The sequence below is a fragment of the Mauremys reevesii genome, linkage group 2, assembly GCF_016161935.1.
Source record: "Mauremys reevesii isolate NIE-2019 linkage group 2, ASM1616193v1, whole genome shotgun sequence".
NCBI classification, from domain to species: Eukaryota; Metazoa; Chordata; order Testudines; family Geoemydidae; genus Mauremys; species Mauremys reevesii.
The window spans coordinates 8,093,497-8,154,444 of record NC_052624.1 but is presented as its reverse complement, the minus strand read 5'-3'; the positions used below and the strand labels follow the sequence as shown (position 1 = coordinate 8,154,444).

The window sequence follows — 60,948 nt, the reverse complement described above, 5'->3', positions numbered from 1 at the left end:
CATCTACACCCTGCTCTTTTCACTCAGTTTTCCTCTTTAAACGACCAGCTTTGTACGTTACTCATTATTTCTGCAGTTCTCTTTTGGCTGGAACATACCACAACCCTTGACCATGTCTCAAGGGACCTGTTCGGGGAAGCAGTGGAATTTCTGTTTATCAATGAGGGGGATTTGTATAGTGGGATTGGTGCATGGTTTAGAGTTACCTGAACTGCTTACGGTCATGAGGGCTTCCTGCTGTGCTGATAAAGGTCAGGCAGAGATTAAACTCCCATCAGGCAATCTTTGCAATAGGGGAAAAGTTTGTGGGATCCTAGCACGGACAGCGGGGCCTGAAACACGGGATGGCCTCATGGGAAATAACATTGGTGGAACTGTTGGTCCCTATATCATGGCTGTTATATCTCCCCTAGGACCTTGTAGCATTGGTTCCCAGAATCTCCTTATGCTCACATCTCCCAGGGCACTCTCACGGGAGAAGGAACTCTAAGGACAGAATACTACACACAGCCAATGAGCAAGTCAGGCTGCACAAGCAAAAAAATAAAAGTAAAAAAACAAAACCTTTAATTCACCATTCATAGGAGCATTAGGGTAGTCAGGGCTCATGTGTTTTTACCACCACCCCACTATCCCGAACCCTCCATGCTGCATTATTTCATAAGTGAGAAATTCCCCTCCTCAGACACACACAGTTCTTCTGGAATACAGAGATCACTCAGTTAAGACGCAGAGCTCTTCTGACTGCAGGTTCAGGGCAATGACAGGAAAGCAGGATTTCAGTCCTCATTGTTCCTCTTAACAGTTTGAGTTGTTAGGGCCCAGCACAGATGATATTGCTAATTATTTTGGTGCCACGTGCCATTTAAAATTCCACCCCAATCCATGTTGGGATGAGCCTGAGAGGGAAAACTTTGGAATTAATGAACAACCTCCCGGAAACGAGGCTGAGCCAAGCTTCAGCTTTGAAGATTGCTGTCAGATCACATGCAATTTTTGTGAGGAAATGGACATTAAAAGAACGTAACTGTTCTACCATTCACCGTATGGGTGTAGGCGGTAGCGGAGAAGGGGGATAATCTGGGGAATGGTAGGTGCAACCACGACTCTTCCTTTTGCAAAACCATCAAGGAGAAAAGGTGTAAAATGGTTTGGCTCTTTCAGAATTAAGCTGGTTCTAGGATGTTCAATTTGAAGGGAAACCCTGAAGTTTCAAAGGCAGAGAGGTCTCAGAAACCATTCTGACATTAAAAGGGGGCACTTTACTTTTCTTCCAGGAATAAAAGTGCTGCACAACCTGGAAAGAAATTCCCCAAAGAGTTGAATTTGGGAACACCCAAACCCTTCCACTGCTGCATTTATTCTGAACAACATATATGACCATACCCCACAGTCTTTCAGGGCAGGCAAGCGCTGAACAACTGCTCCCCTAGGAACTCTTTTGAGCCAGAAGAAGTCAGGACATGATTTTATTTCTTGGTAGATTAAGCGGGTCTCCAATTTTTTCAAGCAAACCCAGCAGTTCACCTGACTCGGTCCTGGGCACGAGGACTGAGGTTTGGAGCAACCCAAGCCCTGCTGAAAGGAGTCCTAGCCAGCAGCAGCATCGAGATCAAGCAGAGAGACTCGCTGAGAATGTCAGTCAACCACCTAAAGGAGCAGTGGCTCCAGCCACTGGCCTAATGGGAGGACAAAAGGGACAGAGCGGGAGCTTTCAATGCTTAGTGGAACATTGCGGGGTGGGCGGGGGGAGGAGATGGGTGTTTACCAGCATTAGCACCGTCCTCTCTCTGAGTTTGTTTTCAGCCTGTCTCTTTCCTTTTCAATTGCATCTCTTCTCTCAGTTGGTCACTTCGGGCCAGCTGATGCCACTGCACACTTTAACCCATTTGTCTGCAGGGGGAAGGTCAAGTCAGGTCATACTAAGCAGTTTCCCTCTGCAGGTGGCATCTGGTGCAGGCAACCCAGGGGTGGGAAGGGAGTATCCACCAAAAATGCTATGGAGGAGACTACTGCTTACAGTTTCACATGCCAGCATGGGCTGTATGTATGATCAGGCTATACAAATGAATTCAGAATAATTCTGCTCAGGAAATACAGTACAGGGACTTTCAGATTATCTGCCTGAAATCTCCATGCAATCCTAGAAGAGCACTGGATGCTTTTGTGTGCGCACACAAAGTGGCAGAAGCCCCAGCTAATATCAATATAAAGTTGTTTTTGCTTTTTGGTTTTTTTTTTTTACTATAAATGTCATAGTAACTCGGAAAGGGATCAGGCTAAAGGGAATGTCTCTCTTGGAACAGAATGCTGTGAAGCACGTTAGGAATGGCGGCCAAGCAGATTGAACTCAGGACTTCTTGGATTCTTGGACCTTCTGGATTTCCTGCAAGCAGATGAAGAAAACGATTGATCGTATATTGCTCTCTGTAAGTAATTCATAGTTTCATAGATTGTAAGGCCAAAAAGGATCATTATGATCATCTAGTCTGACCTCTAGAACAGAATAGGCCATAGAATTTCATCAAGTGACCCTTGCATCAAGCCCATATTTTATGGCTGAAATGGACTATACCATTTAGAAATGCATCCAGTCTGGATTTAAAGAGACTTCACATGATCCAACACATCTCTTGGTAAATTGTTCTAATGGTTGTCTCACTATCAGGGTTAAAAACGCATACTTTGCTCCCTATCTGCATTTCATAGAATCATAGAATATCAGGGTTGGAAGGGACCTCTGGAGGTCATCTAGTCCAACCCCCTGCTCAAAGCAGGACTAATCCCCAGACAGATTTTTACCCCAGTTCCCTGAAAGGCCCCCTTAAGGATTGAATTTGTCTAACTTTAGCTTCCAGCCATCAGATCTTGTTCCGCCTTTGTCTGCTAGGTTAAAACATCTTCTCCCAGGTACTTATAGACCACGATCAAATCACCTCTTCACATCCTCTTTGTTAAAATAAATAGATTAACAGTCTTAAATCTCTCACTGTAAGGCAGATTTTCCTGACCTTGCATCATTCTTGTACCGTATATTCCGGCGTATAAGACGACTTTCTATATTAAAAAACAACCCCCCAAAATCGGAAGTCGTCTTATACGCCGGGTATAACAGCGGGCGGCTGGGATTTAAAAGGCTCTGGGCTCCCCGCCGCAGCGGGCAGCCCAGAGCCCTCTGACTCCCTGCCGCGGCTGGGATTTAAAAGGCTCTGGGCTCCCCGCCGCAGCGGGCAGCCCAGAGGCCTCTGACTCCCCGCCGCGGCTGGGATTTAAAAGGCTCTGGGCTCCCTGCCGAAGCGGCCAGCCCAGAGCCCTCTGACTCCCCGCCGCGGCTGGGATTTAAAAGGCTCTGGGCTCCCCGCCGAAGCGGCCAGCCCAGAGCCCTCTGACTCCCCGCCGCGGCTGGGATTTAAAAGGCTCTGGGCTCCCCGCCGAAGCGGCCAGCCCAGAGCCCTCTGATTCCCAGCCGCGGCTGGGATTTAAAAGACGACCTCGGAAGGGGGGGTCTTTATAGGGCGAGTATAGCCCAAAAACCTATATTTTAACTCTAAAATTAGGGGGTCGTCTTATACGCCCCGTCGCCCTATACGCCGGAAAATACGGTAGCTCTATTCTGAACCTTTTCAAATTCTTCAACATCCTCTTTGAAATGGTGACCACAGAACTGGATACAGAACTCCACAAGCAGAGGTAACCCCACTGCCCTGCTCCTACTTGAAACTTCTGCTTATACATTCAAGGATCCCATTAGCCCTCTTAGCCACCGCATCACACTGGGAGCTTGTGTTAAGTGGGTTATCTACCAGGACCCCTATGTCCTTTTCAGAGGCCCTGCTTTCCAAGATACAGTTCTCCCAGCCTAACTGCCAAGCTTAAAGTTCTGCTCTTTGTTACATCACCCATGTTCAATCTTCAGAAGTAACGGCTTGGACAGCAGTGAGCTTTAGGGCTCATGAAGCCAACAACTGGGCCCTGGCTTTGGGTGCATGAAGGTCACTGCATTTACTGATTACGTTCTGACCAACGTCACTGTGCTTGGCCTAGTCCAACACTACAGAAGACACGGCCCCTGCCCTGGCTAAACTTTTGCAAATAATGGTCCTGGACCAGGAAAAAACCTCTGCATACCAGAGTTCCCTCTTTAAGGCCCTGAGTCAGCAAGGCACTTCAGCAAATGCCTAATGTCAAGCATGGGAGTAGCATCCCATGGAAGCTGATGGGACTACTCATACTTAAAAAGTTCGGTATGTGCTTGGACATTTTACTGAGTCAGGGCTATATCCCTAGCTACCACTTCGCCTTCTCTCAGAAATGGAACATTTGTCAAGCATTTCCTTCTGATGCTCTCTAACAGCTGACTCTCCATTTACAATGGCTTCGACCGTGCCCCCGGCAGAAGAGCCCTAAATGACTTACCTCTGCAAGAATCTCCTTCAGTTCAGAATAGGCTTTTTGTAGATCATTATTGATGATGATCAGGTCAAAAAGTCCAGGTTCATTACCTAGTGAATCAAACCAGGAGTTAGAACACAGAAGAGGAACGTTGGCTCTTTTCAGCCACTGCTAATAATCTCCTCTGTCAAGCCATCCTTGTGAAGTAGTTTTATAGGAGAGCATGCTGTGTTCTACTTAGATCAAGTCTAGTCTTAAGATTGCATCAGGCTAAGAGCTGAAAACTACACAGGATTCTCCCAGGTAAGAGGAGTGGATGTGGAAGACGGGATAGAACAAGGAAAGCATCAGCAATTTAAAGGCAGACGTATAGTTTGATGAGACAACTCTAGGATTTTCCCTTTACATAACTCTATGCACCTAAAGGGGATGAGGTCAAGTGGGTAGAACACTAGCCTATGACTTGGGAGACCAGGGTTTAAGTCCCAGTTCCACCTCAGACTACCTGTGTGAATGTATTTACCTAGGAGCCCTAGTCATGGACTGGGACCCCCATTGTGCTAGGTGCTGTACAAACAGAACAAAAACAAACAAAAAACCAGACTGTCAACTTAGGCAAGTCATTCACCTCTCTATGCCTCAGTTCTCCCATCTGCCACATGGGGATAGCATCTCTTCCCTACCTCACAGGGGTGTTGAGAGGATAAATACATTAAAGATTGTGAGGCACTCGGACACTACCCTGATGGGGGCCACGTAAGGACCTAAGATAGAAATAAGGGAAGCTGTTAAAAAGTGAAATTCACTTTACTTCATAATAAATTAAAATCTTGAAACTTAACCTAGTGCTCCCAGCCACCCTGGAGTGCGTTAACAGCTATCAAAGTATTTTTATAGAGTGGTCGGTACTGTTAAAAACAAAACAAAAAACAAAAAAACCCAACAAGCCCCACTCATTCTACACAATCCCTGAAGCACTAAGAACAGCGTAATGCTGAACAGTACATCAGTGGCCCTAGTACCTTCTAGCAGCTTTGAGACTGAACTGCTCCATTCCCCTCATGCCTGGGACTGGGGGCAGGGAGGATGTAACAGGAGTGGAGGCCAGGGATGGGAAGAACTGGTCTGGAGGAGTGAGGGGAGGTGGGAAGGGGCTAGGAGGTCCTTCCTGCTTGTCAGGGGGAGGGGATCTTTCCCCTGGTGCTGTGCCAAGGGGTGAGGGAAGGGAATCAGGGCTCCTGATCTTTCAGAAGGAGGGGGAAGGGACTGGAGAGGAGGATTTTCGCTGTTAGTGCCTAAAGTTTTACGCAGACAATGGAAGGCTGAGGTGTTCCCGGTGCCTGTGAGGTCTTTACGGCTGCGATTTCCATGCTAGTTTAAGTGGTGACATGGCCCTGCCCCTCCTTGGCAATCCAGGACAGTGAATCCCCTCTTCCCCCTGCAATTAGCTCCCAGCTGCCAAATAGTCATGGTCAGTTCATCTGGCCGGACCTTCCATAAACCCCTGAGACAGGGAGCTAGACATCTGTGTATGACAAGGCGCCAAAAACTCTGATGTGCTCTCCTCCCGCCTGCCCCCTGCCCCCAGTCCCCGCTGGGGTTGTGCCTCTGCGAGCTTCCTGTACTTACTAAGTTCCATGTCTACGCGAGCTGCGTTCAGCCGCTTCTGTAGACTCTCTTCGGACTCCGTCCGTCTGTCACGCAGTCTCTTTTCCTACAGCCCAAAGACGACAAGTGTAAATGCACGTTCCAAGCACCGTTTGGAGGAGAACAGTCGGCCCTGGCCCCCAAGCCCCATTACTGCCATCACAACCACCCTCAAAAGGCTCCAAGTCGCAGTCATCATGTTTATGGCCAGAAACGACCATCAAATTGTCTAGCCCGACCTCCTGTGGCCAGAAGGAATAGATCAAGAGGCCGGCCGTGGGTACTGGCCTGGATCAATACAGCCGCACGCCTACCATGGGATGTAAGGAAGTATATCCTCACTTCAGCAAACAGTTAAGTGACTTGCCCCGGGCCACAATGCAAGTCTCGTCCAAATTGGGATTTGACCTCAGGAGCTCCCGGCTTCCAGCCCCGTGCTCAGCCGCTGGACTATGCTGCTTCTTGCAATGCTGCTGCCAACTGAACAGCCATGGAGGTATAAATGGCAGCTGTTAGATGACACTTTGGAGCTGGTTTTGTGGCAGCAGCTCACGGCCTGGCCTTTCTTCTTCTTAAGGAGGAACACCACTCACATCATGGACTTCGGGTAACAAAATAGAAGAAACAAAGTGGGGGAAGGATGGTCCTGTCGGAGTCACTGGACTGGGACTCAGGAGATCTGGGTTCAATCTCTGACTCTGCCATAGACTCCCTGGGTGAGCTTGGGCGAGTCACTTTTATCCCTCTGTCTCAGTTTCCCATCTATAAAATTGGGGTGACAACACTTCTCAACCCCAGGGGGAAGCTGTGGGGATACATTCATTAATATATGGGGCCACATGAGACCACAGATAAGAGTTCCATGGTCTTACCCCAGGATACCAGCCTCACTAGGATTTACTGTAATAGATGGATATTGACGTACCCAGAATACTAGTAATAAAGGTAATAATTGGAGATATACCAATCGCCTAGAACTGGAAGGGACCTTGAAAGGTCATTGAGTCCAGCCCCCTGCCTTCACTAGCAGGACCAATTTTTGCCCCAGATCCCTAAGTGGCCCCCTCAAGGATTGAACTCACAACCCTGGGTTTAGCAGGCCAATGCTCAAACCACTGATCTATCCCTCCCCTAGAGAGCATCATAAACACACAAAAAGCTTTCCTAAACATGGACCGAGGCAGGCCATGCCCTAAGGACAGGGGTGGGCAAACTTTTTGGCCTGAGGGCCATATCGGGGTTTCAAAACTGTATGGAGGGCTGGGTAGGAAAGGCTGTGCCTCCCCAAACAGCCTGGCCCCCGCCCCCTATCCTCCCCCCACAGAACCCTCAACCCATCCAAACCCCCCTGCTCCTTGTCCCCTGACCACCCCCTCCTGGGACTCCCCACCCCTAACCGTCCCCCTGGGTCCCAACCCCCATCCAACCCTGACTCCCCTGCCTCCTATCCACACCCCCTCCCACTGGGACTCCCACACCTATCCAACCCCCCTCCCCCGTTCCCCGTCCCCTGACTGCCCCCTCCTAGAACCTCCACCCCCATCCAACCACCCTCTGCTCCCTGGGACCTCCCACTCCCAGCTTCCTTATCATGCTGGAGCCAGTCACGCCACCACGCTGCATGGCAGGAGCGGTGGGCCACAGCGCTGGCAGCGTGGCGAGGTAAGGCTGCGGAGGAAGGGGGACAGCAGGGGAGGGACCAGGGGCTAGCCTCCCCAGCCGGGAGCTCAGGGGCCAGGCAGGATGGTCCCGTGGGCCAGATGTGGCCCGCGGGCCGTAGTTTTCCCACTTGTGCCTAAGGAGCTTGCAAACTAACATCAACACAGCTTCAAGCACAAGCAGGCGCTGAGACACATGGCAGATGGGAAGATCAGACAATGAAGAGGATCTGAGAGAAGCAAAGGAAGGAGCATGGGAGATGGAGCCTTTTAAAGAAAAGGCTGAACGTGCACAAAGCTAACACAAGGAGCCGGGAGGAGAGAGGATAGGCAGAGGTTTGATCAAAATCCATTACCTGTTTTGTGGGTTATATAAGTAAATTGATCAATGGAGGGGAGGCAGGAAATTTTCATCACTTCACTGAATTCATCCATTAATTGGATCACTCACCAAGACTTCTATGGACGGAGCCTGGACAGAGATGTAGATCGGCTTCAGGTCAGTTTTCTTAATGTTCTTGACGCCCTGCAAGTCGATATCCAGGACGCAGATCTGGTTCCGTGCCTGCACGGCCTGCACTGCAGCTTTACTGGGGGGAAGGGAGAGAAGAAGTTGGTTACTGGACACTGGGGTGGGGATGCTGTGCAGGGAACCTTAGCTATCTACTCCTCGTGCATTAAGAACCGTTCACAATCTATGCGGCACCACTGACGTTCTCTTTTGCACTGATATTTCCCAGCCCCTGTCCCTAGAGGTGTCTCCCACGTAGTCACAAGATGGAGGTGAGTGAACTAGAAGTGGAGATTTCAGAAACGGAGGCAGTGTAGCCTCGTGGATAGGGCATAATACAGGGGACTCAGGAGACCCGGGTCCAATTCCTAGCTTACCCTGCTGGGAGACCTTGGGCAAGTCACTTCTCCTCTCTTTGCCTCAGCTTCCCCAGCTGTAAATTGGGATAATGATACTGCTCACCTTTGGGAAGCGTTTCGAGAGCTACAGATAGAAGTGCTATAACACAGCCAGGCATCAGTATTGGTACAGATCTCGTTAATCGTTGTCTCCTGGGAAACTGCAGCAGTTCTAGTCTGCAAAGGGACTAGATCACAGCTCCTTGGATTCAATAGGAGGGGATGGCTAGCAGGACTGTCTCAGTAACTGGTCCCCAACTCTAGATTTCCTCCACCCCCTTTTCCCAGATGGACCACCTATGTTGGCCTACCGGACAAGCTGGAAGGCCTAGCTACCGGTATTCTCCCAGGCTTGCCCTGAAGGGGGGCCGCGGTGAGGGAATAAATTGTTCACAAGGGGCTGGCAAAGCGGGCGGCGTTTTATGGTGGGCACTGGAGAATTAGATTTTGTAGGCTGAGACCACAGAATCTGACATATTCTTACAAAACCATATAGGTGCCTAGAGCTTCACACAAGGGCATATGGCTACATCAAGATAAATGAAGTGTGTGGAAATGGCTAACGAGATGGCATTGCATTCCACTGAGGTAAACACAGAGCATCTTAGTTACAGGCTAACAATGACATCGTTCCTTTGAAGAGGCTCAAACTCCAAAGCCCCTACAAATCCCTAAGGACTACAAGGGTGGCAACATCAGAACTAAGGTATAACACAATCCAATGGCTGGAAGTTGAAACTATACAAACTCAGACAGTAAATAAGGCACAGATTTTTAACAGTGAAAGTAATTAACCAGCGGAACCATTTACCAAGCGTTGTTATGGATTGTTCATCACTGACAATTTTTGAATCATGACAATGTTTTTTCTAATAGATTTGCTATAGGAATTATTTTGGGGGGAAGTTCTGGCCTGTGTTACACAGGCCGTCAGACTAGATGATCACAGTGGCCTTCTTCTGGCCCGGGAATCTATGACTTTGGACTAAGGAGGAAAAGCCACTGAACAAGGTTACTTCTCTACAAGAGGTCACAAGTTTCCATACTAATAAATTCTCTTGAAGAGTGCAGTATGCTTCATAGCATTTGCCAGTCTTGGAAGATACCAAGTTAAGAAGATGAGTATAAAAATATTTTTCCTTTGGACTGGCAAAGATAATCATATGCTTTCCCCACTGTGGGCTGCATCTGATATGCCTTGCCCTTCCCTCCAAATGCTCTCTATGATCCTCTTAGAACAAACTAACATCTAAAGAGCAGTGACTCCAATTATCTGAATACTATAATAAATGGGTGTTAGGTCCCTGGGGCAGGGACCATCTTCTTCTTCTGGGTTTGTACAACTCCTAGCACAACGGGGTTCTGGTCTGTGGCTGGGGCCGGGGCTCCTGGGCACTCATGTACGACAAAGGATAAATAAGAGAAGAAAAACTGAGAAAATGTTTTGAGGTGGCTACGGAGGGTTAAATTAGTTAAACTGAGTGGCCACATGGTGGCAACAGAGGATAAGAGAAAGAGCAGTTCTTTAGAGAAGGCTTTCATACCCTCAGGCAGAGGTTAAGCTGTGACTCCTCTTGTGAACCTTCTAGGGTGACCAGGCTGCAAGTGTGAAAAATCGGGACAGGGTGGGGGGGTAATAGGACCCAATATAAAAAAAAGCCCCAAATATCGGGACTGTCCCTATAAAATCGGGACATCTGGTCACCCTAGAACCTTCGCCCCCACCCAAATCTGATCCCAGGCCCTCCCCACAGGTGCTCATAGAATCCTAGAAATGTAGCGCTGGAAGGGACCTCAAGAGGTCTGCTAGTCCAGCGCGCTATCTGATTACAAGCTGAGTGTGGACAGACATACTCTGCTAGTATGACAGCAGTTGCTATAGTGTGTGTGTGACCAAGCATTCCTTTTGTCAGTATCTGTCTGTACAGCAGACCCTTTTTATGTAAAAGTGACCCATGGTGCTAAAATGCAGATGGGTGCTAAATGCAGCCTATATTCTCCTGAATTGTTATAGTAAGAATAATTCTCCCAGTTCTAATCAGTAAAACACTTACTGCCTATGAACTTCATGACTTTAATGAAACCTGACCAAAAAAACCAAACAAACAGCTGACCTTTCAGTAGACGGGCTAATGTTCTGTCCATATTTTGATTCTCAGTTACATGGCAAAACTGTCAGGACAGCACTACAGAGACAAGATGAGACTAAACAACCTCTAAGAGACGGGTGCGGCTGTTCGCTTTTGTCTCCGCATTGTCTATGTGCTGTTCACCTCCTCTCCCTGGGTGTACGGTTTGGATGCGAATGATTATACTCTCCCTCACCTGGGCTACTGCTACCATGGATTGCCTGCCCATCTGTCCACTTCTCCTACCACTGTGTCTTTGCCTCCTTCCCTGCTGCCTCTTACACATGGGACATCTCCCTGAATGGATCTGCTCAGTCCCTACCCCCTCCTTCTCTCCCAAGACCCTCTTCTGCATCCAATTAGGACAGTGAAGCCGCGGCTGCCCACAGCAGGATTGAGGAGATGAGCTCACTCCAGACAGGTGTGGGGCATGATTCCTAGGGAATCCTGTTTCCTGAGCTGTGGTGTCCCCCTAGGCCAAGGATATTGTGGTGGAAGCAAGGCCTCCCTAACAGAGCTCTGATTCCACCGGGAGCAGTGAAACCCATTAGCGCTGTGGTTCCCAACTTGCTTTGAGTGGAAGACCTCACCTCTAACCCATCTGCACCTGGGATTCTCCACCACGGTGTTCCCTAATTGTCAGCGTGCTTGCTATGGCAAGAGCACTGGAGGGGGACTCCGAAGTCCTGGGTTCTACACGGAGCTCTGACACGGGCCTGCTGGGTGACCTTCAGGAAGACATTTCTTCTCTCTACGCCTCAGCTTCCCCATCATTAAAATAAGGATAATGATTCCAATCTTCTTGGGAATGCTTTTGGAGACCTATGGATGGAAGAGTGCTATACAAGAGCACTTCTTTAAAATCATCATCATGTTTCCTGTCTGTTTTCCCCTTGCTCACCCCCCAACCTTTTCCACCTCCTCCTCCTGTCTCTCATTTTACTTGGGTATTATTTTTCCATTCTTATTCTTGTCCTTTGCCCTGCTCATTTCTCCCACTAACTCCCACCCAATTCTCTCCCCCCCTTTCCCCCAGCCACCAGCACTTTCCATGCCACAGAGATGGAGGGAGCAGCACTGTATAGCTCAGGGGTAGGCAACCTATGGCACGTGTGACAAAGGCGGCACGCGAGCTGATTTTCAGTGGCACTCTCACTGCCCAGGTCCTGGCCAAAGGTCCAGGGGCTCTGCATTTTAATTTAATTTTAAATGAAACTTCTAAACATTTTGAAACCTTATTTACTTTACATACAACAATAGTTTAGTTATATATTATCGACTTCTAGAAAGAGACCTTCTAAAAAGGTTAAAATGTATGACTGGCAGACGAAACCTTCAATTGGAGTGAATAAGTGAAGACTTGGCACAGCACTTCTGAAAGGTTGCCGACCCCTGGTATAGCTCCACCTAAGCTTAAGCCTGGAGGACAAACCCCATCTCAGGTCGAAGGAACCCTGAGGTGTTGTCCCAGCTCCTGGCTGGGATGATTTAGTTGGGTTTGGTCCTGCTTTGAGCAGGGGGTTGGACTAGATGACCTCCTGAGGTCCCTTCCAACCCTGAGATTCTATGATTCTATGATTGAATGGTGGAAAAGAGGAGAGAGTTAGTTCCGTTTCCTTTTAGCAGGTTTGCAGAGATTACCGCCACGATTTCAGAACGACAGACCTCACATCCAGAAGTCTCACCTCAAGCCACACGTACTGATCACAGACACACACAGGCAAGGCAAGCTCCTGCTCGGTAAATGGAGAGGAAGGATGGCCCAGCGGTGAGGGTGGTAGCCTGGGACTTGCAAGACCTGGGTTCAACTCCCTGCTGCAACACAGACTTCTTGTGCGACCTCGGGCAAGTCATCTGTCCCCTCTGAGCCTCGGTTCCCTACCCGCAGAACAGCGATAATAGCCCTTCCCTTCCTCCCAGGGATGCAGTGAGGATACATACATTAAAGATGGTGAGGTGCTCAGATGCTACGGTGATGGCGGCCCTACAAATACCAACGATAGATGGAAAAAGGGGGACACACTCCTCTTCCCAGAATTGTTTTAACAAGATGGAGCAGAAAGCTGGAGTTAGGAACGGATTTAACAAGACCCCTCCTGCTGCAGCAGGTGACACGAGTCCCGGCTTTCAAAGTTATTCTTGGGATTTCCACATTAATCCTGTCCTAAAGCCTTTAAACCCACCTTATCATCATCGCTGCAAACACTATACAAACACGGAGATCTACGAGCTTTGTGCCTTGCACATCGATCTCACTGACTGTGCTGGATTGCAGTTCTCCTTTCTTCCCCCCCAAACTGCAGAAGATGTTAGCGACTAGAGCTATGGCTTCGACTGGTTTGTCACAAATCCACAAAAATTGCTCTAACACTAAGCGTGCAAAGACTCTCTCCCCTCTCCCCCTCCTCAGATTTAAGCACATGAGATCCCCCAGGTGCTGTCTCTTCCACTCCTCGCGATTTCTCAGCACCTCACATTACTGGACCCTACAGTGGCAAAGATCTTGGTCACGGCTCTCCAGAGGGATAACTGAGTTTGGGTGCCTAACCTGAGGCATCTAACAGGGGCCTGATTCTCAGTGAGTGGCTGCTCAGCACTTTCTGGAACACTGGCTCCTTTAAATGGTCTCCAATTAAGCATCCAGAACCATCACTCTGAAAAATCTTAGCCCTTGTGATCAGAGAAGCGGTGTCTGTGGGCGCGTTTGTTTTCCAAAATGACTGACACACCTCCTGGAGTAAGCTAATTTTTCTTTGGTTCAGGTTCTTATATCTTTCTCATCACCAAAATGTCTTGGAAAAAGCATGCTAGCTTTCAGTCATGAAAGGATTAGATCTCTTGGATATGGCCTTAAATTCTCTGTTTTCTTCTACCACACTTTTAGTAAGCCTTCAGGGTTTTCCTAATTTCCTCGGTTAACATTTCCCCTCTCTGCCAGCATGGTGTGAGCACTAGCTGGCTGCAGCTCAAAGGCGACTGCGTTTCAGGATTGCTTTTATTGCTTTGGGATGAAAGGTCTTCCTGAAAAGGACAATATTGTATGAAGAATGGCATCACCATGTTTCAGGGCATACGCTAGTGGGGCAGGATTTCTTAACCTGTGGGTCAAGACCCAAAATTGGGTCGTCAGAATGTTTCAAAGGGTCGCGTGGCAGCTCCTGTCCCATGGAGCTGGCTGGGCTTGCCTCCCTGATCCAGTTACGGCAACCTCTAGGGTCCCAGACCCACTCAGAGTTAGCCCAGCTGTCATGACAACGGGAGTCCAAGTGGGCTAAATTTGAGTGAGTGGCACTGCAACCCCATGAGCCAGGTCACAACTCCATTCACACAAATTTGGTCCAGTCAAGGGGGGCAGGGCCAAACCTGAGTGACGCTGCAACCCCATAGATTGCAATGCCCAGAGCAGACAGCCAAGCCCCGCTAGCCCCATAGCACAGGAGCTGCCACTGTGGAGTGAGTGACAGACAAGACCCAGCCACCCATTCCTCCCAGGGGCAGGATCTGACCAAAACCACCCCAGGACCTCCAACCCCCTGACTCAGAGGGAAGAGCCCCAGCCAGTCACTAACACCTGACCACAGAATTCTTCCAGAAAAGCACAGAGTGTGCAACTTTGCTAGTGCAAGAGATTGAAACAGGATGGCAGAACATGGTGGTACAGTCAGATCTCTTCGCAACCACCTCCACAGAGGGGAAAAAACAGAATTCTTATTTTACTGGCTTCTCCTGTGAGCAAAAAATAAACTCTGCATTTCACTCTGTATTGGCATTTTTTCTTTTAATCTTTAGTTGGTAACTCATGTATGAGCAGACAGGGTCCTAAACGTTCACACCGATCACACCCAACTGATTGCCACATTTTGGTCTGTCCCATGCCCAATGACTTCCCTGGCAGAGGAGTTTGTGTTACACTCTCCTGACCAAACAACAGCCATTGCCATTTGGGGCTGAGAGGTATCCCAGAAGAGGGACTGCCTGGATTAAATTGAAAATCCTGTTCAAAGGCCAACTCCCCTTAGCAGATTTGAATCCATGGATTCAAGAGGCTTGAAATTGGTTTCTCCTTCAAGGTGAGTTGGAAGGTTTCTAACAGCTGAGATCGAAGGTCAGGATTACGTGTTCCTCCTGAGCAAGCCAGTGACATCAGAAATGCTAGAGTAAAGCAGGAAGCGGCCTTCCTTATGTTGCCTTAGGGAAATAACGTCTAATCTTTCAAGAGACACAGAAACTAGAAGTGAAGTGTAGGCAGATACTGTAAAGTGAGAGAAAATTATTTTAATTTGTTTTTAAAATGTATTGATCTGTAATTTTATATTCTGATAATACACTCAAGTTTAGGATTAATTTTTTTAAAGTGATGTGATTTTGGTTGCCCCACTTTTTGAGACACTTGAAAGGGGCCTGATTTTCAAAACATGCTGAGCACCCGACCTCTAAAAGGCAGGTCTCCTTAAACTGTCAAGTTTGGCCCCCAAAATCACAAGTTGTTTTGGAAATTTAGACTTTTTTTGCATATATTTTTAAAGCATTTCCATTCACCCTAAAGGGGTATTCGCAATTTTAAAATCAACTCATTCTATTACTGATTTGGTATCTTAGAAAACAATAGCACTTATTTTACTTTTGCCATTCGGATCCAACCTGGGCTGTAATAATTGTCAGAGATTTTGTGTTAAGTAAGATATCTGACTTTTAATTTATATTGCAGCTTACTTAGTGTTTCATTGATGATCACTTTTATGCCAGTAGCAATGCTATTTTAAAATCCACTTTACACTTAAATCCTAATTGCAGGTGCTAACACCAGAGAGAATTTATTAATTTGTAAAAGTTACTGTACCAGATTGAGTCGTGTGTCACTTGCTTTCACCACTGATCTGATCACACGCAGGCCTTTGGATAACACAGGGAGTGAATGAAGAATCTAAGTCCCATTTTGTTTAATTAATCTTTGTAGAGCACTTTGAAGGTGAAGAGCACTATAAACATTCTGTTGAGTGAAATCTACCTCTGTGAAGGGCCAGCATGAGCACTATGAACCATCTCGCACTCAAATCTTGGGGCTTAAGCAAAATTTGAATGTTGCACACGCCTGATACTGACCTTTTGCACAAGGGTGAATGTCACCAATTACTAGTGACAGAATAAAATTAATAGCAGACTTGCTGCCAGAGTGAAAAGCTTAGACTAGGGAGAGAATAGTGTCATGGCAAGTTAAAATATTTCCCCATCATCTCAGGGCAATCCGTAGTCCACATGAGCTATTGGATACAGTGTAACAGTTACATACCTTGTTCCATACATGTTTCCAGAGAACTCCGCATGCTCAATGAATTCGCCAGCATCAATTTCTTTCTGCATTTGTTCTCTGGTCACAAAGTGGTACTCTGGATCCAGCAATATTGAAAACAATCTACATCAGTGTGCAGCTTTCATCGGACTTGAGAACAAGATAAAGGCTCAGGGCCACGTGTACACATTTGGAGACTTAAAATGTACTGAAGACCTAAATGCCTATGTTAGGCAACTAAATGCTTATTTAGGTGCCTAGCTTTCAGGCACTCAAATTAAAAAATGTGGCCCTTGGTTAACACATACGGAAACACAATGGATACCCGCATCCCGCTCATGGTATTTAGTTATCTCCAATGCATCTTTAATAATTGGCCGGATATACTGTTGCTGCTGTTAACGTTGCCTCTTCTACTCTCCAGATCTCCAGTGGCCTCTCTCATTACAGTGCCATGCTTACAACGCGCTACAGTAGTAGATGAGAAGTCATTTCAGCCCAAATGCCTCTATTTTTAGAGGCTTATTGTGCCCTTGTCCCCGAAACAAAACCCACTTTGGCTGAAATTTCTTATTCTCAGTTGAAAGGTAAACTTTCCTTTGGGAAAGTAGGTAAAAATCTCATGTGGACCTTTTTGAGTTATCCAGGCATAAAGACACCAGTAAGACATTTCAGATGCTTTATGGTGCTGGGTTGACTCTAATGTTGCTGCATTTTAAACCTCAGTTGCTCTGGCAATTGAATTAAATTACACTGTTCCCTCCAAGTCAGTAGTAAAACAATGGCCCCAGAATGCTTTTTGGGAGGGGCCAGGGTTCTGCTCTGTGCTACTGGAGGCAAGGTCTCTTGGAATAGGGATGAAATCCAGAGCCTATTAGCCTTTAAAATCTAGATTTTCAAAATGGGGTGTCTAGAGTTTCGCTCTTAAATCCACCTGTAGGTACCTAAATTAAGTGGCCTGATTTTCAAAAGTTTTGCGCACCCAGTAATTCCCATTGAAGTTAATGAGAGCTGCTGAGTACTCAGCACTTCGGCACATTCCATCCTAAACTGTTGTGTAATGTTGCTGTGTGCTATTATGCAGCTGCTACCTCCTACAACAGAGGCAGCTGCATTTCATTTGAAGGTGAAGTGATCCCTGTGTGTGAGCTAAGAGGTGAAAACATTATCTAAAAGTTGTATCTTCAGTTTATAAGACCCTTTGGGATCATTCAGAATGAAAGGTAAGTGTAAAATACTGTTATTGGACATGTACTGAGTAAATACACTCCATAAACTCTAAGTAAATAAGGTCTGACTTCCCCACAATTGCACTTTCACGGAACGTGCCCATAAACAACAAAACTTGCTCAAACATGTACTTATCCATTGGTTACAAGCCCTGTTTGCTCTTCATTGTCTACCAGCAAAACTGGCTACTCCTCTCAGGTTCTGCAAGCTTTTGCATAGTGGGAAACGTCATCCAGAATTCTCAGAGCAGTAGCCCTGCCTAATCTGACAACACACACAAGTGCAATACACTGACCTTTGCCATTCACTTCTCCGACTCTTGGTTGCCTTGTCGTATCTGTAAGCAAACACAGTCTCTGTAATTTTGTAATTCACCCAGGAATAAAATAATATAAAAGCAATACAAAGCCACTTACTCAGCAGCATACACAGGCTTCAATTCGATCACTTGGTAATTTGATTCTGTTTAATTGGATCAAGGCTTCTGGACCCAATTTGCACCATTTGTTTCTAGTTGCTTTAAGCAGGTATTATTAGATGATTCAGTCATTGCTTATAGAGGAGAAGGATGGTCCAGTGGTTAGGGTCCTAGCTTGGGACTTGTGAGACCGAGATACAATTCCTTGTTCCAGCACTTATTTCCTGTGTAACACTGGGCAAATTACTTAGGGCTTGTCTATACAGAGAAAAAGCCTGCGTTAGCTACTGTGCTCTGCCTTCCCACATAGACATTCTTACTGTGCACGAAGAATGCCTTTGTGCTCATTAGCTTAATAAACTTTGGCAGTGCATCATAAACTGCCTGAGAGAGTCAGTGTGGGGTAGCTACTGTGTTTTAAATTCACACCCTAGCTCACTGTGCATCAATCTCCTTGTGTAGACATGCCCTTAACATATTGTAGCGAGGCATGTCGTTTCCCCCCCCACCCAAGAGGGATGAGCCCCCCTCGACACCAGAGTGGGTGGAGCCAGTGAGTCCTGCACTCGCCCCCGCAGAGGTCAAGGCATAGGACAGAAAATATAAAAGCCTGACCCCGGAGCTCATTCGGGAGGCAGCCACCAGAAAGGCCAGACACCTCCAACCTAGCTCCCGGTTGGGAGACTCCAGCGACTTACAGCAGACCCGAGGACTGGCCTGACCTGCTGACGCCTGATGCCGACCAGAGCCCGGAGGAGCAGCCCGGCCTGCCCCTCGCCAGTTACCCAGAGGACCCCAGGTTGTTTGACCCCCTGGAGGACACCGTCTGGACCCAGGTATCTCCAGTGGGGGAGTTCGGAAATAGCCCGGAGGCAGCCGACCCTAGGCTCTGGCAGTGCTGCAGCCAGACTATGTCAATGTGTTGTGGCCAGGATCTCCACTGACTCAGCAGCAGGCCTTCTGGCACTGCTAGAGAGACTCCCCCGCAGCCAGGCTAATTCCCCATCAGCAACTGGAAGGAAGTAGCAAGGTGCTGTGGTTCCACAGCGAGAGACTCCCCCGCAGCCAGGCATCTTCCATCAACCTAGCTGTGTCTATAGTGAGGATTAGGTTGACCTAACTAAACTGCACAGCTTGTGAAATTTTTCACAGCCCTGACCGATGTAGCTAGGTTGACCTGCATTTTAGGTTTAAACCAGGCTTAAGTCGGCCTGTGCCCTAGGCCCCCCTCTGTAAAACAGGGATAATTCTATTTCCCTACCCCACCGTATTGGATAAATTCATTTCAGAAGACTGAGAGGTGCTCATATAGATAGATTTAATGAATAAGGTCAGAGTTCTGAATGAGATAAGAGACCAAGTTAGAATCCATATGGAGACCGCTATAAGTTGTGTTAGTTTGAAGCACTACCATGCAGGGGGGCTGGAACAATTTGTATACTGAGGTACTGAGAGCCACCGAACCGAACTGTAAACTCTGTATATAATGGAAACCACTTCAAGCCATGGGGTGGAGTAGCACCCCTAATTCCAGCACCTATGCTATCATGTGCTCTAGAAACTGTGATGCACCCTCTGGCAGTCAGCATGGAACACAAACTGGTTGGAATGGACTTGATCAAAAGGAGGATGTGGTCTCATCTATAAGCTTCTAAAAGCACTGATCAGCTGGGTGTAAGTGCTGTGCATGGATTTAAAAAAAAAAAAAAAAGGGCAGCCTAGGGGACAGATAAAGTCTATTTCTGTGCTGAACTGCATCTGAAGAAGTGGGGTTTTTTACCCACAAAAGCTTATACCCAAATAAATCTGTTAGCCTTTAAAGGTGCCACCAGACTCCTTGTTGTTTTTGTGGATACAGACTAACACTAGCTACCCCCTGATACTTGTGATGTGAGATTTTTGTTAGGTTGCTAGAGACATACAAAGAAGCATTATACATGTATCAAAGGGAGACACTTTAAACTCTTTTAGTCTCAAGCACTTTTAAACTTATTCTGAAAGTCACAACATTCAGAGAGGAATTTGTGGACGTCTGGGGCCAGGATTTTGCCAAGAACCTCCAAGCTACGGGTACAGAAAGTTCCTACTGCAGTAAAAATCCATTTGATAAGTAAACCTAAAGACACCACCCAAAGTCCCAGCAAAAATAAGCAACCAAGCAGAGCTGGACTTCAACAAGAATCCCATTGTTCTCAAAGCCTTGAAGATACTTCTAAGTGGTCAGTGAAGGCAGCGGGTGTTAACTGCATGTTTTGCAGTGGACAGGCCGTGTAAAAGAAGACTGGAAATTCAACCCTAGCCATCCTCTGGGAATTCAGAATGCAATTCACCCAGGTTATAGACTGAGAATCTGCAACATCATTAACATTCAGCAGTCGTTCTTTTAAAAATCAGAGGGGAAAAAAAAATAGAACCACATTTTGCAAAGATGATTTAAAAAAACTGGTTTAAAGAAAGTGGTTAATGATCCAAGAGAACTTGTCTGAACTGGGCTACACAAATGTGCATTGTAGACTGGAAATTGGCAATGTATGGCTGCTAATTTAGAGGGTCCTCATTCTAGACCTAAAACATGACTTTTTAAAATTCATTTTCTTTAGACCAAAGGGTCAGAGATTTGGGTTAACTTTTAAATCTCGCACAACTTCCCGGATACCGTATCCAGTGATAGAGGCTTTATCAATCAAATACATTTTAAAGCCTACAAATGGGAGGGCTACATTTATCCTGTTCCATTTAAACATCTGAAATTGAATATCACCACCTCAAGTAATACATATCTTTTAGAGATTGTAATCACTGTGGGGCAAAGACTGTGCCTTCCCATATGTCTGTACAATGCCTATCACTCGGAGAATGCTACTGGAAACAAGCGAACAACCAACATCTTCTTGTCACATCGATAAAAACAAAGCACAGATTATATCACAGGTCATCTACTCAGAGTCCTGTAGCAATGATCCAGTCATGGGATAGTCATTTATTATTTAACTCCTTATCTAACTTTTCTAGTGCCCAGATACTAAAGTGGCTAGCACTCACCTATATATAATAAACTCAACATTCACAGCTCTCCACATTTTGGAGGTGGATGGGAGGGACAGTAAGTTAGCCATAATAGGACTATTTACATACTAAAGGAATCCACCACACACTTCTCAGGTAGAGAAAACAAAGACTGCTGCATAGCTTACTGTTCTAAGCAGGAAAATAAATCAATGAGCCAAAACAATCACTGGCACAAGCAGGTAACTCACTCAGTGCCAAGATATAAGAATCTGACTAGAAGAGCAGAACTATTCTGCTGACTCACCCTAACAGCCAGACCACATAGGTCTCATTAAATCTACCCACAGAAAGGTTAAAGCCTGCAGAAAAGCAGGTGGGGTCTTGCACAGAGGAATCTTAATCAGTTCTCTCGGGGTGTTTAGAGGACACAAGTCATATGTTTGTAAGTACAGTTCTGCTTTAGGGCTTTGTGACTTTAAGACTAAAGACAAACCCCAGTAAGGAATGACTCTGAACCAACATCCATTGCATGCTGTGTTAGGGGTAGCATGAAACCAACCCTTTAAAAGGTGAAATTCTAATGAAGTTACTGGAGTCCTGTCCATTTACACCAGTAGTAAAACCTGGCCCAAGTTATGTAAACATACTTACTAGCACACAAGTTAAGATAGATCCATTAACCCAAGCCACAACAGCTAACATGCAATTTTTATGATTTGGGGGCTATTTGAAAACTATGTGTAGTATCTATGCAGTCAGGCCCTTGGCTGTTATTAAGCTTTGGTTTCACTTTCTCTGCCCTCCCCCCCAATGGGTTGCGTACAAATACTCACGAGACACACTGAAGCCGAAGACATTGCCGTAGTCTTTAAGCAGCATTTTTAACAAAGTGCTCTTTCCTGCACCCGATGGGCCACTCAGAACTACCGGTCTTGGTCCCGTCATGGCTGCAGAGGGGGAAAAACCAAACATCTCTTGGTTAGAAACACACAATCATAAGAAATGCCAGCTTTAGATTCCAGCAGATGCCTCAGGCAGAGGGGAAGGTTTCTGTTCATTGCCTTCACTTACAAGCTACTGCAGCCAATTACGCAATCATCAGCAAACAAATGGCACCGCCTAGGGGAGGAAAAGGGGTATCAGAAGAAACAGCAGCAGTGGACCTGAGAGGAAATATGAAATCAGATAAGCATAAATTCTCGCAATGTATGGCTGAAGTGACTAGTTTAAGTGCTGGTGGTGAAATGTGCTGGACTGACAGCCCTAGAGAGCAACATCCTCTCTCCAGAGAGAGAACACAGGATGAGCAGCAACAGGACAAAATTTCCTTCCACTGTGCCTCAACCCTTACCTGGAGGGAACATCCCTAGGCCAAAGCGAGCTCAGTCTCCAGGATCAGTCAGTTAAGGCCTCTCTACTGAGACTGCTAACAAGAGGGACAGCTAGTGCCAAGTATAGGGTGAATTCAATGTGACGTGGGCAAGTGCCCCCAAGGAACTGAACTGAGATCAAACTCACTTCATATAGTCCCACTGAACAGCAGTCAGACGGATGCCAGTGGCTACTAAGCTGGGCAGGATTCATTGTGAGAGCACAAGATTCGCTTTTTCCTATTACCCGGCCCCTGAACCATTTAGTCCCAAGGGATGGACTTTTCTCTAAACCGAAAAGGGACTAGTATTCCGTTTGCTGGACAGCATGAAGAAGCATGTTTACATGGGTATTTGGTTTGTAGGTTGTCAGGGGACCTTTTTATACTCAACTGTTGACCAAACCATGTTTTCCCCCCCAGTGTACCTACAGTCTTTATAAATGTCATCTGTTATCCCAATATAACACCTTGTACACACACAATGTGATGTTCGTTTACCACACGCGTTTAATAAAGGTGAGCAAAAACATCTGCACTGCAAGGTCTCAAGGAAGTAAAACTGCCAAAGAACCAGTTTTGCTCATTTTTTCATTTTCACTGATGCCAGTGGAATAACATTTCGTGATCTAAGTGACACACTGATAAGAAACCTATGTATGATGCAGCTTGCGAGGGATGGGGGAAGAGAATCCAACTCAGCCATAAAAGCTTGAATCACAAGGCCGGAGATGTAAAAGAGCAACTGACCCAGGCACTGTAGATGTTGCCACAGAACTTTCATCATGAACAAGCTGAACTGCTCATTTCAAAGAGGAAAAACCCAGGGAGACGGGCATGTCTTAGGAGACTGGTAACACATTGCAGAACCCTTCACCTTTACCAAATCCTGGCCAGGTTGGTAGTGACTGAAAACCATTACCCTCTGACAGCTGTTTGGTGGTCTCAGTCCAGTCTGCCTTGGACAAGAGTCCACATAACTCCCATCCACCATAAATAGTTGACAAACTCAGCAGAGGATGGAACGGGTAAGTGTGCCCAACACCCCCTCATTGCTAGAGTTGGCCCCTCCAGGTCATACCAGAGGCACTATGGTGATGGAAGCCACCGTTCTGTGGCTAGGTGAGGACTTCCATCCCCATGGCTATCAACCACTGCACTTTCATCAGTACTGGGTTTACATGAAAGTTTACAAAAAAAAGTATATTATCATGCTGCAACATTTTGGACCCTGTTATGAGGGTGCAAACATACCCCAACCTTGGAGAGGGTGGGTCTTTGTCTCCCTCTAGAGGTTGAGCCACACAAGTGGATACGGGTTTACTACAGCTACAAAAGTAGCGGAAATTACTCAAGCTTGAGCTCCAGCAGTAGAAGCCCCTGTACTGAAGGTTACAGGTTCAAACCCCAGTGAAGTCTTTCCTCAACTAAAAGGTAACACTCCTGCCCCCACTACTCTTCCCCCCCTCCCCTAAATAAAATCCCAATGTACATTCTGATCTCTGACTGCCCTCTCTCTGCAGACCCGGCCTCTTTTGGCTCAGCATCTGCAGACGACTCTCAGCAAGGATCTTACTCTCATGCAGAGTACAGGGAAGAGGGCTGTTTCAGACAGATGACAGAACTGAGTAATATTTTTTGTTTAAGTTAAATAAAGCCTTTCTGTTGGTGGTCAGCGGTAGATGGGCTGTTAGGATGTGATCTGTGAAAAACACACAAAACCAGCCTCTTATCATACTTGGCAAGGAGTGAGAATTACTTCACAATACTCAATTGGCAGGCTCAGTGCCCTTCTTCCCTCCACAGGAGAGCCTAGCTTGGACCCTAAACTGGAAGGTAGGCAGCTCCTCTACTCAATCCCATCATGACACTGAGTCACTGTGTGACCTTGAGCCAGACACAACCTACCAGCGACTGTTTGCTTACCTAGTAGGGAGGGGAGAAGGGAAGAGGGAGTGTTGACCTGCATAATTCCCTGGGGTGTGAGGTGAGTTAATACTTAGCCAACGCTCATAAAGGTGCAGATGAATTGCATCCTGTATTGGCAAGCAGAGCACCCCCAAAGGAACAATCCTGCACTAGTAACAGTTGCTGGACTAGAAGATTCAGTAGGTCTCATCTCAATCTCGTAAAGACACAATTAGACACTTACAGAATTAGTTCTAGTCACATATGCACTGCAAGCTTACCTAACGTGACAACTCAGATTCAGGGCAGGTAGAACAGAGCAGGTGGATTACTTGTGTATCCCTAACTCTATTCTGCACAGCCCCACAGTCCATCCAGATGCTATATTTATAAATTCAGCAAGCTCCAAAATCAGCACACAAATCCTCTGTATACCCTATACAGGATATTATGCATTACCAGACACTTGCCTGACAACTACTAATCTCTGTATACACTGAAGGGAATTTTTATATACAAAAGGAAGTGCTGTTTGTACAGGATTCTACCAACACAAATTTATTTTATTACAAAAGAAACCCCATGAAGTTAATTACAAGCACTATTCAAGTAGGGACTGTACCATTTTACTCTTACAAAAACATAGCAACTGGAAAATGAAGAGACATTAGATTTACAGACGCTCCCCAACTTACGCAAGCGTTCCGTTCTGGAACGCCTTGCCTAAGTCGAATTTTCCATAAGTCGGGAACGTATACCCAACAATTACGCAAAAAAAACCAACAGCTTACGGAACTTTTTCCGTAAGTCCGGATTTGCATAAGTCGGGTTTGCGTAACCCAGGGAGCGTCAGTATTATTATTTAATTTATTCCCCAGGAATTGGTCCCTACAGCATATTTATTAGTGCTTTATCCTATCTAGTTTTTATCACTTTCCTTGCGATATACATTCATGGTTTAATAAACTTCACAGTTGGAATTTCAACCTATATTGTCTTTCCTTCCAGCCCGTAGTCTTTGGCGGAGTCCCCACTAAATTTCAAGAGTCATGCTAGATACCAAAGTGGAGAAAATGCATTCTCGTCCACTTGCCAACTACTACTGAAGAGGCTACAGGATCTTGGGGGGAGGGATAGCTCAGTGGTTTGAGCATTGGCCTGCTAAACCCAGGGTTGTGAGTTCAATCCTTGAGGGGGCCACTTAGGGATCTGGGGCAAAAATTGGTCCTGCTAGTGAAGGCAGGGGGCTGGACTAGATGACCTTTCAAGGTCCCTTCCAGTTCTAGGAGATTGGTATATCTCCAATTATAATCTATAATTTATAATCTATAATAATTGTTAGAGCTGAGGATGAGGAATAAGAAGCCCCGCGTTTTATTCCCAGCTCTGCTGCTAACTCACTGTGTGAACTTGCACAAGTCACTCAGTCTCCCTCTGCCTTGGTGTCCACTTTTCCCATCCATAAAATAAGGATAACCGCTAAGTGATAGGGTCATGACGAGGCTTAATTAAAATACTTTTAACAACGAGGCTCTGAAAGTGCAAATTATTACTGTGTTGTTCTAGGAAAGCCCCAGATATATAAGACAGCTTTTTCTCCAGCCCTTCAAAAGCTGAATATTGTAGTAACTAAGGCTACATCTTCACTACAGACCTTACAATGGCACAGTTGTACCACTGAAGTTGCGGTGCAGTAAGGTCTCCCAAGTAGCAACTCTATGCCGATGGGAGAAAGCTCTCCCGTGGGCATAATTAAATCAGCCCCAACACACCCTGACACTCAAATGCCAACGTGGATCTTTGCCGCTTATCTAGGTGTTAATAATTCACTCTTCACCACAGTATCTGCCTGCTAACAAGAATTCCTTAGGCTGCCTGAAACACAGAACTCTTTAGTCTCCTACTTGTATATGCCAGTCAGGAGTGCTTGGATATTTTTAATTCTTGCTGTCTCCTCTTTTGCATTTTCTTTTCTCTGCTCCCATTTCTTTTCCTATCCGTTAACAGCCACTAACAGGAAAGGGAAATTTAAAGCAAACAAAATTTGTTACAGGAACTGCAATCTATTCAAAGCTGATCCGGAAAGGAGGCAGAGAGAATCGTGGTTGCTTAAATAGCACTGGCATATTAGCAGCATTCCCCAATTACATGGCTTACCTTTTACTTTTATGCCCTTTTAGTCGAAGTATAAAATCCAGCTCTTTGTAACAGCAACAAACTGATAATGTGAGCGAGCAGGCAGAAAGCTGAGCTATTTGTGAACCATCTAAATCCTTAATTACAGAGTCTCCACCTTAAAGGAGCCAATGAAAACTCTCCGCTGATCTTTAATCTCCTCCTGCGGTTTCTTATTGCTAAATCTCCAGGCACGCCCGGGTAACACTCTGATAAATGCCAGCATAAGCCTTCCACATCAAAGTATTTCTTAAAAAACAGAGTATGCAAGGGACCAACTTAAGTGACTGTTTATATGTAACTGATCTAAAATATTACACATCCATAAAAAGAACATCTTAGCAGCAAAGACATGATCATCTATCAAAACAAGTACAATAGGGAAAGGGTTTGCTATTTAATTCAAGATAAAAGAAGGAAATTTGGGTCAACTTTGACTGCATTCTCAATGCTGAGCTCTCAGGCACAGCTGTAAAAAGATAAAAGGAAAATTTAGTAATCAGATCTTTATTTTATCTATACCTTTCTCCATAGATAGCAAAAGTTATTGCAACTGAACTAGGCCAGATTCTGATCTCAGTTACACTCTGAATTTACACTAGTAGCTCTGCTGAGTTTAATTTTATACTGACATAACACAGACTCTGGATCTACCAATATACAAGAATACAGTATTCTTAGTGACGTATGGGCATATGCTAGATTCCATGTCCAGCTCAGTCCTGCAGACAGATGGGGTTATTTTTGTAACCTAGTTTGAGTCATTACCTTGACTCTCACCTATGCCACTACTGATTTTTAAATGCTTCATGTCACTCTCCATTTCTATTTTCACCTTTGTGTAATCGTATCAAGCTCCTCTACCTGCTGTTTCTGCTGCCTGTATTTCATTGCAAGTTTTATAAATGTCACCATAAACATGTTTGCAAACCAATCATATTGAACAGGGCCTATGCCTATAGCCAGCCCAGTCTACACTGGCTGGGGAAATGCGTTCACACAGGGTTGTAGCTAGCAGTTTGGTGCTACAAAGCGGACAACTGTTCTTTACGTAAAAGAACAACTATTCTAGCCAATACAAGGCTAAGACTAACTCCAGGAGCAGGGGCCAAGCTCTGTTTTTGAGCCCTGTTTAATTTCTGCACATTCTGGTAACAGTTACAAATATGGTTTTGTCAATAACATGATCTGTAACTCTGCTGAGTGTCACGAAGGAGAAAGGTCTGAGTCTAAACAGGGGAAATGATATGGCTTAGGAGGAGGTCAGGCAAATTGGAGATTGCATACTAGTAAGACTGGAAAGTAACTGCTTTCTAACTACTTTAAGGCTTATTTTTAGCATAATCCTGTTAGACAGCAAGATAGACAAACGCTAAAAACTGCCAGGACGATTTAAATCATTTATTGCCATGTTTTTTATTGTACTGAGTAAGCCTGGTGTGCATTACAGCTGTGAGTAAAACCCTTTGGACGGTAATGGAATGCAGAGATTTCACCCATACACCAGTAGTGCCAATCCAGCCCACATCAGTAGAAACTGACAGAGGTGTTACCATCTGATGGCTCTTTAATGGCCTCTGTAAAGCAAGTCTGATGGTCTCAGCCTAGATCCCGCTAGACAGGTGCCCACAGCACAAAAAACACCAGCACAGCTGGTCTCCTCGTTGGCAGCTGCACAGACATTACGGTCAACAAGGATCATTAGGATCATCTAGTCTGACTTCCTGCATAATACAAGCCAGATAATTTCACCCAAGGAATCCTGCATTAAGCCCATAATTTCATGCTGAGCTACAGTATTTCTTTGAGGAAGACAGACATCTAACCTCAGCATAAATGCCAAAGACTGACTGAGTCATGGGGACTGAACTATTCTTGTTCCTTAGAGACAGTCCATTTCTTGTAAGTGGTAAAAGATCTTATTGCTGCTCTTCGCGCAGTTGCTTGTATAATATTTGGTCTGTAGCTAAATAAAGGGCTTCGGGCCTAAAGCTAGGCTCCTAAACTCACATTTTAAGGTTTGATCATTTTGGTGTCTGTCTCCAGAACTGTCAACCTAGCATCTTTCTCCAATACAAAAATTAATTTTGAAATTTAACGAGAAAGGTCTGATTTAGTGCTGCAAGTAACACGTGTCTGGCTATACTGGAGTGTTTGCCTTGATACACTCAGGGGCATTTTAAACAAAATACTCAGTATATTACCCTTTTGATGTTAAGAGGAAAAATAGGACTTAGTACGTAGGCTGGCCTCAAAGTGGAATTACACTGTTCCAGTAAAATAATTTGGTAATTATAAAAATACCTTGTCTGCCTTATAAGGGAATGCAAACAGAGGTGCATATCAAACACTCCACTGGTCTCTGAGCTGTTACTATATACCTTAGCACACTGAGGGTACAATCGTGATTGGTGTCTTAAGGTGTGACCGTAATACAAACGGTCAATTGTTTGGGCTTTCAAGCTTAGGTCCTGGAAACAGAACAGATAGCTGGTAGGATAAAAGGAGTCTGGAAACATTAATATATTCAAAAAATACTATTTTGGGGGCTTACATGGAAAAATAAACCTAGTTTTGGACTTCCTAGTACACTCTAAGGCCATGTCCTACAGCCCTCTGTGAAAGTTAACTGGCAACACCATTTTCCTAGTTAATTCTGCGCCAAGATGTTGAACAAAAGCAACAGAAAAAGAAAGCGACATCTAAGCCAGGACAAACATCTGATTTAAAATAGCCAACCATTTGAATATTAAAACCCACTAGCTTTCATCATTTGTTTTTTCTACCCAAACAATCCATGTTAAAAAAAAAAAATCTAACAAAACTGGCCTTATGAGGAACTCTACCTGGCTGAGCTTTTGGCATCATTGGGTGCTAATGTTAGGATTGACAGGGGAATTTGATATCCAACTAGAGGTCAATGCATGTTGGGTATTTGCATAAAATCTGAGAAGGAGCAAACACAACAGGAACTTGGAACGCACCAAAGTACTGAAGGAACGTGAGTAACCTCATGGGCTTTGCTCCTCCTCATATATGCCGGGATGTTGCTAGTAAAGTCAAGCACACAAGGCAATGCACAGATCCAAAACATCTACTATATGATGCAACGCTGATGCTGAGCTGACCGAAGTCATGACAGTTTTCTTGCCACCATTAAACTCCTAACATTATCACTCTCACACCCAGGGTTCATTTATGGCAACCGAGAAGAGAACAACCCTGTAGCATGTGCGCTCCAGCTCCCCCCAGTTGAGCCCCTACCACTCCGTGCAGATCAGCCCAGGGCTACATGGTGTCACCTTAATCAACTCTGCATTGGAGTTGGCTGGTCTAGAGATGCAATGATCAAGTGGAGCTACATCACTGGCCCCCTCTGTGACTGCGGCAGAGAGCCTCAAAATAGGAAGCATCTCCTGGAATGCCAGCTGCTTGAGCACAAATGTCTTCCAGTGACTTGGACTGCAACGATCAGGCAATCGCGTGTGCATGGATCTAGCCGGAAACAGTATGAGAACACGACAAGAAGATGGGTAACCATTTCTTTTTGCTGTGCCCATTCACCACTGTATTTGAGCATTTTAGTTAATTAGAAGGTAGATCTGGGTTTGGGGTGGAGGTGTCATTACCTGCACAAACTTTGAAGTGCTATTTCAAACAACAATGCATTCAGATGACAATACCCATGGTCATCTGTACTGGACAGTTTGTTAAACTATGCAGCAGGTCCCTCAAGTTATATATCTGGGATTCCCCAAAGCCACCCCCAACTCACTGCCCTCTACCATGATCTGTCCAATCAGTACAGTATCCAGGGTGTTATTTATTTTAATATCAAAATGAATCCTTTTACATTGTTCCCAAATGTTCAACATGCCACAGCTTCTTTAATAAGAAAGGGCGTAGCTGTTTTGTAGAGATTGTTAAGGAGAAGCAGAAGGGTTTGCCAGCGGGGTAGGGCAGAGTTGGGCCTTTTGATAGTCAAGAAGGCCTGGTGGGCATTACTGGTTCATGGTACTGTGACGGGGCAAGGCCTGCTGGCTATAGTAAAGTAATGGGAGACAGATATATTAGCCACAGGCTAAACAAATCCCTGTTACCAGAATAAGCAAATGGCAGCTGCTCCAGGTAAATTAAGACACCTGGGGCCAATTAAGATCTTTCCAGAAGGCAGGGAGGACAGCTAGGTTGATTGGGACACCTGAAGCCAATCAGGGCTTGGCTTAAACTAGTTAAAAGCCTCCCAGTTAGTCAGGTGGGCGCGCATGTCAGGAGCTGCAGGAGGAAGTTGCGCTGTTGGAAAGACTGAGCCGTACACACCGTATCAGGCACAAGGAAGGAGGCCCTGAGCTGAGGGTGAAGTGGATCTTGAGGAAGTGGGGGCTGCAGTGCGGAAGTAGCCCAGGGAACTGTATACGTCCTGTTTCTAAAAAGTCAGCTACCACAGCTGATATTATTAGGGTCCCTGGGCTGGTGGCTGGAGTAGAGGGTGGGCCTGGGCTCTCCCCTTTGCCTCCCTGATAAATCACCAAGACTGGGAGACAACAGAGACTGTGCAAGAGAGGAGAGCTTCTCCTCACCTCCCTCGCCGGCTTATGACGAAAATAGCTCAGTAGGCTGTGACCCTTCCTTCTAGAGAGAGAAGGGCTATGTGGAGGATCACTATGAGCCTCTGAGGCTAGCAAAATCCGCCAGGAAATGCAGGATCCATGGAGACAAGGACAGAGCTTTGTCACAGTACCCAGGAAGCAGTCGAAGCTTTGGATGCTGGGGGAAGATGCACTTCCTTTCTCTCTCCCTCTTTTGAGCAAAGATGACTACGTTAGAGGGAAGGAATTGTTCCCCCCACCCCAGCAACTCTGAAAGCAACGCACAGAGTTGCTACCTATCAGTACAGACACATCACACTTGCATCTCCAACTGGGTGTTGCAGAACAAGACACTGAAGCCATTGCTTTTTATTGGAGATATTTTGTTGACAGCCTCCATCAGTGCCTTTTGATAGGCCAGGGCTATAACTTTAATGCAGAAGCTGCTCAGTTTCCCACCTGGTGGCTATGTAGAAGAGCCAGAAATGTGCCCTGATAATTAAATGGATCCCATCTGAGATTTAAAAAGATGTTTGCATTTGAATTGTGGAAGTAGAGCAAGAACTGACAGGGATTTGAAAGGGATTTCAATGCAAACAGGCCCCTCTATGAGCAAGAGTCAGGCCAGCTGTTACCCTAATAACGCGAGACTTGTAGAAGCGAGGAGCGTGTGAGGCGAGTGAGAAAGAACTGTGTGAAGTTGTTGCGACCTTGTGTTAGGTAAAATCTATAGTCTAAAGAGAAGAAAGAAAAATAAGATATCAAGATGACCTATGTATAAACAAAACGCAGCTGTTGTTCATTATTGTATGTAACAAAAGCTATAAATGTTTGCTGTAATTGTTTACCTGTACAGAGACCTGTTTAGCTCTCTCCCTCCACGCAATTACTAGAGATAAAGTATCTGACTTGCACCCAACCAGAGAGTGAGAACTCTGTTTTTCTCTGAAAGAATGAAAGAAAAGAAAAATCCTATGGAGCAGGATAGGATTTTTTTTTAATCAAGAGGGGGATAAAATGTGTAAGGATCCATTAAAGGACATTGTTTTAGTGACTCGGAACTGTTTTGCTGATTGAATTGCAGGCTGTGTTTTTAAATGGAAGTTATGAGTTATGAACAACACTCAAGATACCTGACATTTATGAGAGCTGCAGGAAATAAGAGTAAATCTGAGAACCAACCAGACAGGATGCACTTGGGCAACAGCTGTCTATAGCTTCCTTTAGGAAACCACTGTGTAAGAACTCTGGAAAGTGTCTTTCAAGAAAGTATCTAAAGTCCTTTATAAACATTAAATCTCATGCCATCAATAGGAGGCAAATGTTAGATGAATTTATAAATGGATAAAATAAATCAATGGAAGTTAGGAGCTTAAATACCTTTGTGGATCTGGGCCAAAAGATTAAGTGCCTGGCAAAAGGTCACACAACTAGCCAGTGGGAGAGACAGGAACATATAACCCAGGAGTTTTGACTCCCGGTTCTCTTCTCTAACTACTACATACAAAACACCCCATCCCAACTAATTCTGAATCTGGATAGTCATTGAACATTTTCTAACACTAATCCTTCTCTTTGGAAGCCAGAATGTAAATAGGGTCACTCCTATGTTAATATCCACATTTTTAAAAGGAGATTATTTTATACATTATGAGGGAGATTGAAGTGTTCTACGGGTTTTTGTATATTGCCATTCCTAATAATAATAATAAGTGGAGATATAACTATCTCCTAGAACTGGAAGGGACCTTGAAAGGTCATTGAGTCCAACCCCCTGCCTTCACTAGCAGGACCAACTACTGATTTTTGCCCCTAAGTGGCCCCCTCAAGGATTGAACTCACAACCCTGGGTTTAGCAGGCCAATGCTCAAGCCACTGAGCTATCCCTCCCCCCAAAGATCTTCCTAATATCTGATTTGTGTCCATTTAAATCTCCCTGGACACACAATAGCAGATTTAAAGGTGGCCATCCTGCAGCAAAAAAAATTCAGGACCAGACTTCAAAGAGAAACTGCTGAGCTTCAGTTCATCTGCAAATTTGACACTGTCAGCTCAGGATTAAACAAAGACTGTGAATGGCTAGCCAACTACAAAAGCAGTATCTCCTCCCTTGATGCTCACACCTCAACTGCTAGAAGAGGGCCTCATCCACCCTGATTGAACTAACCTCATTATCTCCAGCCTGATTCTTGCTTGCATATTTATACCTGCCTCTGGAAATTTCCACTGCATGCATCTGAAAAAGTGGGTATTCACCCACGAAAACTCATGCTCCAATACGTCTGTTAGTCTATAAGGTGCCATAGGACTCTTTACTGCTAATGGAGGATTGTTTCTGGCTATTACATTGTGTTTACATTACATTTACCCATCACATGAGATTGAAGCCTTTTAAATGTTAAATTGCTAACTTCAAAGCATGGGTTATTGTGTTCGACAATGGAAATTCAGACACAATCGGCAGGTGCTTTCATCAAAACCCAAGTAGGTGAAGAAGCTGTTCAGATTGTCTTCTGTGAGTAGGATCTATGTTGGTTTAAAAGGAATGATCCTGTATCTCTGAACACTCACAGGGTTGCGTTCCAGATGCAAGACAGATATTCCCAAAGTTATTTTGGGTAATCCTGACAGACTTATGGAAACCTAGCAGATCAATACATCTTTGCAATCATTTTGGACTTACAAACTTTGACTCACCTGTTAATGTATTTTACCTGCTTTAACTTCTCAAACTCATTTCTTTTCCTCAGCTAATAAATCTTCAGTTAGTTTACTAGAAAAATTGGCCACCAGTGTTGTCTTTGGTGTGAGATCAAGAGTATCCATGGATCTGGGGTAAGTGACTGACCCTTCCGGGTTGGGAGTAACCTAATGTGATGGTACAGTGATCAATAACACAAAGTCCAGTTTGTCTGGGTGGCACGGTAGGCTGGAGATCCTAAGGGGACTGTTTGTGATTCTGCAGCAAGACTAATATAGTGATCCAGGAGTGCACATTTATTACTGGCTTGGTGAAACTGAATTATAGACTATACCGCCAGTTTGGAGTGTCTGCCTCATTTTCTGATAGTCTGACCTGAGATTGGCACTCATAGCTGTGAGCCACTTCAGACAGCATGACAGAGTATACAACTGAGTCAGTCACTGCTGTTGGTATTTTGGAGACATGTGCCTAGCACATGACTGTTCTTTCCCTGCTAGCAAGTACGTTAACCGGTAGCATAAATAAATGTCTCCTAGATGGCTGATGAATATTTCACATACATCCAAGCAGACTTCCACTGGGGTACTCTAATATTCCATTGATTTTCATGGGGGAAGTGCAGCACAGCAGATAAGCCAAAGCACAGAAAGAGTTCAACAAAACTAGTACTGATTAGCAAAGGCTTGAAGAGAGAAGGTAATGAAGCCATTTTAGGAGTAGAAAAGAAAATCAGAGGCAGGGCCAGCTCCAGGCACCAGCCCAGCAAGCAGCTGCTTGGGGCGGCCAACGGTGAGGGGCGGCACGTCCGGGTCTTCGGCGGCGGGTCCCTCACTCTCTCTTGGAGAGAACGACCAGCCGCCAAATTGCCGCCGAAGACTGAAGCGGCGGCGGCAGAGCTGCAGATCGCGATCGTGGCTTTTTTTTTTGCTACTTGGGGCGGCAAAAACCCTGGAACCGGCCCTGATCAGAGGACAGTTTTTCTATAGCCTCGAGAGGTTTGCTGGATTAGACACCTTTAATCTAATTTCCTATTTTTAGCATGTTCTTTATAAGCAATATATCCCCACCGTTCTAAACCATGGGACAACAGGTAGGGTCTTCAAAGCTCTGAAAGCCAACCTAGTTGAAGTTTTAAGTAATATGGCAAAAATTAATAATACTTTGCAATATACACACACAGCATTTTTGGGCTTTGAAGACATCATAGCATAACATGGTACCTTCTCTTCAGGCCCAGTGCGATAACTTAACTGAACAGTAAAGAATCATAACCTGCTGTTGTCCAGAGGAAGGCTGCTTAGGGTGGGACATGCTGCAAAGCAATTGTAGACAGCAATGTGCAATTGCCAGCATGTGCTTGGGAAACAGAATTGCTGCGGTCAGCTCATATGCTGAGACTTGTGCTTAATTAGCATTCTGACAGCAAATGGCTGTGTGAAGTTTTCATGGTGAACAGGCACTGCACACACACTGCATAAGAGACAAGGAAGTAATCTAAACATTCAATTCTATCCCCCAAAGGGATCAACCTATTCTAGACCTCCACTTTTCTCAGCCCACTTGAAAACCAAGAGAGTATTTTCACTGAGACCTCACTAGGCACAATGCTAATTGATTAAATCTCTCCCTCCAGATATAATGATTGTTTTGGAATCTGTGATGGTAAAGTTAAAGGACCTGTGCAATGCCACTGAGTCAGCTACTCCAGAATAAACCTCCAGCATCAGGATTTTATAAACACAACTACAAATTCATTCTGGGTTGGAATTTGGTGTATTATGTCCAAGCACCTTCTTAAAATAAAAGCACAATGTCACAAACTTCTTACAGAGGTTTCAGTTTCTTATGTACCAGAAAAACAAAAATTAAATCAAACCAGGTTTTTCTTTTTAAATCATCAGTTATGGATACAATTTTTACCATTGTTTGTCAAATTCCTGGGTGTATTAGCAATGAAAGTTTGCTGGACAATGTACTCACTAAAGGAAAAATCTTTATATGTTAAAGTTATATACACATACACCTGCATGCTCACAGAGCAATTCCTTGCTTTTCTCTTTCTGGTATTATAAAGTGCTCTCGTGAGCTGTATGGGTGGTATAAATGTTATCATAAAACACAGACCAGAAAATCTTGGAATTCTCCAAACAGCAGAAGAAAAAATCCAGAATAGAATGGCTGCAAGAACCATGAAAGCAACAACCTGTGTTAAGATAGAGGGAAGCCCTGTTCAAAATCCCCAAACTAGAGTGAGTCAAAAGAGGAGTGTCCACTCTCAGGGCAGCACAGAAGTTTTTTTACTGGGGAATGTGAATATCCAGGATATCAATTACTTTAATTCATCCCTAGCTCAATTTTAGAAGCATTTTTACCAATCTATCCAGTCAATGACCTTGTAGTTTAGCCCATATAATTAATACTTCAAAAATATAAAGACGTTCAAGCTAAATACTTCCACTGCCTTAACCTTATTGGCTTAGGTTCCTATTGGACTCCAACTCCTCATTCTGCTGTTCCTCTAGAATTGTGTACTCCTCTTTTTCTTTCCCAGACAGGTACCAAAAAATGTCTATTTCTGATCTCTGCTCCAGGACCTATATCTGCAAGTGTCTGGTAGTCCTAAAGAAATTTATTCTGGTCTAGTCTCAAAAAATAAATGTTTCTAAGCCATCCCATACTGGGAGATTATTGAACTGTAAGACCAGTGATTTGATTAATTTCATAGTTTCCACTCCACAGTCTCTCATTTCAACTATGACATGATTAGCTGCTACCCCATGATCAGCTGGAGACAAACCACTACTTCATATCACATGAAAGTTTGAAACACCAGCTTTCAATAGCTGTACAGTATTCACTGCTAGCCTTATGAGCAGGGCCGGCTCCAAACCCCAGCACGCCAAGTGCGTGCTTGGGGCGGCATTTTGCCGGGAGGGTGGCAGGGAGGTCCACCGGAGCCGCGGGACCAGCGGACCTCCTGCAGGCATGACTGCGGAGGGTCTGCTGGTCCCGCAGCTCGGGTGGACCTCCCGCAGGCGTGCCAGCGGATGCTCCACTGGAGCCGCGGGACCAGCGGACCCTCCGCAGGCACGTCTGCAAGAGATCCCCCGGAGCCGCGGGACCGGCGACCGGTAGGGCGCCCCCTGCGGCATGCCACTGTGCTTGGGGCGGCCAAATTCCTAGAGCCGCCCCTGCTTATGAGTCACAAGATAATGAACTTTCAGCCCATCATGGGTTCTCTCAGCGTGGCAGTGCTTTCTTTGACACGATCCAGGAGTGACTGCAAGTCCCAGCTCGTGGACCCTGTGCAATTTTCAATCCTTGCCAAAGAACTCAGTCCTAAAAGCATTTGATTTTTTTCAAATTGCTAACAAACTCGATCATTGCAACTGCTGCATGCTGTACCTTCTCCACCGTAAAAGTAACCTGTAGCATGAAACACAGCAAGAAGGCTCACATATGTCCGTGAACATGGCTATATACACACACAACAGTCCCTTACATTGTGCTAGGATCATTCTGACCATTTACATTCCTGGGTTGCTTTCTCCTGCCATCACATCCCCCAGCTCTGCTCCATTGTGCTATGTATGCTAGCAGTTAAGTGAATCTAAGATGAGATCAGGCTTTAAGAAGTTTCACTTGGCTCCCAGAACACTAAACAGAATAGGAGCAGAACAGCACAGTGGGAGACAGCAACAAAAGTGTGTGTCCTGGAAAGGACCTTCCCAATGGGGAAGTGTTTTGGGGTTGTTTTTTGTTTTGTTTTGTTTTAAAAAGCACTGTCTCCTTCCATCCATCAATGCAGCTGAAAGGGGATGTGAATGTGGCAAAACCACATAACTGCTATTCGACTGGTACTAATTTGGCTATCATGGGCTTATTATCTTGCTCTGATAGACATAGAATAGAAATAGCCAGCCCAGCAGGCTAGTGGCAATGCAGTGTTCTGCTATTCAGGGATCAGAGTCCAGCTCCTTCATTCCCAGGTGATGTGAGGGCAGCATGCTTCATCAGCCCTTTGGCAGAAAGGAATGACGTGTGTCATACTCTACAGGTCCTGGGGGAACCAATGGGATCTGGAGGAAGAAGCATCAGAAGCACCATGAAGTGCTTTAGGACTTTTATAGAGGGTGCTCAGTGGTTCCCAACCTATTTTATAACAGGACACCCTTCCCATATAGCAATGGTTCTCAAACTTTTGTACTGGTGACCCCTTTCACATAGCTAGTCTCCGAGTGCGACCCCACCAATAGATTAAAAACACGTAATATATTTAACACCATTATAAATGCTGGAGGCAAAGCAAGGTTTGGAGCGGAGGCTGACAGCTCATGACCCCCGCCCCCAGGTAATAACCTCGTGACCCCCTGAGGGGTCCCGACCCCCAGTTTGAGAACCCTTGCCATATAGCAAGGTGGGAAGGGCAGGCTGGTTGAGAAAGCCAGCACAGTAAGTTTGTTTTGTTTCCAATATAAATTATTTTCCTGTACCTCTCATCCAAGTGGTTTTAACATCAATAGGCCTCAGGATAGCCTGCTGGCAACAAGCCAGGAAGGAAACAAAGACTCCCGCTGTCTATCTATATGGAAATAATTTAGTAGAAAGGCTTTGCAAAGCTAAACAGAAGAGGAAATTATCTGAACCCTTATCGTCATCAGATCGCAGCTTACTCTTTAATTGGATCACCTCGTATCCAGCCACAGGAAATTCAAATTAGAAAATAAAAAGAGGCTATTTGCCCCATGTTACCATATGGTCTGGTTCACAAAGGATACATAGACACAAATAGCTACAAATGGAGGGTGGCATGCATTCCTAATAGTACTCCCAGCTGTGGTCTGCAGCAATTAGATATTGTCTGCTTCAGTGCTTTCTATGCTGGGCTTAATTAAATCAATAGGAAGGAAAATTCCTTCCTCTCAATACAAAAGACAAGATAAAAGCTTGATTAAATATCCAATTGCAACTTTAAATCTCCACATCACAGTAATATTATTTGGCACTAATGATGATTCCCCAATTACAATTACATTTTGAGATCTACCAGTCAGACAGTTTTTTAATCTGTTTAATGCATGGCAAGCTGATTTTGTATTCTTCTACTTTAATTAAAATGCAGTATGGTACCCAGTCAAATGTCTTACAGAAGTCAAAGGTAATAGTATTTGTGTAATATACTTAATCAACCAAACTTGTAATCACTTAAAAATGATATCAAGTTAGTTTGACAGGAAGGGAAGTACAGAAAGCGCGCTAGGGGTGGGGCCGTATTGGGGAGGGGAGGTAGAGGGGCTGTAGGAAGGGGATGGAGCAGAATTGGGGGAGCGCTGGGGGCGGGGGCGGGGAGGCAGGGGCTGTACTGGGGCAGGGGCTGTATTGGGTGCAGGGGCTGGAGCTGTATGGGGAGGGGAGGTACACAGGGGCTGGACGGGGGCTGTATTGGGGCAGGGGTACAGGGGCTGGAGGGCGCTGTATGGGGGAGGAGGAACAGGGGGAGCGCTACGGGGGCAGTATGGGGCAGGGGAGCGCTAGGGGGGCTGTATGGGGCGGGGAGCGTTACAGGGGGCTGGGGCAGTATGGGGGCAGGGGGCAGTATGGGGCTGGGGGAGGCCTGGGGCAGTATGGGGGGAGGGAGCGCTCGGGGGCTGTATGGGGAGGAGGTACAGGGGCTGGAGGAAGGGGGAGCGCTACGGGGGCAGTATGGGGACGGGAGGGGAGCGCTCCGGGGGCTGTATGGGGAGGAGGTACAGGGGCTGGAGGAGGGGAGCGCTACAGGGGGCAGTATGGGGAGGAGCGCTCCGGGGGCTGTATGGGGAGGGAGGTACAGGGGCTGGAGGAAGGGGGGAGATGGGGGAGCGCTACGGGGGGCAGTATGGGGAGGGGAGGTACAGGGGGCTGGAAGAAGGGGGAGCGCTACGGGGGCAGCATGGGGAGGGGAGCGCTCGGGGGCTGTATGGGGAGGAGGTACAGGGGCTGGGAGGGAGGGGAGCGCTACGGGGGCTGTATGGGGGCGGGGAGCGCTGCGGGGGCAGTATGGGAGGTACAGGGGCTGGAGGAAGGGGAGGGGGCAGTATGGGGGCCGGGGGAGCGCTGCGGGGGGGGCTGTTGCCGGAGGAAGGCGGGGGCGCTGGGCCTGTATTCGGGGCGCTGGGAAGGCGGGACCGGGGCCCACTCACCCGCCACCGCCGCGCTGCAGAGGCGCCGCCAACTCATGGGAGAAGCCGGGGCCGGCACCCCGCGCTGGGGAACCCCCCGCGTCACCCCACGTGACCCCGCCCCCTGCGTCTCCCACGTGAGCCAAGCAGCCCGCGCGTAGCCGCTGGAGACGTAGCGTTGCTTAGCGGCGCCGGCGCCGCGTGATGACGTTGCGGGGGGGGAGGTCGGTGAAGGGTGGGAGCCAAGGCGGCGCGTGGCAGCTGCTTGGGACCGGCGGCCTCCTGCGAGCCCGGGCTTTAGTCACGTGAGTGGGAGTGAGCTCCCCGAAGGGTTAAACCATTGTCTCCTGAGAGGGGGCCGGACCACTGTGCGGAGCGGGGGGGGGGCGCCTGTGAGTGGCGCGGCTCGGGACGGGCCCGCCATGGGGGAGGGGCACAGTGCCCGGCCGGCCGGGGCGTTATGGCGGGACGTTGGCCTAGGGGCTGAGCCACCGCGGAGGGGGAGGGCGTGACAGACGCGGGGCTGCTGCGTTGGGCTCTCCTGGGTGTGACGCAGAACCCGGCCCCCCCCCAAACCACAGGCCTCCCCCTGGGGTGCCCGGCCAGCGTCACCATTGGGTAAGGCCTGTGCCCCCCCCCTGCCCGGATACCTCAGCCCCACTGCGGCCCTGCGCCTGCTACCTCAGCTGGCGTCCCCCCCTTGCGCCCAGGACCTCAGCCCCCCCTGTGCCCCACGGCCTGGCCCCCCCCTTGCGCCCAGGACCTCAGCCCCCCCTGTGCCCCACGGCCTGTCCCCCTTGCACCCAGGACCTCAGACCCCTGTGCCCCACGGCCTGTCCCCCTTGCACCCAGGACCTCAGACCCCTGTGCCCCACGGCCTGTCCCCCTTGCACCCAGGACCTCAGCCCCCGTGCCCCACGGCCTGTCCCCCTTGCACCCAGGACCTCAGCCCCCTGTGCCCCACGGCCTGTCCCCTTGCACCCAGGACCTCAGCCCCCTGTGCCCCACGGCCTGTCCCCCCTTGCACCCAGGACCTCAGCCCCCTGTGCCCCACGGCCTGTCCCCCTTGCACCCAGGACCTCAGCCCCCCGTGCCCCACGGCCTGTCCCCCTTGCACCCAGGACCTCAGCCCCCTGTGCCCCACGGCCTGTCCCCCCCCTTGCGCCCCGGACCTCAGACCCCCTGTGCCCCACGGCCTGTCCCCCTTGCGCCCAGGACCTCAGCCCCTCCCTGTGCCCCACGGCCTGTCCCCCCCTTGCGCCCAGGATCTCAGCCCCCCCTGTGCCCCACGGCCTGTCCCCCTTGCGCCCAGGATCTCAGCCCCCTGTGCCCCACGGCCTGTCCCCTTGCGCCCAGGACCTCAGACCCCCTGTGCCCCACGGCCTGTCCCCCATTGCGCCCAGGACCTCAGCCCCTCCCTGTGCCCCAGCCTGTCCCCTTGCACCCAGGACCTCAGCTCCTCCCTGTGCCCCACAGCCTGTCCCCCCTTGCACCCAGGACCTCAGCCCCCTGGGCCCCCCGGCCTGTCCCCCCCCCTTGCGCCCAGGACCTCAGCCCCCCCTGTGCCCCACGGCCTGTCCCCCCCCTTTGTGCCCCGCACCTCAGCCCCCCCTGTGCCACACAGCCTGTCCCCCCGCCTTGTGCCCAGGACCTCAGCCCCCCCTGTGCCCCACGGCTTGTCCCCGCCTTGCGCCCAGGATCTCAGCCCCTGTGCCACACAGCCTGTCCCCCCGCCTTGCGCCCAGGACCTCAGCCCCCCCGTGCCCCACGGCCTGTCCCCCCGCATTGTGCCCAGTACTTCAGCCCCCTCTGTGCCCCACAACCTGTCCCCCCGCATTGTGCCCAGTACCTCAGCCCCTCTGTGCCCCCGCATTCCACCCAGTACCTCAGCCCCCGTGCCCCACGGCCTGTCCCCCTTGCACCCAGGACCTCAGCCCCTCTGTGCCCCACGGCCTGTCCCCCGCATTGTGCCCAGTACCTCAGCCCCTCTGTGCCTCACAACCTGTCCCCCCGCATTGTGCCCAGTACCTCAGCCCCCTCTGTGCCCCCCGCATTCCACCCAGTACCTCAGCCCCCCGGTGCCCCACGGCCTGTCCCCCCCCCTTGCACCCAGGACCTCAGCCCCCTCTGTGCCCCACGGCCTGTCCCCCGCATTGCGCCCAGTACCTCAGCCCCCGTGCCCCACGGCCTGTCCCCGCATTGTGCCCAGTACCTCAGCCCCTCTGTGCCCCACAACCTGTCCCCCGCATTGTGCCCAGTACCTCAGCCCCTCTGTGCCCCCGCATTCCACCCAGTACCTCAGCCCCCCGTGCCCCACGGCCTGTCCCCCCCCCTTGCACCCAGGACCTCAGCCCCCTCTGTGCCCCACGGCCTGTCCCTCCCCTTGCACCCAGGACCTCAGCCCCCTCTGTGCCCCACGGCCTGTCCCCCGCATTGTGCCCAGTACCTCAGCCCCCTCTGTGCTCCCCGCATTGCACCCAGTACCTCAGCCCTCTCTGTGCCCCATGGCCTGTCCCCACTTGTGCCCAGGACCTCAGCCCCCCCTGTGCCCCACGGCCTGTCCCCCCCACTTGCGCCCAGGACCTCAGCCCCCCCTGTGCCCCACGGCTTGTGTCCCCCCCTTGCTCCCAGTACCTCAGCCCCCTCTGTGCCCCACGGCCTGTTCCCCCTCCTCCCACTACATCACCCCTTATTCCCCCTGCCTCCCACATCCCCTCTCCTGACATGCCCCTGCGGCACCTGTTATTCTCATGGCCCTTCCTCACATCCCTGTCACCCTTTTCTGGCTGCCCCTATAACTGCCTGTCACCCTGCTCTATTCACTGCCTATTGCCCTGCTACACCAGCCTGTCACCCTGCCCAACACTCTGTCCCTGCTTCTCCCTACTTCTCTTTTTCTCAGCCCTTCTAAGTTTTATTTTCCTAGTTTCCCACTGTTGGGATGCTTTAGGATCATAGCTTCTAGCTATAACACTTCAGTCAATTAATCTGTCTTTTGCAAGTGCAAGATAGGAGTCCCTAGCACAGGATGGATCAGATCTTAATCGGCTAGGTGTTTGTACAGCACCCTATTGTGATGGGGCTTGATCCTGTTTGAAACCTTCAGGTGTTTCCACAACACAAATAACATATAGTAATGTGTTTAGTGTGTGCGCTATGTGCAGAGCGGGGTCAGGGAAGGCAGGGGCCGGCTATAACTCCATTACATGGGAGCATTAGGGAGCTTTTAGAGTCAGACAAGTGAAAAGCTATTGCAGTCTTAAGTTGTTGCGTGTGAGCTTAGTCATGACCCTGCTACACAGACTAGTCATGAAAGGTTATAGGAAGGAGGCTCCTACCCAGAGATCTCAGCTTGCAGTATGGCCAGGTTTTGGTTAATGTGTGTCTTAAAATTCACACAGCACCCTGGATACTGTAACCAGAATAGCTAAAGGATTTTATATGTGGAAAATACTGGGCCAAATTAATTCCTGGTGTCACCCCATTAAAGAGTTCAACCAGGGACAAATTTGGCCCACTGTAGTAAAGCGGGGAAAAATAACTTCTTCCTATGCGAGGTTTGATATCAATGTATGAGGTGTTTGGGGCCACACTGCAGCCTACCGTATGCATTCAGGGGTGTAGCCAGCTGTCTGAGATGTGTGCTGGGTCTACTGCTCCCTTCCTGTGATTACACCCGTAATCCCACATGACAGACCTGATATTGTACAACAGGATCATCACTAACCCTGCAGGTGCAGTTAGACTGAATTATAGAGCAGTTGTTAACCTTTGGGATACTGAAGAGAAGAGTACATGTTTTGGGTACCTCTCCTTTTCCCCTCACCAAGCACGTGATTCCCCTCCACCGCCAATGATCCCTCCCTGCCAAAGCAATTTCCTCCTGCCGTTCATTCTCTCCTCTCAGCTGCCATTATTGCGTTGCCACACAGAGCTCTGAACTCTGTACTGGTTCTTGGTGTATGGGAGGAGTTGTGAACCACCATCGTAGCAGGAGAGCAGGGTCAGAGGAGGAGAGGGGAGTTTTTGGGGGCAGAGAGGCAGAGCCAGATGGGTTGCTCCATTGCAGAGTCCCGATGTGACCCATCTGTCAGCCATTAGAAAACAGCTCTTCTCCTTTGGTGCAACAACTCCAGTGGCTTCTAGAAATTAGCCAGTTTGCAGATGGCATGTGTTTGGAAATAAGCTTATTTTCCTAAGGCTTAATAATAAAATCTGATGAAGAATTAAGTGAACTTGCTAATGGCTATGAGAAATATTGCTGCAGAAAATTAAATGTCATACATTGGATATCTGCCTTATCTTCTGTTTCTGCTTTAATGCAAGTTGCACCATTGTTACCTGGAAAGATCAAAGAATGCAGAGCACAGATTGGCCTGATTTGAGCAGCCATATGCTGTGATTTTGCAGAGAAAGAGGGTGAAATCATCAGTTCTCAGAATCCTCCTTTACACTAACTTTTTTATTTTAAAGCACTTTCCAAAATGCTAATGGGGTACCTCTGAATTGCAAGTTTTTTTTGTTTTTTTTTAATGGGCAGTTTCAGAAGAGTTTTGATTAAAGTCGTAAGAAAAGGCTGCTTTGCTTGATCCATCTCTTTTTGGTCCATTTGGTCATTAGGTTACCTACAAAGAGAAGAACGTGTATGGTGCAGAGCTGTGGTGTAACAATTGGATCCCTTACCTTGAAGAACTTTATGGAATAGTTTCATGCAGCGATTAAATCCAGTATTCCAGGCAAAGCCCTCGTTGAACTAGTTCTTTGGACTTCTGTGGTTCTACCTAAGAGTGGGATGGCAGCAGTAAGCAGGACTCTGGGGTAAGCTTCACGTTCAAATACTGTGATTGGCTAAAGGGCTGGCTGATGTTGGTCATGGTGTGTTAATTTTGATGGAATAAATGGGCAATCTAGCATTCTCTTCAGAGGGAGTTGACAGCACTCACCTCCTTGCAGTAGGTACTCAGCACCGCAAAAGATCGGAATCTTTATGACTAAGAATAAAGTTTGTAGTTATTCTTGTTAAGACAGGATCTGATCCTGCAGCCCTTATAGCCCAGATAGCCCCAGTGAAGTCAGTCGCTGTGACACCGTGTACCCCATGTTCCCCCTTTGTTATATTTTGTACAAAGTATGCCTTGTGAGGTATCATTTGAAAACGTATAATCCGCTGAATATTATTATCGTGTTGAAATGTTACTCTTGGGGGAATTCTGTGAGATTGCACAATGCAGAATTTTGCAGAAATTAATGTTTTTGCGCATAATTTCCTTTCCCCCACAGAAATGAATTGCAGTGCTGCTGGCCACCACTAGAGGCCGCTGGATCTGGCAGAGCCCAGCTTGCACATAGAAGACACTGGGCCGGGGGAGAGAGTAGAACAGGGTTGGGCAAAGTACAGCACACAGGCTGGATCCGGCCCCTTGGAGCTTTGGATCTGGTCCATGGCGCCACCGGCACCATGGCCCTGTGGCCCCGGGCGTGGAGGGGAGGGACAGAGGGCTCCATGCATTGCCTTTGCCTCCAGGCACCGCCCCCTACAGCTCCCATTGGCCGGGAATGGGGAACCGCAGCCAATGGGAGCTTTGGGGGAGGTACCTGGAGGGGAGGCAAGGGCAATGCACGCAGAGCCCTCTGCCTCCCCTCCCCCAGGGGCCACAGCGCTTCCAGGAGCGGTGCAGGGCAGATGTGCAGGGAGCCTGTCCTGGCCCCGATGCATGCCGCTGCCATCCCGGAGCCCAAATCCTAATCTCTTTCTGGATCCCTGGGTGGTAGGGGGATAGGTGTGGCTGGTGGGACCACAGCTAGGCTCTGGAGTGGAGGGGATGCGGGTATCGGGGTGGGGGGGGCATGGTTGGGCTCTGGTGGGGGAGAGGTTCAGGTATATTGGCTGGAGGGGCTCTGTGGCTGGACTCAGGACGGGTTGTGGGTTCTGGCTGGGCTCTGAGGAGTGGGAGAGGAACTAGGGCTGTGGCTACACTTGCACTTCAAAGCGCTGCCGCGGCAGCGCTTTGAAGCGCTAAGTGTAGTCAAAGCGCCAGCGCTGGGAGAGAGCTCTCCCAGCGCTGTCCGTACTCCACCTCCCTCTGGGGAATAACGTACAGCACTGGGAGCCGCGCTCTCAGTGCTGGGGCTTTGACCACATTGGCGCTTTGCAGCGCCACAATTTGCAGCGCTGGAGAGGGTGTTTTTTCACACCCTGCTGCAGCGCTGCAAATTTGCAAGTGTAGCCATGGCCTAGGTTGTCATAGGGGTTTCTTTAACTCTCTACTCCTGGGGGAATTTTTTATGTGTCTGTATTGTTGTTCTGAAAGAAATTACCAAAATAATTGAAAGTGGTGTGATTATGTAGTGTTGTTTTGACAAATAAAATTTGCACAATTTTAAAATATTATATGCAGTTTTTTAAATTTTTTGGCACAGAATTCCTCCAGGAATGTGTGTAACAACACTGCATGTAAAATTATAAGATTTTACTATGATTGTTACTGAAACTTGTAGTTTTTGGTAACACCCACAAACCAATTTCTCAGAGACAAAGACACTGTGAAGTGCTAGAGAGCCATTACTGGCTTAATCAGACATTCTCCAGCAGTGGGAGAGTTGTAAATAAGAAATTTACAATTCATCTTAAGGGCAGTTTGGAGCTCATGCAGGCAATGGAACTGCCTGACCCCATGACCCAGCAAGGATTTTTCCAGCATAAAGGATTGGGAATAAAGAAAGGGATGGAAAAATATCCCTAGCCACTTCTCTGCTCATGACAAGGATGAGTCTCAAAGAACTGAACAAAGGGGGGAGTGGTCCCATGCTGGAAAGGGATGCAGCCTGTGAAATGTATTCCAGCTCAGGGTGAGACAACCCTTTTGCTTTTAAACCTATTAGTCTTGGTAAAATTTGGGAATTAGCTTGCAGTTTTATCTATTTCTTTTGTAACCAATCCTGAGTTATACGGGACTGTACTTGTCATCACTTAAAAGCTGTCTTTCTCTAGATAAACTTTTTATTGATTTATCTAAACTGTGTGTTTTGGTTGAAGTGCTTGAGAATCTTAGGTCAACAAGCCTAGTGCATATTCATTACCCATTGTTGGAATGAAGACTATCTATCTATGAGGTTATACTGTCCGGGGGGAGGGTCCTGAACAGTATAAGATGCACATTTCTGGGGAGCAAGGTTGGGGCTGAGGGGTATGCATGGTGTCATCCTGTATGTAATTCATGAATGGCTGGGCATAGCATTCATGTATTCAGCTGGGAGTGAGGAGAGCCTGTTCATCAGCAAAACAGTGTAAAAGGCATGCCAGGCTGGAGAGCTAAGGGGACATAGCAGTCCAGGTGGCACTCTGGGGAATGTCACAGTGGTATTGTTCACTTGAATTAAGAGTTCCAGGACCAATGAAATCAAATCTTATGTGCCTCTATTGTGTCCCCTCATGCTCCTCTTCTCTCTAAACTAAAAAGTCCTGATCTTTTTACACTTCCTCTTAATGAGGAAGATTTTCCATGGCTCTAACCATTTTTCTTGCCTGTCTGTACCCTCCTATTTGTGCTGTTAACACTATCTCCACTTTGCTTTTCTGTGAAGATTGGTGATCCGAGGCCCTGTGAACTCTAGTCACATGATAGAAATTAGCCTAGTGCAATTCGTCCTGGAGGCCTGTCATCAACAAATGAGTTATTTGAAGGAAGAAAAACAGATCATTAAAATGCCAGGCTGTACTACAGGACCAGGGATTTGCAGATGAGATCTGTCAGACTGTAGGATATAAAACAGGGGCTTGGTCTGTTCATCTGTGCACAGAACTCCTGAGTTCTAATCCTCCCAAGGCACTTAAATACTGTGTGGTTCAATTTCCTTGATTGTTGTTTTCCCCATTTAAACATTTGCCTTCCTTTGAAAAGATGCCTTAGATCCTGTGTAAAATTGTAGTATAAGCAAAAAGTATTATTGTTACTAATATAATTACTTACCATTTACTTTCAAAGTGGTTTATAAATATTATGTAAATTCTCATCATCATTAATATTATCAGGGTTGTGGTGGAAGCTTCTTTGCTTGGGACATTTAAAAGTAGCCTGGATGGAGGACAATAAATCTCTTCCATCTCTAGTCCATGTTCTTGGACATGGTGTCATGTATAAGGCCCTACCAGTGTCTCAGCTGTGAAAAACATATCACAGACCACAAAATAAGCCCTTCCGTGTGAAATCTGATCTCCCCATGCTACTGGGAGTGCCCCAGCTGGGAGCTCCTAGCTGCTAGTCCAGGCTGAGCTGGGGAGGGACAGGACTTGTACTTCCCCTGTATGACCGTTCCTGGTGGGGAGATTAGACCTATCTCCAGAAGCAGCACAGAACTGAGAGTGGTACACTGCAGGAGCCCTGGAACTAAGCTCAGGGCTTCCACCCCTCAGGGTGCCTGGGCATGGAGCTTCCGCCCCCAACGGCTCCCGGAGTGCCCATGCATTTATCCGCCATTGGCTGGGGCTAGCAGCTAGGAGCCCCTGGCAGGGCGCTCCCAGCAGCACGGGGAGATCAGATTCACCTCCAACTCCAGGAGCCTTTTTCCCCACTGCAGAAAGCTCCAGGGCTGCTGCTTAGCTGTGAAGGCATCACAGAAGTGAGGGTGGCAATCCCCAGGCCCCCCTACAACAATGACTCTCCCCCCACACCCCACAATCATCTTTTGGGTCAGGACCCCCATGGTTACAACACCTTGAAATTTCAGATCTAAACAGCTAAAATAGTGAAACCCAATTAAAAAACCCTATGGCCATGAAATTGACTGAAATGGACTGTGAATTTGGTAGGGCTGTAGTCATGTATGTTAGAGAAAAAGGTAGTCACGTTCAGTAGACTGCCTCCCTGTGGAGTGGAAGAGAAGAATAACTAACCCTGCCCTATTTGAATTCCTCTTAGTTTGCTGCGTCAGGATGCCATGCACAGGTTACTCCCCATTGCTTGCCATCTGCATACATCCCTCAGCCAACATAACTCCAACAGGACGTCCATCGCCCGCATTCAGAGGCAGACGTACGGCAGGACCTACCCAGTGCTCTTGGTCAGGCCTGATGGATCTGCTATTCATATCCGCTATAAGGAGCCAAGGCGGATCCTTACAGTAAGAAATATTGAGCAAAATCTAATTTTTAATAGAATTGCTGGGATGGAGGTTGTATTGAGTATTGCACAAATAGATGTGAGAGTATTGCACAATATTGCATAATGAGAATGGTGGAGTTACTTCCTCTGAAGCATCCTGTGTCGGTCACTGATGCACACATAGGATTTGCTATATTGGATCAAACCTTTGGTGGTCCAGATATTAGACTGGATGGACCACTTTGATGCTCTAGAGAAAGGTGATAAACCTCCAAATGCACTTGTCCATTTGTCCGGGGGCAGAGTTGTCGCTGTATCCTGAAACACAAGGTTCAATTAACTTTCTCCAAGGAGGTAGAGCCTCCAGTATTCTTAATGGTAATCTCTTCAACAGGACATCAGGCTAGGTGGATCATTAGATACCGTTGGGGTAGCTGTTCCAGTGTTCCTACATCATAAACCCTTTGTAAAGCTGTAGAAGTAGTACTAATTGGCAATCACATTGGATTTTTGGAAAGTTGTGTTCAGCTCTATCCCAATTTCTTCCTAGTTTGCTTCCCCAGCCGCCTCCACCCTGAGACAGCCAAGTTACATTCATTAATCCCTGCTTGTTGAGGGTAGGATATATCTCCTTTAGAACCTGTTAACATTGCTCCAGGTGGTGGCCTGAATGACCAAGGGTGCTCCCTTCCCTTCAGATGGATTACAGAAGTTGGAGAGGACTAATCGTCAGAATTTTTTAATTTCCTCTCACCCATTTATAAGAATATGGGGCTGAAATCTCCCCTACCCTAGAAATGTAATGAATGCCCTGTCTCCGTCCTGTGGGTGGTTACAGTTAAGAAGCCACTTCATGCTCCAGGCATTTCTCAGGCAACCCCTGCTCCCCTCCTTCCTTCTGCTCTCAGCCTCCTCTGGCCAAAGGCCTGAGATACAGGCCTTTTGGGAAGGGAATGTGGTGATTCCAGGAACCAAACCCCTTTACCCTTTGGAAAGTCACTTGAATAGAAGAGCAGGTGGGTCAGAGTCTGGATGGTTTAAGGGATTAGTAATAGGATAAAATGCCTTTCACCTTTAGGTCACCAGCACAAAACCAGTCCCAAAACTGAAACCCATTGCCATCTGATGGATCTTCTGTACAAATTCAGTGGGTCTTGGGTCAGCTTCCAGTGGGTAGGTGCCCACAGCACAAAACCCACCACCACAAATGGTTCTTATTGGCCTAGTACTGAATGAGTCAAATTGAATTATCATTGCATGCCTAGATGTGGTCCGTCCAAGTCAGGGCTGGTGCACCATGGCTGGTGGGGTGAGAGGAAGCCAGTGCTGTATCTCTAGTGTGGATAAGCACAGGACTACATTCCACAGAACTGTTTGCCCAACACTTTTCTCTAGTAATAAATCCACTTAAAAATGCAATCTTCCTAATTGAAAAGAGGCCCAATCCCCTCTCCCACTTATTCATTATTTTTAACTTATTTTGCACAATATTAATAACTGCAACCTCTACATACCACAGTACTTTTGCCATTGCCCAGTCAACCCCTGCTGGAAGGTTAGATGCTTGTGTTCTGATGACCTTTCACTACTACATCATACATCCTCGGGATAATAGATGAATGCAGAATAACTTCTGCATCTGCCCCCAAACCAGTGAAAACCCAGCAATCAGTAAGAGAATCATGATTAATAAAATGATTCCTATTCGATTAACCTTTATTGGGATTTTTATTTTGTGGCAAACTCCTCTGCACAACAATGTCCCATCTCTCTCCTTTTGAACACGGAGATATTTGAATAAGATGCCTTTGACTGATGATTAATTTTTGTTCCCCTCCACAGATGCCTGTAGACATCAACACTCTTTCCGAGGCTGAAAGAAGAGCGAGGTTACGGAAACGCGATCCCAGAAGGCTTAAGAGCAAACAGGAGAAAGTGTTGGATGATGAGTTTAATTTGGATGATTACAGAAAATTTTGGAAGAAGAAATGACTTTGTTCTGAGGATCTGTGGAAGTGTAAAGGGAAGATTTGGCAACCCGGGCCTGTGGAGAAGGAGACTATAACTTACTGTTATAAAGAGAAAGTTCATAGCTGAGTACAGATTCTTTCTCTTCTGTGTACCTGTTTCATTTTGTGTGTTTGTTATTTAGTGTTGGTGAAAGCTACTGGACTGACAGTCCTGGAGACTGAAGTCTCTGTTTATCCACTACTCTCATACAGTATGGGCACTGGCAGTGCAAGATCCTCCAGTCTGACTCATCAGAATACCTCAGAATATCTCATGGTCTAGATAATACTTAGTCCTGTCATGAGTGCAGGGGACTGGACTAGGTGACCTCTCGAAGTCTCTTCCAGTCCTATGTTTGTATGAACATATTAACAGCCATACTGGGTCAGACCAAAGGTCCATCTAGCCCAGTATCCTGTCTTCCAATAGTGACCAATGCCAGATGCCCCAGAGGGAATGAACAGAACAGGTCATCATCAAGTGATCCATTCCCCATCACCAACTCTGAGCCCCTGGCAAATAGAGGCTTTGCATTTATCAACATTGAATTTCATTTGCTGTTTTCTTGCTTAGTCACCCAGTTTTGAGAGATCCTTTTGTAGCTCTTTGCAGTCTGCCTGGGACTTAACTATCTTGAGTATTTTTGTATCATCTGCAAATTTTGCCACCTTACTATTTACCCCTTTTTCCAAATCATTTATGAATGTTGAATATTCCCAGTACAGACCCCTAGGGGACACCAGTATTTACCTCTCTCCATTCTGAAACTTGGCCATTTATTCCTACCCTTTGTTTCCTATCTTTTAACCAGTTACCAATCCATGAGAGGACCCTCCCTCTTATCCCATGACATCTTACTTAAGAGCCTTTTTGGTGAGGGACCTTGTGAAAGGCTCTCTGAAAATCTAAGTACACTATATCCACTGGATCCCCCTTGTCCACATACTGCTTGACTCCTATCAGAGAATTCTAGTAGATTGGTGAGGTGTGATTTCCCTTTATAACAACCATTATGACTTTTTCCCACCGCTGGAGCTCTTTTTAAAAATTGGCATCACATTTGCTATCCTCCAGTCATTTGATACAGAAGCTGATTTAAATGATAGGTTATGAACTACAGTTAGTAGTTCTGCAATTTCACATTTGAGTTCCTTCAGAACTCTAGGATGAATACCATCTGGTCCTGGTGACTTCTTATTAGTTTACCAGCTTGTTTCAAAACCTCGTCTAATGATACCTCAATCTGGAACAGTTCCTCAGATTTGTCACCAAAAAAGAATGGCTCAGGTTTGGGAATTTCCCTCACATCCTCACTAGTGTTCCCTGTAAATTTTACCACGCATGTGTGGAATGAATTTTATGTGCACTGATATGGAGGTGATATGTGACACATCACCTCCATATTGGTGCACATAAAATTCATGGGGGTGGGGCCAAGGGGGTTCAGAGTGTGGGAAGGGGCTCAGAGCTGGGGCAGAGGGTTGGTGTGAGGGCTCTGACTGGGGGTGCAGGCTGTGGGGTGGGGCTGGTGATCATAGAATATCAGGATTGGAAGGGACCTGAGGAGGTCTCTAGTCCAACCCCCTGCTCAAAGCAGGACCAATCCCCAACTAAATCATCCCAGCCAGGGCTTTGTCAAGCCGGGCCTTAAAAACCTCTAAGGAAGGAGATTCCACCACCTCCATAGGTAACCCATTCCAGTGCTTCACCACCCTCCTAGTGAAAAAGTTTTTCCTAATATCCAACCTAAACCTCCCCCACTGCAACTTGAGACCATTACTCCTTGTTCTGTCATCTCGTACCACTGAGAACAGGCTCGATCCATCCTCTTTGGAACCCCCTTTCAGGTAGTTGAAAGCAGCTATCAAATCCCCCCTCACTCTTCTTTTCTGCAGATTAAACAATCCCAGTTCCCTCATCCTTTCCTCATAAGTCATGTGCTCCAGCCCCCTAATCATTTTTGTTGCCCTCCGCTGGACTCCAATTTTTCTACATCCTTCTTGTGGTGTGGGGCCCAAAACTGGACCTAATACTCCAGATGAGGCCTCACCAATGTCGAATAGAGGGGAATGATCATGTCCTTCGATCTGCTGGCAGTGCCCCTACTTATACAGCCCAAAAGGCCGTTAGCCTTCTTGGCAACAAGGGCACACTTTTGACTCATCTTCAGCTTCTTGTCCATTGTAACCCCTAGGTCCTTTTCTACAGAACTGCTGCCTAGCCATTTGGTCCCTAGTCTGTAGCAGTGCATGGGATTCTTCTGTCCTAAGTGCAGGACTCTGCACTTGTCCTTGTTGAACCTCATCAGGTTTCTTTTGGGCCCAATCCTCTAATTTGTCTGGGTCCCTCTGTATCCTGTCCCTACCCTCCAGCAGATCTACCACTCCTCCCAGTTTAGTGTCATCTGCAAACTTGCTGAGAGTGAAATCCACGTCATCCTCCAGATCATTAATGAAGATATTGAACAAAACCTGCAGCAGAACCTGGGCTTGGGCCGGGGGGGGAGAGGTACCTCTCCCTGCCGTGGCAGCTCTGGGGCTGGGGCCGCAGGATAGGCACCCATCCCTGGCAGGTCTGGGCCGTGGCTTGGTTCAGGCTGGGAGAGGGGCTTTGCAGCAGGTCTGGACTGGTGCCTCAGGTGGTGTCGGTTTGTGCATGTGAGCCAGCGACCAGCAGTGACAGGCCAAGGCCCCTTCCTGCTGGGATCTGTGCTCTGGTCCTCAAGGAGCTGACCATCTCGGCTCGCTGAGCATGTCCCCCCCCCTCACCAGTGATCTGCTGCACTTCCTCTAGAGCCCAGGTGCATGGTACCCTCCTTGGCTGGCAATTCGGAGCTGTCGCTGGCAGATCCCGAATCAGGTTGAGCTGGGCTCTCGGGCCAGGCGACCTGTAAAATGGGATGGCTGCTCCTGGCAGCCAGGCAGGCCCAGCTCCAAGCCCACAGCCTCCTCCAACCCCTCTGCTGTCCACCAGCTCGCCAAGGGGTCCCAGGGCAAATGAAAGGCCAGCAGAGACCCATCGTTCCCCAGCAGGGCGGGGAGCCAGGGAGATAGGAGCTGATTGCCCTAGTCTGTAGCACAGTGCCCAGGACAGACTGACTGCCACAGCCTCCCCTCCCCTACGCCCTGTTGGAAAGAGCCCGATCCTGTGCCACTGAGCCCATGGCACTTGGCTACATGGGAGCAGCCCCACAGAAAGGCTAAGCCCTGCCAGGCACCACCTGGCATTGGAGGGCTCTAGCCTGTCTGAGCACAGGTACTGTACTCAGCCACTGGCGGGGACCTAGGGACCCTCCCCTGGCCCCTCCCATGTTTGGGCCTGGCCGGGCACCACGGCTGGGTCTTGGCTGAGCTGGGCAGCTGCAGCCAGGTCAGGGGTGGGGCCGGCCCAGGCCACCCCAGCTGGGTTCAGGCCAAGGGAAGGACACCCCAGCTGTGGCAGTTTGGGAGCCAGGGCTAGGTGGGGCTGGGAGAGGGGCAGGTCCCCAGGCAGGTTTCCTAAGCGCCTGCACAGTGCTAAGAAGGCTGCTGTGCGGCCGCGCAGCTTACAGGCAACTTAGATCCTGCCGTAAAGACCAATGGAAATAATTCGTTTAGTTTCTCCGCAATGGCCTTAATGTCCTTGAGTGCTCCTTTGTCCAGTGGCTGCATTGGTGGTTTAGCAGGCTTCCCGCTTCTGAAGTACTTAAAACCTTTTTGCTATTACTGTTTGAGTCTTTGGCTAACTGTTCAAATTCTTTTTTGGCCTCCCTAATTATATTTTTACACCTCATTTGCCAGAGTTATGTGCCTTTCTATTTTCCTCACTAGGATTTAACTTTCACTTTTTAAAGGATGCCTTTTTGTCTCACATTGCTTCTTTTACTCTGTTTAGCCATGGTGGCACTTTTTTGGTTCTCTGTTTTTTAATTTGTGGTATACATTTAAGTTGAGCCTCTATTAAGGTGTCTTTAAAACGTTTCCATGCAGCTTGCAGGGATCTTACTTTTGGCACTGTACCTTTTAATTTTTCTTTAACACAAACAACTGTCACACAGAGTGGCCCCCTCAAGCATTGAACTCAAAACCCTGGGTTTAGCAGGCTGTTGATTTCACAAAACAACTCGGGTCAATTTCTTGTTTTGATCCATCTATTTTTTACATCTTAGGCTGGCAGCAGACGGTGCAGTAGGACTGCTACCCATCGTCATCTCCTGGGTGCTCGGCAGAAGATGGAAATGACCTGGCTGAGTCACTCCCATGTCTGCCCAGGCACCCCTGACCGATCTCACCGAGGTCAGCTAAAAGAGCACCAAGGAATATGACAACAATTGCTACCAATCAAAATGCACTGTCTGCTGCCAAAAGGCAATGAGCTGCTGCTGTGTAGCAATGCAGTCCCACGTCTGCCAGCACCCAGGAGACTTATGGTAACAGTGAGCTGAGCGGGCTCCATGCTTGCCGTGGTATGGCATCTGCTCAGGTAGCCCAGGAAAAAAGGCGCAAAACCATTGTCTGCTGTTGCTTTCACGGAGGGAGGGACGGAGAATGGGGCCTGATGACATGTACCCAGAAGGGATAGCTACTCACAGTGCAACGCTCCGGAAGTCAACGCTAACCTTGGTACTATGGATGCCGTCTGCCGACTTAATGCACTTACAATCAATTGTGTTTGTCCCCACACAAAATGCTCTATAAAAACAATTTCTAAAAAAAGACTTCTATAAATTCGACCTAATTTTGTAGTGTAGACATTAGTCAGTTGCTACTCCCCATGTTTAACTGAGGTGCTGATCAAGGAAAAACTTACGCATATATTTAACTTGAGTCATGTGGGTAGTCTTCCCATTGATTTCAGTGGGGCTGAGGAAAGTGAAAGATGTGTGTTTGTAGGACTGGGCACTACCACTGTAATGTCCCGGGGGCAGGGTTTGAGCTTTAATATCTGTAAAGATTGTGGTGCTGAATAAAGGATAAATAATATGATGCACATGGTGTGTGCAGGGGTGGATCCATGGGGGCCATCACTGCACAAGATTAAGGCTGTAGATCTAATCATCTCTGACAAGAAATAGACCTTGAATTCCTTTGGGATGGCATTTGATGCAAATAGGCTTTAAACTGTGAGATTAATGGGCTATTTTAAGATCAGCCAAGAGATGAGCTTAGTAGCTTTGCCATTTAACCCTTTGGCTTCCTTGTAACTTTCATGAGTGCTTTTTAAATGAGTTTGCACGTGTGTGTGTGTGTGTGGGGAGGGAAGTATCCTATTTTCCCCTCCCCTTTAACTTGTCTCCCACCCTGTTACTTTCGGGCATGGTACATGAGGCTGAGCAATGCTGGGTGAAATTCCTTTCACACCTAGTCAACACTGCCTGTCACTCACTATAGGTGGCCCCTTCTCCTAGCCATCCTGGAGATTAGCTCTGGACAAGCGTTGTGCCCTCCACTATCAGCATCTCTCCCATCCTCTCACCCTGCAGACCCCTCTTATTCCAGGAACCGCAGGCTCCTCTTCAGGACTCATCCCTCCAGCCAGGTCACAATACATATTCCCCCTTTGCAGGGTATGAAAGTCCCTCCATAGGAAACGGCAGGCTTCCATTTACTGCACCAACTGTGCCAAGTTCCCCCTGGCTGGTAGGGGAACCCAGGCCTACCATCTACTCCAAATGCCAGCTCAGGGGCCCTCTGGTCAGCAGCCAAGGTCTACACTCCTATTCCTTGTGGCTATTCCCCTGAGCCTTCTACCTTCCCTAGCTTTCTTCCTTCTCTGAGTTCGCCAGCCTCCCAACTCTTTCCACTTAGGGAATGACTGGCACCTACTTCCCTACACCTTTCTTCTGTTGCCAGCTACCTGCCTTTATACAGACTCCCCATCTGAGCCTGCTTCCAATTAGTTCCCTGCTCCCTAGCGCCTCTTCCAGGTGCAGCCTGTGGAGTTAATTACCCTGCCTGCCTGTTTTAACCCCTTCCAGTCCTGTGTGGGGTGGGCACCCCATCACACCACCCCAGAAGTGATCTCTAATAAGAGGCACTCCCTGACCTGCCCCAGCAGTACTCCCTGCCTCTGCCACTAAAGGACATTGTGTGTTCTGCCTGTAGACTGGCAGGAACGTGAGCTGGCTCTTCGGCCAGACGCAGCAGTATCTGCACCAGCATTCCGTGTTGACGGCAAGGAGAGTTGCCGGGGGATGCTCGACCCCCACTTCACCCCAGGCCCTGTCCTCACTCCAATCCCCCACCCCACCGTTTCCCACCCCGTTCCACCCCAGCCTCGCCCCATTCCACCCACTCCCCGAGCACACCCCGCCTGCACTCCTCCCCCTAGTGCCTGCTGAACCCCACTGAACAGCTGATTGCTGTGGGTGGGAGGTGCTGAGAAAGAGAGGGAAGGTCTGATTGGTGGGGCCCGCCAGCAGGCATGAGATGCTGGGGGGAGAGGGGGAGCTGATAGGGGGCTGCTGGTGGGTGCTGAGCCCCCACTCATTTTTTTTCTTGGGTGTTCCAGCCCCAGAGCACCCACGGAGTTGGCACCTCCTCCAGTCTTACTCCCCAGTCTTATAGAAACAAGTCATCACAACTAAGTGTGCTTGAGGAGGACTGGTTAGTTCAAACCAATTACACTTCTACATTTTGGGAAAGGCCTTCTGACCAACTGAAAGCTTCCTCACTTTGCCAATATAAGCTCAATTATTTTGACTGGCTTGGCCTTTGGGGGATTTAAAACAGGCGAGGGGTTCTCCCCGTTTTGGAACCCAGAGTTGTTCTCATCATACTCTGACACATTTTCTAAAAAAAACAAAAAATATCTTTAAAAAAAAATCCTACATCTAAAATTTTCAGAACTGAATTAATTTTTGTATGTATCTTTCTGATTTATTTTATCGGGTCCATAGAGTATATATTTCATTGGGCCATTTATATGCACCTTGTTTATTTTATAGGTTCTCATATCTTATATTACATAAGGCCATGCATATACATCTATCTTATTTTATAGGGTCTTATATTCATATATATTTCATAGGGCCCTTGGTATGCATCCAATTTATTTTATAGGGTCTTATATATTGACATATGTTTCATGGGGCCTTTTATATGCATCTGGTTTATTTGTATAGGGTCTTATATATTCATATTTTATAGGGTCTTTCCTATTAATCTGGTTTATTTTATGAGGGGCTTCCATAATAAATTAATACGCTGTGTTCTGCATTTTCTCAGTGCTTTACCATAACCATACTGACTTGTTAAGAGAGGACTCAAGAGAGACCGGGCTGTTACGGCTTTGTGTTAATACCTGGCAAGTGCAGGGGAGTTAATTTAGACTCAGCAAACTCTCTTGCGCGCGTGCGCACAGCCTTCGCAGGCTCGCGCGGCCTCCGTGCCTGTGACGTCAACCAAGGCAGCGCGGGCGAGGCGCGGTCGCCTCACTTCTACACCCGAAGGCACCAAGCGGCTGCATGCGCACCCCCGCCGCCGCAGCCACTTGGTACAGCTTGTGCTCTCCGCACCCCCCCGGCTGCTCGTCGCAGTGGTAGCTCCCCAGGCATGGGGCTGCTGCAGCTGCAGGAAGTAGCTGCGGGTAGGTAGGTCCTAGTCCTGCTTCTTGCAAATTGCTGCCCCGGGGAGGGTCCCGCGCGGGGCTGATCCGCACTCTGCAGCCTTGCCGCGGGCTGGAAGCTGCTCAGCCCCCACCCGAGGGGAAGGACCCGGGGGGTTTCCTTTGCTTGCAGCACCTTAGGGTATTGCAAGGCAGGGCCCAGCTGCAGGGACAGAGGCACCGGAGCGAGCGGGGCCCAGCAGGGCCGTCGGAGCATGAAGTGGGCATGGAGCCTGCTCGCCTTTGAATGCTGCACGCCACAGCTGGTAACTAGGCATTGGCTTGGCGGATGCGGGGGGGAATCCGGCCTTAAAGCCCTGCGCGTTTGGGTTTAGATGCCTGGTAAAGGGAAGGCTGCTACCCGCAGAGGGAAGGCACCAGCCTTAGGGCTCCGTTAGCAAGGCCCGAGAGAGAGAATTCGGTTTGCTGCCTCTGCAGGGATGTCTGCACGCTGTAGCCGGATATAAAAAGAGCCCGGGCAACTTCCACCAGCGGTTATAACATCTTTGATTGCTGTGCTGACGACATGCGCTGCAAAAATCAATAGCCCTAAGACCACCCCCACCCCCTCGTCCTGCAGGTACCAGCGTGGCTGAGAGTGTGAGCTTGCGGTGTTTGGGCCTAAAGCAGAGATGCAAAGAAAGACCCGGTTTTGTTCCTTGTTACTGTGGGGAAAGCAGGTTGTGTTGTTTCCCTCTCCTGTGATGTCTCTGCTGGGAGGAACTCCTGTTTCCAGGAGTCTGCAAAGTTGTGTATCTGTGTGTGTGTTTGTGGCACAGTATAAAAATACCACTAGTTATATATGCTAAGATATGGGGTAGAGCAAATGTCATGCTTCAGGGCACATCTGATTGCCACGGGGGTCAGGAAAAGCTGCTCCTCCTCATATACAACTGTGGAAAAATCTGCCAGGGGGGCACTATGGGCGTGTTTTGCCTTCCTCTGAATCACTGGACTGCCTGTGTCAGGAGGCTGAGGGTCTGCCCTGGCATGCGACTCCTGTGTTCTGCTAGTTGTGACCTGTGTCCTCTTTTGCCACACGTGCCTTGGCATAGCCTGCAAAGGGCACGGATGGCTGAAGGAATCTGCCCCAGGCCACCTGTTCTTGCTCTTCTGTAGGGCTTGGACGGTGCCACCTAGCACTTTGCGTGGACAATGGGATGGATTCAGCTCAGGTTTCCACCACTCTCTGCTAGTGTAAACCCAGGGGCGGAGGAAGGCTCACCAGTGGGAAGGTCAGGCTGGCAGAAAACAGCCTTAGCCTCTCCCTCCCAGGGCCAAAAAGAGGGTGCCCAAAGGATGCACTCTCATTTTATCCCCTGTAGAACCCCAGCCAGACGAGAGCAGGCACCTCCAGATGAAATGCCACTGGCGCTGTCTGCGGGGTGAATCCCCGCAGAGGTATTGTGGGGGCGGCTAACACGGGAAGCTGCCATTCACAGCATCCTGTGCTAGCTGCAGGAATTAGTGCAGATTCTAGCAGTCAGTGTCCGTCCTAAGAAAATCAGTCCTTTGCCACTGTCCGGTCATGATTTGAAGATCTTCCCCCTCTGGCATGATGTGGGTCTGGCAGAAGCTGGTTGGCTGTAAGATGTCGTCTGTAACCCTTGGGATTGTCCTGCTCTGTTTTCTAGATCTAGACCATTCGGGGCAGAGATCTGAGCACCTCGTGGTGATCGATTTCACTTCCAGCGCCGCTGGCTGTTTCTTCCCGCACCATGTTCGGTTCATCCAGAGGAGGAGTGAGAGGGGGGCAGGACCAGTTCAACTGGGAGGATGTGAAGACGGATAAACAGAGGGAAAATTACCTGGGTAAGATTTGATCTTGTCATTGCATGTCATTCAGGTCTTGCAAAAAGCTCCTGACAGGCAGTGCTGGAGGCTGGTGTCCTTTGTATACCTACAGGACGCACATGGCATGGGCACCATGTCTTCCCCTTCCCTGCTGCCTTCCCCCCATGAGCACCAATCCCAACCTGAGAGCACTATTTCTGGAGCTAACAGGAGCATTTGGTTTCGCTGCCGACGCGGGGGGACCAGCTGTGACAATTATTTTATGTCCTGTCCATGTGGTAACTAGGAACTGGACACACAGGAATATTGGGGTTAATATTATTCACGTGGAGATGGTGTTGCTCTTTGCTTCATGTCCTAAAAGCTGTGTCATAGTGGTGGTCTTAAACACTACTGTGTTTCATAGATTTTTTAAGGCCAGAAGGGACCATTCTGACCATCTATTCTGGCCTCCTCACCGAGTGATTCCAGTGGGAAACCCAATTATTTGGGGTGGAATTAAAACAACTCGTTTCTAAAAAAGACGGCCAATCTCCATTTAAAGAGACTACTTGATGGAGAATTTACCACTTCCCTTAGCAAGCAGCCAAGAGGTGGCAGAATTTCACTGCTGGGCAAAGTGACCCCTGTTCATACAGTCAGCATTGCTGCTAAAGCACTTTGGGAGTTGTAGTGATATAAAAACCTGAGGTCCTTTTGGCCCAGTATGTTCATTAAATGGCACTCTTGTAGGCTTTGTGGTTTGACCTGGGGTCTGGCCAGCCTCCCTCCCCCAGTTGTGCATAGTGTTGTGTGATGTTTGGCTGTCGCCCTCCACCCCAGAGATGGCCGCATTTCAGTGCAGCGATGCATATAGAGTTACAAAGCCCTTTTG

The 60,948-nt window shown here is 47.8% G+C and overlaps 3 protein-coding genes across 12 annotated transcripts in view; 2 read left to right on the top strand and 1 right to left on the bottom strand.

Annotated features, from left to right (window-relative positions):
- Positions 1–2,232: 2,232 nt before the first annotated feature.
- On the bottom strand, positions 2,233–39,706 carry GUK1 (guanylate kinase 1). 5 transcript variants are annotated; one of them, XM_039524967.1, is made up of 9 exons: positions 39,607–39,697; positions 21,754–21,801; positions 21,516–21,629; positions 17,551–17,592; positions 16,026–16,122; positions 8,149–8,287; positions 6,022–6,106; positions 4,417–4,502; positions 2,233–2,386 (listed from the first exon to the last, which is right to left on the bottom strand). In XM_039524967.1, exons 3-9 carry the CDS (start codon positions 21,625–21,627, stop codon positions 2,351–2,353), a joined length of 597 nt encoding a protein of 198 aa, XP_039380901.1. In that variant the 5' UTR covers positions 21,628–21,629; positions 21,754–21,801; positions 39,607–39,697; the 3' UTR covers positions 2,233–2,350. The 5 variants fall into 5 exon arrangements, 4 of the variants coding, with proteins under 4 accessions (XP_039380901.1, XP_039380902.1, XP_039380900.1 ...); XM_039524968.1 differs by having other exon boundaries at positions 21,754–21,845; positions 39,607–39,644; XR_005594153.1 differs by lacking the exon at positions 21,754–21,801 and adding an exon at positions 5,021–5,156 and having other exon boundaries at positions 2,331–2,386; positions 39,607–39,706.
- Positions 39,707–39,746: 40 nt separating this feature from the next.
- On the top strand, positions 39,747–50,788 carry MRPL55 (mitochondrial ribosomal protein L55). 3 transcript variants are annotated; one of them, XM_039524973.1, is made up of 5 exons: positions 39,813–39,890; positions 44,206–44,219; positions 44,272–44,403; positions 48,504–48,705; positions 50,529–50,788. In XM_039524973.1, exons 3-5 carry the CDS (start codon positions 44,378–44,380, stop codon positions 50,676–50,678), a joined length of 378 nt encoding a protein of 125 aa, XP_039380907.1. In that variant the 5' UTR covers positions 39,813–39,890; positions 44,206–44,219; positions 44,272–44,377; the 3' UTR covers positions 50,679–50,788. The 3 variants fall into 3 exon arrangements, with proteins under 3 accessions (XP_039380906.1, XP_039380907.1, XP_039380905.1); XM_039524972.1 differs by having other exon boundaries at positions 39,747–39,890; positions 44,206–44,403; XM_039524971.1 differs by lacking the exon at positions 39,813–39,890 and adding an exon at positions 40,079–40,203 and having other exon boundaries at positions 44,206–44,403.
- Positions 50,789–58,120: 7,332 nt separating this feature from the next.
- The window catches only part of C2H1orf35 (chromosome 2 C1orf35 homolog), a 14,101-nt gene continuing 11,273 nt past the window's right edge, over positions 58,121–60,948 (top strand). Inside the window, exons 1-2 of one of the 4 annotated variants that reach the window (XM_039527213.1) lie at positions 58,121–58,262; positions 59,915–60,092. In XM_039527213.1, the coding sequence (XP_039383147.1) occupies positions 59,999–60,092 (94 nt within the window). In that variant the 5' untranslated portion in view covers positions 58,121–58,262; positions 59,915–59,998. Of the gene's footprint in view, positions 58,267–58,287; positions 58,547–58,585; positions 58,861–59,914; positions 60,093–60,948 lie in introns of those variants that run through there. The other 3 variants (XM_039527211.1, XM_039527212.1, XM_039527210.1) reach the window with 3 other exon arrangements.

What these genes read in the sequence shown, in the direction of transcription:
- GUK1 (XM_039524966.1), bottom strand. Translation starts at nt 39,643, where the DNA reads ATGAGTTGGCGGCGCCTCTGCAGCGCGGCGGTGGCGG. An exon ending in CTGCAGCGCGGCGGTGGCGG is followed by an intron (nt 21,630 to 39,606) that starts GTGAGTGGGCCC and finishes CCCCCTCTGCAG; the next exon opens with CCATGACGGGACCAAGACCG. An exon ending in GGAAACATGTATGGAACAAG is followed by an intron (nt 8,288 to 16,025) that starts GTATGTAACTGT and finishes CCTTCCCCCCAG; the next exon opens with TAAAGCTGCAGTGCAGGCCG.
- MRPL55 (XM_039524972.1), top strand. Translation starts at nt 44,378, where the DNA reads ATGGCAGCAGTAAGCAGGACTCTGGG. An exon ending in GCAGTAAGCAGGACTCTGGG is followed by an intron (nt 44,404 to 48,503) that starts GTAAGCTTCACG and finishes AATTCCTCTTAG; the next exon opens with TTTGCTGCGTCAGGATGCCA. An exon ending in AGCCAAGGCGGATCCTTACA is followed by an intron (nt 48,706 to 50,528) that starts GTAAGAAATATT and finishes TCCCCTCCACAG; the next exon opens with ATGCCTGTAGACATCAACAC.